Here is a 69987-nt window from a genome sequence, read left to right as displayed (position 1 = left end):
AGAGAGATATTTCTAGATTTGTCTGGTGTCAGCGTGCTTGTGTTGTTCACTTGTGTTCCTTTGGTGGTGAGAGAGGTTGGGGTTGGCCTAGGGTGTGATTGTTTGTTTGTGATTGGCTGTGGTGATCTTTGTTTTCGTGTGTGAGTGAGGTGGGTGGGTGTTTTGGATCAGGTTAGCCATATTGATTTGTATGCTGTTGGTGGATTATTGTCATTGTCCTGTTGGGCTGTGTATGTGATAAAGGGGAGCCATACCGGGGTGAAGGTGTCTTCTTCTGTTTGTCCCCGTGTCAGTTTCAGTTTATTAGTTAATTTTTCTACTAGGGCTGTTTCCCATACTATTTGGTACCATTGGTCCATGCTTACTCCTGACAGGTCTCTCCAGTGTCTGGTCATGGTGTTTCTGGCTGCTGAGAGCAGGTGGGTTATGAGTTCTTTGTGGTGTAAATGGGCATTGTTGTCTTGGAAGATGTTTAGTAGGGCCAATTCTGGGGTCATGTCTTTGCTCAGGTGCACCACAGGTTGCCAACTTCTCTCACTGTCCCCTTGGAACAAAGCTTCTCCTAATCCTATTTGACTGGCATTGGTTTGCATTTCAAAAGGAGGTTGCTGGTCAGGGGCTAGAATCACCCACAAACTTACAAGGGCTTGTGTTAACAACTCAGCGGCTTGCTTGAATTGGTGTAAGAGCCATTCCAGTACACACTGGATTTCTGCTCCCAAGCCCAATCTAAATCCGAAATCACTCACTTCTCCTTGAGCAAACCGACATTTATACATTTTAACGGTCAGGTTTGCATCTTGCAATTGGGCCAAAGCTCTCTGCACATGCTTAAGGTGTTCTGGCCATGACTTAGAAAAAATTAACTCAACTTCTTCCAATCCCTCCCATCTCCCTCTGAGCATGGACAAAGGATTTTATAGGAGCTTGCCAAAAGCTGGCGGGTCTGACACAAACTCTGGGCTCCTTGAGTAAATCTCAACCAAAATTCCTAACATATTTCGAACACAGAGGTGGGGTAGGGGAAAGTAAGGGGAAATGTCTGTGCGTCTTATGGAGCGAAGCCAGCAAGAGCCGCTGCTGCCGACAAGCTCTGCGCAGCTCTCCCTTTAAAGCAAGAGCTGTGTAGAGTGTGCCTGCGGCTCTGGCTGGCTTTACAGGGACTGCCGTCTGTCCCTCCTTCCGGCTCATTGTAAAGCCAGCAAGAGCCGCGGCTGCTGAGCTGAGGCGGGGAGGAGGGAGGGAAGGGGATTCCGTGGGTCCCTCCCTCCTCCGTGGCTCCCTTTGAAGCAGCAAAGTGGGAGGGAAGCCGCTTACACCCGTGTAAGCAGCTCCTCTCCCACTTTCCTGCTTCAAAGCAACCACGGAGGAGGGAAGAAGGGGACCCATGGATCCTCTTCGCTGCTCGAGGCTGCAGCGGATTCCCTCCTCCCGGGCTTAATAATGTATATATGTCAAGGGCTTTGAGATGCATATAAAATCAGGCTCAGCATTATTAACTGGACTTAGATAAGCCATGGTTCCCCTTCCTTCCCTCCTCTGAGGCTCGCTTTAAAGCAGCAAAGTGGACAGGAGCCACCCGCTTTGCTGCTTTAAATAGTTGAGTCCAACATTTGATTCAGAATATTTTTTTTCATGTTTTCCTCCTCTAAAAACTCTCTGTCTTCTGTCTCCTCTGCCCAGGAGGACTCTCCCGTGTGAGTGCCTGGGGGCCCTGCTCCTTCCTGCCACTTACCACCTGGCCCAGGGCAGGGCCTGACGGGCCTCACTAGGACAGTTGCTGTTACTGCTGGAGGGGTGCAGAGTGCTTTTAAAATGTCTTTAAAATTCTCTTTTGAATTTTTTGTAGGTGGGGTGGGGTGGGATGGATGCTTATTGGTCCAACGCCTGACTACTTGGTTACGCTATACCTGATGAATTTCTGCCTGCAAGTCTGTGGAAGCAGCTTGCAGAGTGGGGCACAAAGGAGCATAGTCTTCTCCCTTGGACTGTGCCTCCGGGTGCCCTGAGACGGAGTGGTGGCAGCATTACCATTTCTGTGGCGTTTTGTTTTGTCAAAAAGTAAATGGCTGCTGGCCTCCGTTCCAGAAACCTGACCCACATGGAGGGTAAGGGCAGGTGAGGGAGGGGAGAGTGGCCGGAGCCCCTTTACTACAATCGTGGCCCAAAAACGTGGTTTCGAAGCACGGATCCTCATGGATCCTCACGCTTTTTGCATTAGGCCACACCTAAATCACTGTCAAATCACACATCATGGCCAGGGGCACAGCATCCACCACAAAAAACTAAGATCTACGGCTTCCTGGCCACTCCATGGCCCAAAAACGTGGTTTTGAATCACAGATCCTCATGGATCCTCACTCTTTTTGCATTGGGCCAACCAAAACTCACTGTCAAATCACATATCATAGCCAGGTTCACAGCCTGCACCACAAAAAATTCGGATCCACACCTGCCTGGCCATACTGTGGCCCAAAAACGTGGTACCGAAGCATGGATCCTCATGGATCCTCATGATTTTTGCACTGGATCAGCCCAAAGTCACCATCAGATCAAACATCTTGGGCATGGGCACAGCATCCACCACAAAAATTACGGATCCATGGCTTCCTGGCCACTCCATGGCCCAAAAACGTGGTTCTGAACCACGGATCCTCATGGATCTTCACGCTTTTTACATTGGGGCACCCCAAACTCACTGTCAAATCACACATCATGGCCAGGGGCACAGCCTGCAACACAAAAAATTGAGATCCACGGCTTCCTGGCCATACCGTGGGCCAAAAACGTGGTTTCGAAGCACGGATCCTCATGGATCCTCACACTTTTTGCACTAGATCAGCCCAAATTCACCGTCATATCACACATCATGGCGAGGGGCACAGCCTGCACCACAAAAAACTGAGATCCACGGTTTCCTGGCTACACCATGGCCCAAAAACGTGGTTTCGAAGCACGGATCCTCATGGATCCTCACGCTTTTTGCATTGGGCCAACACAAACTCACCATCAAATCACACATCAATGTCCAGGGGCACAGCCTGCACAACAAAAATCACGGATCAATGGCTTCCTGGCGACACCGTAGCCCAAAAACGTGGTTTTGAAGCACGGATCCTCATGGATCCTCACACTTTTTGCACTAGATCAGCCCAAATTCACCGTCATATCACACATCATGGCGAGGGGCACAGCCTGCACCACAAAAAACTGAGATCCACGGTTTCCTGGCTACACCATGGCCCCAAAACGTGGTTTCGAAGCACGGATCCTCATGGATCCTCACGCTTTTTGCATTGGGCCAAACCAAACTCACTGTCAAATCACATATCATGTCCAGGGGCACAGCCTGCACCACAAAAAACTAGTATCCACGGCTTCCTAGTCATACCACAGCTCAAAAATGTGGTTTTGAAGCATGGATCCTCATGGATCCCAACACCTTTCGCCTTGGGCCAGCCTAAACTCACCATCAAATCACACATCGTAGCCAGGGGCACAGCCTGCACCACAAAAAACTCGGATCCACGGCCTCCTGGCAACTCCATAGCCCAAAAACGTGGTTTTGAAGCACGGATCCTCATGGATCCTCACGCTTTTTGCATTGGGCCAACCCAAAGTCACTGTCAAATCACACATCAATGTCCAGGGGCACAGCCTGCACCACAAAAATCACGGATCCATGGCTTCCTGGCGACATCGTAGCCCAAAAACGTGGTTTTGAAGCACAGATCCTCATGGATCCTCACACTTTTTGCACTGGGCCACCCCTAAATCACTGTCAAATCACACTTCATGCCATGGGGCACAGCTTGCATCGCAAAAAATTCGGATCCACGAGTTCCTGGCCATACCGTGGCCCAAAAACGTGGTTTCAAAGCATGGATCCTCATGGATCCTCACACATTTTCCAGTGGGCCAACCCAAACTCACCATCAAATCACACATCAATGTCCAGGGGCACAGCCTGCACCACAAAAATCACGGATCCATGGCTTCCTGGCGACACCGTAGCCCAAAAACGTGGTTTTGAAGCATGGATCCTCATGGATCCTCACACTTTTTGCACTAGATCAGCCCAAACTCACCGTCAAATCACACATCATGCCCAGGGGCATAGCTTGCACCGCAAAAAACTCGGATCCATGGGTTCCTGGTCATACCATGGCCCAAAAACGTGCTTTTGAAGCACGGATCCTCATGGATCATCACGCTTTTTGCATTGGGCCAATCCAAACTCACCGTCAAATCACACATCATGGCCATGGGCACAGCCTGCACCACAAAAAAACTCGGATCCACGGCTTCCTGGCCACTCCATGGCCCCAAAACATGGTTTTGAAGCACGGGTCCTCATGGATCATCACACTTTTTGCATTGGGGAACCCCAAATTCGCCCTTTGTTCAAGTATCTTTTTTCAAAAATAACCACAGATCTGACCACAAACATCATGGATCTACTGCTTCATGGCCCTGGCCAGATGCTACCCTGGATATATTGGCCAATTTTATGGTGGGTGTGCTGTGATGGAGGAAACGGAGTCGGCTGAATCTCTATCCATTAAAGATGGGCGCCCAATGGCTGGGCCAGAATGATTTCAGTTCTGTTTCCCAGCTCCCAGCTCTTCACCTGTAGCTGCCATCAGGAGTCCCTTTGTGATCCTGGATGCTTCTGTCTCTATGGAGGCATTGGTCACAAATGTAGCCAAACTGGAATTTTTGAATCTATGTCAGGTTAGGCAATCGGTACCAAAGTTGGAAACAGAACTGTTAGATCCCAAAACTAAGATACTTTCAAGAATGTATAACTTGCTGTTAAAATGGAATACTCAGGATGAAACGGTGAAATCTGCTATGATTAAATGGGCACAAGATGTTGGACATAACATTATGTTTGCTGACTGGGAACAGTTGTGGACCACAGGTATGAAATTTACGGCATGTAATGCCTTAAGAGAGAATATTATGAAAATGATATACAGGTGGTACATGACACCAGTCAAGCTTGCAAAAATCTATCATTTGCCCGATAACAAATGTTGGAAATGTAAAGAAACTGAAGGTACATTCTTTCACCTTTGGTGGACGTGCCCAAGGATTAAGGCTTTCTGGGAGATGATCTATAATGAAATGAAAAAGGTATTTAAATACACCTTCCTGAAGAAACCAGAGGCCTTTCTCCTGGGCATCGTAGGCCAATTGGTGCCAAAGAAGGATAGAACTTTCTTTATGTATGCCACGACAGCAGCAAGAATACTTATCGCAAAGTATTGGAAGACACAAGATCTACCCACCCTGGAAGAATGGCAGATGAAGGTGATGGACTATATGGAACTGGCGGAAATGACCGGCAGAATCCGAGACCAGGGAGAAGAGTCGGTGGAAGAAGACTGGAAGAAATTTAAAGACTATTTGCAGAAATACTGTAAAATAAATGAATGTTAAGATGATGTTGGATTGAAAATACGCGGTATTGGTAAAAAGATTAATAAGAATATGTAAATACGGATTGATAATGTTGGAAATACATAATTATAATAGGTTAAGATATTGAGTAAAGATAAATGATAGAGGGTAAGGATTTGCTGAAATGATTTTTAAACGGGAATACAAAAAGGGGAGGTGTGAGGAGGTCAAGGAAATAAGGAAATGAGCTGAAAGATATTGAAAAATGGATTTATTTTTTAATCTTCCTTTTCTTCTTTCTTTCTAGTTATTAGTTTTTTTCTTTTATATTCCCTTTTTCTATGTGTGTTTTTTGAGTTAATTTTTGTTTTAAAATTTATTTATTCTGTAAACTTATGATTTCTGTAAATTTTATTTTGTAAACTTATGTTTTGTGTAAAACCTCAATAAATATTTCTTTAAAAAAAATAATAGCATCAGGGCACAGTCCTTCAATGGCTGCGCTCGTTTCTCTCTGGTCGGGGACAGAGGGTGGCGCTTGGGGGGGAATTGTCATCGTGCCACTCCTTGGTGTGTGGAGTGCCACAGGGTGCGATTCTCTCCCCGATGCTTTTTAACATCTTTATGCGCCCCCTCGCCCAGCTGGTCCGGAGTTTTGGGCTGGGTTGCCATCAGTATGCCGATGACACCCAACTCTATCTGTTGATGGATGGCCATCCTGACTCGGCCCCAGACACACTGACCAGATGTCTGGAAGCTGTGGCTGGATAGTTACATGGGAGCCGGTTGAAGTTAAATCCTTCGAAGACAGAGGTCCTCTGGCTGGGACGGGGCGATATGGGATTGAGGGGGCAACTCCCATCTCTTGCGGGGGTGCAATTAGTGCCAGCATCGTCCGTTAAGAGTTTGGGTATAATCTTTGATACCTCCTTCTCTATGGAGGCGCAGATTACAGCTATAACAAAGGCGGCATTTTTTCTTCTCCGCCAAGCTAAGCAGTTGGCTCCTTATCTCTCTCACCCTGACCTAGCCACTGTGATCCACGCGACGGTCGCCTCCAGACTGGATTATTGTAACTCGCTCTACGTGGGGCTGCCCTTGAGACTGACCCAGAAACTCCAGCGGGTGCAGAATGTCGCGGCGAGACTCCTTATGGGGTCTTCGCTGAGAGATCATATTCATCCGGTACTATACCAGCTGCACTGGCTCCCGGTGGAGTACAGGATCAGGTTTAAGGTGCTGATTTTAACCTTTAAAGCCCTATACGGCCTAGGACCCTTGTGCCCAAGGGACCGCCTCTCCTGGTATGTCCCACAGAGAAATTTACGGTCTGCAAATAAAAACATCCTGAAGATCCCAGGCCACAGAGAGGTTAGGCTGGCCTCAACTAGAGCCAGGGCTTTCTCGGCTGCGGCCCCGATCTGGTGGAACGCTCTGTCACAAGAGACTAGGGCCCTGCAGGACCTGACATCTTTCCGCAGGGCCTGCAAGACAGAGCTGTTCCACCAGGCCTTTGGTCAGGGCGCAGCCTGACCCCCTCCTCTGGCAATCTGCACAGAATTTTGCTTAATGGTTGCCATCAATTTGATTTTAATTAATTTTATAATGAATGTTTTTAGAATGTTGGATTATTCTGTTTGTTGTTAGCCGCCCTGAGCCCAGCTTTGGCTGGGGAGGGCAGGATATAAATAAAAATTTATTATTATTATTATTATTGAGTTCTTCAAAGCCACACACACCTTCAGCTGAAAGCCAAAGTTCAAAGTTCTGGGCCATTTTCGCAGAATACACAGCAATGCTGTCTGAGGGACCAGACTTATCCCCCTTTCAGAAAGCCCTCCGATAGTTCTCAGGATGAAGTCCATGCCTTTGCATAACTAATTTTTTATTTTTATTTTTTTATAATTTTTTTATTAAAGTTTTGAAATTTTTATAACAACAAAACAAAACAATACAGTAATACAAAAAAATAAAAAATAAAAACAAGTATAATTTCAACCCTTATTTTCTTATAACTTACTTCCCCGACTTCCTCATACCTCCCCTTTCTGTATTCCAATTTCTAATTTATTATTCAGCAAATCCTTTCCCTTGTTTTTCATTTAATTTTTAACCTTTCTTTTCTTTTTTACTTATCCATTACAGCTGGAAACCACATATTTTCTAAACCAACGTCATTCTTACATTCATTAATTTTACAATATTTCTTAAGATAGTCCTTGAATTTCTTCCAATCTTCTTCCGCTGTCTCTCTTCCCTGGTCTTGGATTCTGCCAGTCATCTCTGCCAGTCCCATATAGTCTATCACCTTCATCTGCCATTCTTCCAAGGTGGGTAGGTCTTGTGTCTTCCAATACTTTGTGATGAGTATTCTTGCTGCTGTTGTGGCATACATAAAGAAAGTTCTATCCTTCTTTGGCACCAATTGGCCGACAATACCCAAGAGAAAGGCCTCTGGTTTCTTCAGAAAGGTATATTTAAATACCTTTTTCAATTCATTATATATCATTTCCCAGAACGCCTTAATCTTTGGGCACATCCACCAAAGGTGAAAGAATGTACCTTCATTTTCTTTACATTTCCAACATTTGTTATCAGGCAAGTGATAGATTTTTGCAAGCTTGACTGGTGTCATGTACCACCTGTATATCATTTTCATAATATTCTCTCTTAAGGAATTACATGCCGTAAATTTCATACCTGTGGTCCACAACTGTTCCCAGTCAGCAAACATAATGTTATGACCAATATCCTGTGCCCACTTAATCACTGCTGATTTAACCGTTTCATCTTGTGTATTCCATTTCAACAGCAAGTTATACATTTTTGACAAGTGCATGACTAATTTTTTAAAGCGCTCATAGTCATGGATTTGGGATGAGGGGAGATGGCCCATCAATTCGGCTAGGTCTCCACAAATTAGGGAGCGCAAAATTGGCATGTACATTTTCAGGGACACCCCCATATCTCGGCAGGTTACTTCAAAAAGAGTCAGATAACTCAGAACATCAGTGGGGGGCTGATATTTCGGAAATGCCCCCCAGTTAAGGTTGCTCAAAGTTAGCCCCGGAGGAGACTGCCTGCCATTTTCTCCTCGTGGCTCCTCGTGACTGTAGTCATACCTTGGAACAGGATGTCGAGACGCTCATCCCTCCGGACGCAGGTGGTCCACCGCCGCGTATACACGCGAGGGTCTAGGGAGAAATTCCTCCTTCTTCTCCGCCGCGTACCATCGCACCGCTCCACCAGTTTCCCAAGCTCTTACTGGCGAGTAGACCCGTCCTGGGGTGGGGGAACGCCGTCTCACCGTTCTGCGAATGTCGCACGATGGACACTCTCGACGGTAGTCTCCCACAGACACTTCTTGCAGCTGCTGCGGCAGATCTTGATACTCATAAGCCATCCGGCTGACTCTCTGCCCCATAAGAATGGTTTTGCACCCACTCAACCGCATCGCCCTCTGAAAACTCCATCTCTTTAGGCTCTGCATAAACAAGATAGTTCCCTCTAGGACGTGTGGAGGCCATCCCAGCTTCCACTTCCTCACAAGGAGACAAGGGGTGGTTAACTGGCGCGCCCCTCTCTCTCTCCAAGTTGCAGGACTCTTGCCCACCCTTCCAAACAGTTCTTAAGGCGTCCACCAACTCTCTCTCCGACTCGGGATCTCCCGAAAACCAGGAGGCAGATTCCACTCTGGGACTTGGAGGTTGGGAGGGGGGGTTGTCTCTGAAGGAAGGGAACTGCCTTCTCCACCCGGACCCCATTCGTCCACAGTTCGCAAAGTGTATTCCTGGGGAGCCCCGGCTTCCATAATTCCTGACTATCTCTATCCCCCCCAAAAATAAAACGCCTTAGTACACAAAAGATTCGTGCCAATTTAAAATCAAAGTGCCTTTCTGCAGGGAAGTTCCATCCCACCGCTGCCACCATGTAGTAAAGGGGCTCCTTTACTAATAAAAATAATAATAAAATTTATTTATACCCCGCCCTCCCCAGCCAAGACTGGGCTCAGGGTGGCTAACAACCAATAATAAAAAAACGTTGATTAAAATACAATTTAAAAGATTAAGATACAACATTAAAACATTAGGATGCAGCCTCTTCACGGGAGGGAAAAGGAAATAGAAAGAGGGGGAGGGAATCAAACTGATTCTAAGCCAAAGGTCAGGTGGAACAACTCTGTCTTACAGACCCTGCGGAAAGAAATCAGATCCTGCAGGGCCCTGGTCTCATGAGACAGAGCGTTCCACCAGGCCGGAGCCAGTGTTGAGAAGGCCCTGGCTCTGGTTGAGGCTAATCTAACTTCCTTAGGGCCCGGGACCTCTAGGGTGTTGCTATATATGGACCTTAAGGTCCTCTGTGGGGCATACCAGGAGAGGCGGTCCCATAGGTACGAGGGTCCTAGGCTGTGAAGGGCTTTAAAGGTCAAAACCAGCACCTTAAATCTGACCCTGTACTCCACCGGGAAAAGCACTGGGTGAATATGCTCCCATGGCAGAGACCCCGTGAGGAGCCTCGCTGCAGCATTCTGCACCCGCTGGAGTTTCTGGGACAGCTTCAAGGGCAGCCCCGCGTAGAGCGAATTACAGTAGTCAAGCCTGGAGGTGACTATCGCATGGATCACTGTGGCCAGGTTGGGGCGGGTAAGGTAAGCGAAGGTGGAAAAATGTCACTTTGGCTGTTGTAACCTGCGTCTCCATGGAAAGGGAGGTGTCATGGATTACACCCAAACTCTTAACCGAAGGCTTCAATGAATAGAAGGATGAATAAGGTCTCTAAGGAAATGGAGGCCAGAGATTTTCAGTTTGTTTCCCAACCTACCTCGTCTGTGCTTTCCTGATGAACACAAAAACATGAATGGGTCTGATCCATTCTTCACATTCTGATGTTCCTGTTTCTCTTTTCTCATGGACAGGGAATTGATTTTGATGAAGATCAAATATCGGAAATCGGCCTGGAAGATGGGGAGGATCTTCCTCCAAGGTAATCCTGTGCTAATCCCCTCCCCCATAATCAATTGCTTTAAAAAAAACCCCGATCCATTTCTATGGTGGTGGTGCTTGGGGTCTTTGAAGGATGGGGGGCAATAAACCCTTTTGACAAAAGTGCTACTCCTGTCTCCCCTCAGCATCCCAACCACAGCTTCTCTGGATGCGGCTGATCTTCCTCCTGAAAGCGGCAGCAGGGACCAGCTGAACAACAGACTTATGGATTTCGTCGCAAGAATAAAGAGTGGGATGATCCGAAGGAAGGCGCTCCGAGATCTTTGCGCCTTCCTGCAGAAGATCCAGGAACATGTGAGTTGCGTGGCGAGTTCCCGCCTCCCCCACGGAAATAAAGACACAGGACACCAGTATTTTAGGTTAATGGGCAAAATTAGGCCACAACTTTATTGATTACAGGAATTGAGTGGTATTGGCTTAGGCATTGGTCCTATCGACTAACCGGCTTCAGCCTGATTGCTAGAAGACCGGCAAGGGTTAACCACCAGTAGGGGGAGTCCTGCTGATGTACATCAACTAGGAGCTCCCCCGGGGTCACCGCTCGGGGCGTGCCTTAGGCCCACACCTCCATAGGCTTCGGACAGGGCAACGCCCCACGGAATCCTTTACCGGACTACCCTTCGATATGGGGGAAGGTGATGGCGCTTCCTCCCCCCACTCATCTGCATAACAATACCCTTACCAATGCCTCACTGCCAATGCCGAGGAAGTTGTGACAATTTGCTACGAGGTAGGCAAAAAGCCAAATGGCTGGTGCCAATTTGCCAAGTGGAAAAAATTCCTGCCAGGCCCCTTGACGGCGACCAACCGAAGTCCATAGCAATGTCAAAGAGCCAAACCTAAAGGGTGGGGAAACCGGAGCAGCTGGGGCGCTGGGAGAAAGAGGGAAATCCTCAGCCGCGCCGGCCCTAAATAGCGCTGGCCACGCCTCCCGGGCCAGCCGATTGGCTGGCAAGGGAGATGACGCGCCCGAGGATTCCCTGCTCTCGCGGGGGCTGCAAGCCAGCCCCCGAGTACGTGGGGGGAGGGCATGAAGCCCACAACCCCACCTCCTCTCCAGCTCAGAAGTGGCTTTACTGAAGGGAAGCATTGCAACCATGCAGGGCTGTCAAGGCCTTCCGGCTGCTGCTTCTAGGCCCATCCTGCAAGGTGCCCAAGGGACGACCAGGCATCCCAGCACATACTCAATTTGGAGAACAGAGCTGGGCCATAGTGAGTAAAATGGCTGAGAAAAGAAGAAAAAAGCAAAGATTAGGAAAAGAGGGTTTAGGTTTAGGATGCTAAATGTTTTGGAATGTTTGGAATAAAAATGTTATAGGGAAAAATGGTGATCAGTCCCTTCTCTGGGTTTCTTCTCAGCCATCGGCAGTGATTCATGCATGCTCCTATGGCCAACTGGTGGCGATTTCCTGCCTTTGTGCATTGGATCCGGACCCGGAGAGCAGGCAGCGGGCAGCAGAGGCCCTCTGCCATCTTCTGCCCATCCTGCGGTGCAACAAAGGTAAGACTGGAAGAATGCATCCCAGCATGGGGTGGGGTGAGCAAGACCCAAACTAACCCTTTGGCTTTCCTTTGCAGAGACACTGGCAGGAACGTTAAGGAACCAAATGCTCATCATCGGAGCTGAGGAGGTCCTCGAATCCACCGGAGGACCGGTTCCTGAGCTGTTCGTGAATAATAGTTACTCTCTTGTCAGGGTAAGTCGCTGTCTCTCAAGCCACATGTTCTGGGTTCTGCAGAGGCAGCACCTGGGCTTTCTGCTCCCCAGCCCTGCCCTGTGGGCATCTCTGACCTTCCTCTCTCGCTTCAGGTCTTTGGCGCCTTTCTCCCTGCGGAGCAGCTCTTGGAGGCCATGTGCTTCCTGGCCAGAGACCTGGTTCTTGAGAGCAGCTTCGACCCCTTGGACATCTCCCACCTGCTGCTAGATTTCATCAAGCAGTTTGGCGGCACAAAAGTGAAGGTAAGGCGTCTTCAAAGGTAGGAGAGAAGAAGATTCTCCGCTTTGGTGTAGGGGAGGCAACCAATGCTCCCCAGGACCCTGAGTGGTACCTTGGAAGGAAGAGGCTGTGGTGGCACAGGTCAAGGGTCCCTCTTTCAATGAGGGATGGAGACAGCCCCGCTTCCTTGTACTCTCCAAGCAACCCTCTCCTTTTCTCTGACAGGTGGAGGTGCTGCTGGAGGCCTTCTATAAGATCGCCCAGGGGCCTACAGTGCAAGGCAGGAACATGGCCGTCTTCGCGTTCTCCATCTTGGCGCACCACCACCTGGACAAAGTGGTGCAATATCTCCTCCAGTTTCCCTTCGGGTAAGGAGCCCTCCAGGTTCTACTGGGCTAAGGGGGAGGTTGGCAAGCTGCAGGGCTTGCTCAGAAAGCCCTTGCTGCCATTTCCTCTCTCTGGAGCATGGCAGCAAGCAGAAGACTTGAATCTGACCATTGCTCTTCTTTTTGCATTCACAGAGACTGCGAGAGAATATGGAAGGAGGTTTTACCATCGGCCGATCCAGAAAAGCTGATCCATCTCATGGCCGAGCAGCTTGACCAAAGCCCCTTGGCGGAATCTGCCACCCAAGTGGTAAGGACCAACCACCTGCTTCCTGGCTTCCTTCTTCCCAGGGTAATATCGAGGGGTTCCTGTATTCTGCAGAAAAGCAGAGAAAGTGACTTGCACCCCTCTCTCTTCCAGCAACATCTCAGCAGCCTGTTGCACGCCATCCTCAGGATGGAGGACTACAAGGCAGCTGTGCGCCAGAACTTCCCACAGCTGCTGATCGCTCTCCTGGGGATGGTTGTCAACTTCCACTACTATCAGGAATTCCTCGGGTGAGTAGTGTGTTGCAAAGGGACCAATGGAGTCCTTTCCCCTTCAGCCTCGGGGGGTTTCCAGTCCAGCTTGCTTTTCCAAGGGAGGCTCTCCTTCAGGCGGCTGCTGGGGAAGGAATGTGAGTGTGTGCCAATGACCCTCCTGGTAAAACTGGCCTTGCTTTGGTTCCAGAGGGGCTAAGGAAGTTCTGCACCTCCTTCTTGGCACCACTGGAGAGCAAGTGGAGGCGGCCATCGTCGACCAACTTTTCTGCCGGGAGACTTTCAGCCAGGGGTTGTCTGCCATGGTGAGGTAAGAGGAAGAACGCGGTGACCTTCCCCAGTGGCCTGGCAAATGGAGCTGAAGGCACAGGATCGGACTGTGCCCGTTTGCTTCCTGCGGTGTCTTTCCCTTCCTTACCAAGATCTCCTTCTCCATTTCAGAGCCGTCGGAAAGCGAAGCTGGTGGATCCCTCCCATGGTGGAAAGCATCATCGCTGCTCTCGAGGACCAGGATTTTGCCGGGATGCCACAAGTCGCGGCAGCTATCTACATCGAGGTGAGGGGGACTGACGCGGGAGGAAATGGGTGCAGCAAGGAGGCCCTGGCTTGGTTTCTGCCGAGTGTTGGGCTACTTTGAGCCTAAGGACTGTTGCCTGTTTTAGTGCTCCTCAGAGTAGACCCATTGGATTTGATGTACATGGCAAACTTTGGTCCATTCACTTCAGTGGGCTTGCTCTGTGCAGAATTGCAAATGGTGGGCAAAAGGAGAACCTGCCTCAGCCTCTTATCCCTGAAGGGTTTCTTTCTCTTTGGGCCTCTTTAGCTGCTCAGCTGCCGTCTGGAGGTCTATCCCTGTGAAGATACACTGGAGCAGCTCCTCAACTGGCTGGAACACGACTGCCTGGAAGTCCGGAAGCTCAGCGTCAGAGGGATATCCCTGCTTCTGGACTCTGGCATGGCAAGTGATGCTCAGAGGAAGGGGGGGTACAGATCTCGATTCTAATCATGGCCCAGCACTCTTTCCCTGGCACAATACTGAAGGGCCTGTGCTAAAAGGCATGAGGCCTTTCAGACCTTTGAAAAGATTCTCTCTTTTGTGTAGGACCCTTCCTTCCTGAGGGATTCCCTCTCTGATGTAGAAGCTGATGTCCTCCCAGAATTGATAGAGCTGGTAGACCAAGCCTACCATTCCAGGGAGCTGGGAGAGAAAGACCTGGAGATGCTGGCGGCAAGATACTGCGGCCTGGCTGCCCATGTGAGTATGAGGGGAAACATGACACCACACCCAATGGAGGAGGAATGCTTTGGAAGAGGAAGGGTGGGGTTTAGACTGCCATGCAGCGGAGATGTTCTGGCTTCAGGAGGGTGTTCCTGATCTGATGAGAAACACAACCTCTGATATTTTCTGCCTATAGGAGGAAGCCTCCGTCCGAGCATCAGCCATCGAACATCTGGGGCTGCTTCGGGGCTGGGCGAGAGACCAAAGACTTCCCATTACAACAACAGAAGAGGAAGCCATTCACGAACTGGTTGTGGTCCTCATTCACCTCGAAGACGAGGACCTTGAAGTGGCCAAGGTGAGGGCCAAAGAGGTGGACTTATGCAGTAGGAGGGAGGGATTGTTCTCAGGAGCTTCCGAGACTATGTCCCGCAATTTGTAACCCTCTTCTCTTCTTGTGTTGCAGGCCGCAAGGAAGGCTCTTTCCCATCTAGCCCCAGAAGTCAAGTGGTGGGCTCATTCCAACAAATTTAGCCTCCACTTTGCTCTCCACCAGGCTGCCAAGCATCTGGTAAGGTCCCTCTGCCTTTGTTGGCAGCTTTGCCCAGGCATGTCTTTGGGAGTGCAAGGCTCTTCTGCTGCGCTCTCAAGCCTCTCTGATGCCACTTCTCCTTTGTCTTTGCCCACAGAGCAAGACCTTCAGCAAGGGCATCCTTCGGAGTGCTGCCTTATCATGTACGCAGCCGTCTGCCAACAGGCTGCCAGCAGTCTCCAGGGTGGCAGCTCTGCTTCTGGGTAAGTCAAGCAACGTTCTTCCCTGGTAGGGAGGGACAGAAACGTCTTGGTAACAATGGCAGGGAGGATGGACATGTCCCCAGGCCACCTGCTAGGTAGGCCTCCATCTGTGCCCAGATCTTGCTCTGAGTGCTCCGTGAGGGTGGAGGCCTCTAGAGCATACCTGTCCTCCTGCCAAGCTGCCTCTGTCTCCGCTTGCTTTGCACCCAGATGACGTCCCTTTTCTTGCCCTCTCTCTCTCTCTAGGTCATCTGGCTTTCCGGGATGCCAGTTTCATCCGCAATCAAGACATGGCATCCTATGGAACATGTGAGTGAGACGTACGGAGGGCAGGGAGGGATGCTTCTGCTGAGAAAGGTCTTCAGGGGAAGGCAAATTCTCAGATGTATGTTCAGGCAGAAGTGCCACAAGATGAACATGCAAAGAGAATTGGAATGTGACTTCACTGCTCTCTCTTACACACAAACACAGCTGACGGCTGTTTTCATATTGTTGATGGGTGGCTCTTTTCCTGTGCATCTCTGCCTTGCTCAACCTTTCTCCCTTGCCACTCAGGGCTGGAAGAGATGCAGCAGCACGAGGAAGAAGAGCTTAGGCAGACAGGGAGGAGCTGCCTGAACATCGTGCAGCGGGCCTATAGACATCGGAAGAAAGGCAGGGTCCAGCGCTTTTTGAGGAGGCTGCTCCACTGCGTTCACAGGGAACCTTACCCGAAGGACTTCCTGAGCTGCATGCCAGGTGAGTGAGGCATCTGGTGGGCTATTGGGACATCTGGTGGGCTGTTTGGATGGGACGTTTCTCAACGAGCCCCTTTCTCCTCCTGACAGAACATCCGGAGTAGCGCCAGGCCAAGGCAACGTGGACACCAGAGTTGTGCTGCAGAGATACCATCTTCTGCTCTCCGCAGGATCCAGTCTGGACCAGCGCCAGGAACATCAACGCCACCAGGATCGACCAAGAGGAGTGGTGCTGCCCTCACGACCCTCCGTACACAGCGGTAGGAAACCTTTTTGTTGTTGTGTTTCTTGTTGATGTTGTTTTTGATTGTTGATTTTATTGATTTTGAATCTCAGGGTGGTTCACAACACCAAGTATACGAAGCACAAAATAAATAATAAGAATAATCACTGCACAAAATTCATAATAAAAATATCAGAACATAATATAAATTAAATAAAAACATACTAAAAATAGCCACAAGACCAATGTATGCACACTAATAAACAATACAAGAGCCCTGAAACAACACTCCAGCCCACAAATACAAAATCTAAATCAACGTAACACATTTAACAACCATTTAAAACAACCCCACCTTCTTGAAGAAGGCTGATATATTAGATTTAGAAGGTTGGAATACGAGGTTTGGATGGCACGCCTACCTAACATACAACAAAGTGGCAGTGCATAAGGACTTTTAAAATCATATACAGTGGTACCTCGCAAGAGGAATGCCTCGCAAGACAAAAAACTCGCTAGACGAAAGGTTTTTCCGTTTTCGAGTTGCCTCGCAAGACGATTTTCCCTATGGGCTTGCTTCGCAAGACGAAAACGTCTCGCGACTTTGTTTCCTTTGTCTAAAAACCGTTAAAACAAAGGGTGCTTAGCTTGAACAGCTGCAGTTGCGACTTGACTTTGAGGAGCAACTCTTAGCACGTGGTTTGGTAGCCTTTTCTCAGACTTTGCTCACTTTTGAAGCTTTTCCAAAACTTACCATTTGGTAAGTTAAACTTTTAAAACTTTTTTGGGGGGTTTTGGATTTTGGGTTGGGGTGTTTGGGATTCAAGGACTTGGTGTTGTGGGGGGGGTTGCGATAATCTGGGAGCTTGTGGGGCTTTTTTTGGAATTTTTATGATTTTCTGTGACCATTGGGCCAGGTTGTTGTTTTTTGAAAATTTTTCTGAGTTTGAATTTCTGAGTGCTGGCTGGCTGGGGGAACAGTTGGAGAGGTTTCTGCAGGAATCTGGGAGCTTGTGGGGCTTTTTTTGGAATTTTTATGATTTTCTGTGACCATTGGGCCAGGTTGTTTTTTTCCAAAAAAAAACATTCTGAGTTTGAATTTCTGAGTGCTGGCTGGCTGGGGGAACGGTTGGGGAGGTTTCTGCAGGAATCTGGGACCATTGGGTCATGTTGTTATTTTTTGAAATTTTTTTTTGTCTGGGTGGGGGAACAGTTGGGGAGGGGTTTGCAGCAGTTGGGGAGGGGCAGGGGGAGCAGTTGGGGAGGAGTTTGCAATTTCTGTGTGGTGGGTGGGTGGGTGTCTGTGGGAGCAGTTGAGGTTTTTGAAGACATTGGTGATTTTTGAAGCTTTTCCAAAACTTATTTTGCAGCCATTTGAGGTTTCTGAAGACTTCGGTGATTGATTGTTGAAGCTTTCCCAGAACTTCTCTTGCATCCATTTGGCAAGTTAAACTTTTAAAACTTTTTTGGGGGGGGGTTGGATTTTGGATTTTGGGTTGGGGTGTTTGGGATTGGTTCTGGGTTTTAATTTCTGTGTGGTGGGTGGCTGGGTGCTTTTGAATTTTTTGGATTTGAAGCACATCACTGATTTCTTTTTCTTTTTCTGAGTTTACGAAGGTAAGAGCTGTGCTGCCATGGGACCCAAGAAGACTGCTGCTGCGGTGGCCGGCGAGAGGAAGAAGGAGAAGGTGACGCTGGAAATGAAGAAGGAGATCATCCGGAAGCACGACGGCGGAATGCGTGTGACGGACATCGCCAGGGAGTACGGGAGGAATCCATCAACCATCGGGACCATCCTGAAGATGAGGGAGAAGATCCTGGCGACTGATGCAGCCAAGGGAGTCACCAGGATCGTGAAGAACCGCCCAGCTGTTCTGGAGGAGGTCGAGAAGTTGCTGCTCATCTGGATAGAAGAGAAGCAGCGTGCAGGGGACACAGTGTCTGAGGCCGTCATTTGTGAGAAGGCCAAGGCCTTGCACGCTGACCTCATCCGGGAACAGCCAGGAACCTCAGGCGAGCCAGAAGTCTTCAAGGCAAGCAGAGGTTGGTTTGAACGGTTCAAGACAAGATCTGGCATCCACAGCGTGGTCAGGCATGGAGAGGCTGCCAGTTCTGATGTTCCTGCGGCTGAAGACTTTGCAGCGGAGTTCCTGGAGGTTGTGTCCTCCAAAGAACTGAGGGACATTTGTCAGAAGTGGAAAGATGTGCAGGCTTTTGCACAGTGGCACCACCCTGACAAGGACCTGACACGTGACCTTGCGAACACTTTTGATACGAGGGTCATGTCGTCTTTCAGGGAGGTGCTGAAAAGGCGGATGAAGCAGCAGACTATGGACAGGTTCTTGAGCAAGAAGCAAAGAGTGGAAGAGGAGCCTTCTTCGAGTGGTCCCCCAGAGTCTTAGAAAATGTACTGTACACTTTGTTGATTTTTAAATGTTTTTCTGTCATGTTTATAAAGTTAATTTATTTTCCCTTCAATTTTTGAACTGCTCTTTACAGTATGTGTGACTTTAAAGAGCAGTTAATAAACTGTTGTTGTACCAAATTTGGCTTTGTTTGGACTTTTTTTGACCATAGGAACGCATTAATTGATTTTCAATGCATTCCTATGGGATTTCGTGATTCGCAAGACGAAAAATTCGCTAGACGACAAAACTTGCGGAACGAATTAATTTCGTCTTGCGGGGCACCACTGTAGTAAGAATTTCATTATACAAGGTCTGGGATAAGTACTACAGACTATTAGAGCCCAAAATACCCTGGTGGGCATCCCCAGTGGAGATGATAACGGTAAAAAAGACAAACATGGGCACAAATTGGGCAACTTACCAACAAGTAATAAAGGTAGAACAGGGCCAATTAAAAATCAAATTGTATGAAGAAATTAAACAGTATTGTAACGGCTGGATTCAATATCACCAAATAGTGCATATACTTAATCAGGATAAGAAAATTGGTTTTGGAGAAAAGAAGTCATTCTTACAAAAGGAATTAGTACAAATGAATAAAAAGACCCTATCTAGGATGTATGATCTACTTTTGGAATGGGAACTCAAGGATGAGATGCTAAAGGACGTTATGATAAAGTGGGCGCAGGATTTTGGCCACAACATAATGTTAGCTGTGGAAATTTGACATCAAGTTCACAGCATGTTATACAACAAGGGAGAATCTAATGAAAATGATCTACCGGTGGTACCTAACCCCTGCCCCATGGAATCGCCAAAAATCTATAAGCAAAAAACCAATGTGTGCTGGAGATGTAACACCGAGATAGGAACAATGTACCATATATGGTGGGGTGTAAGGAGATAAAAAGCTTTTGGAACAAAGTTCATGAAGAAATCATTAAGGTTTTTAAAAAAATCATTGAACAAGAAACCAGAAGCGTATGTTGCAAGCATAAAATTTTGATTCTTAAGATTTTAGGCTCTTCTAGCCTTAACAATTTAAGCATTATTAGGATACATGGTTAGACATAAAGCATATAATCTTGATTCTTAAGATTTTAGGCACTTCTAGCCTTAACAATTTAAGCATTATTATCAGTATTTATGGTTATACATAAAAGGTAAAGGTAAAACTCTTCCAGGTGGCCTTGCCACATTCCCCCCTTTCAAGCTTAGAAACAAGTCACCGTTGTTTCTCCAGCTTGACTCTCATGTTGAACCCCGGTATAGACAACTGTGTCTCTCAAGGGGATCTCTTCAGGGGGCATTTCACAAATTAGTCAAGCATACTCATGCTCTTCTTCTGCCGGGGGGGGGGGGGCAGGGCTCGGTATATGGCCATGATGTGGGTTTCAGTGAGATTCTTAATGCTTCGGGCCACCATTCCTCTGACTAGAGATATGCAGCAAGGGGTGATGCAAAGAAGTATTAGGAAGACTAATCCTCCTACCGCAATGGCGGTCAAAAGGCTATGTAACCATCCTGCTCCTGGGACCCAAGACCACATCCATTCCCAAGGATTCTGACTGGGTTGGTTATCATTTATAAGGGCCTGTAATTTTGGCAACTCGTCCTCAATAGTGTTGTTGAGGTCATGAAACTTCACTCTGCAGTTGCCTTCCGGGACTATTTTACAAAAACCTCCTGATTTGGCAAGGAGATAGTCAAGAGCAAGTCTATTAGCTGCTGCTATCTGGTTCAAATCCTCAATCTCGGACTGCAACTGTCGGAGGATATCTGTAGTGGCATTGATGGTTTTCTCCAACCTGCATGTTAGGGCAAATAGTGCTTCACGATTTTGTTCAGCCACAACTCCCAGATGTATGCCAATGGTGAGGATGCTAACGAAGCCTCCACCAACAGCACCCACAGAGCGGGCCAGGAAAATCTCATCACTGCACTGTTCCCCTTGGACTTCTCTCCTCTTTCTGTTTCTAAGAGAGGGTAGAGGAAGAAAAGCCTCCACAGTCACAGGGAAAGTAAAGGCACCCATTCCCACACACTGATAATTACCAGGGTGGTAATCAGTGGTTAGTCCATTATACAAGAACCAAAGATTGGGGTCCTTGATCAGCCAGCCAGAACAGATGGATCCCTGTCCGGTGAAGTTGACTGTATATTGGGGAAAGTATGGATACAGATCTGAGGATGTGGTGTTGCTTTGGTAAGAGGCGTTGAAGCAACCCCACAACCAAAACTTAGCAGTGCACTGTGTGTAATTTCCCAGCCAACCTTTATGTTGGTGGTGCTGGACATGCGGCCAACCTTTCCAGGTTGCTTCAGGTTAAGAACGGACCTCCAGAATGAATTAAGTACTTAACCCAAGGTACCACTGTAATGGAATTTATATACCCCCCTATACCCCGGGGTCTCAGGGCAGTTCACAGAATAAAATCAAGATATAAAACCATAAAAGACATAATAAAAACAAAAACCCAATAGCCCCCCTCAAAAAGAAAAAAAACCACTTAAAAAGGGGATAGGATGCAAATCAGATCAACCAAAGCCTTGGTTAAAAAGGAACGTGATTAGGAGTATGCACAATTCTAGTCCAGGGATCAGCAAACTTTTTCAGAAGGGGGCCAGTCCACTGTCCCTCAGACCTTGTGGGGGGCCTGACTATATTTTGGGGGAAAATGCGAACGAATTCCTATGCCCCACAAATAACACAGAGATGCATTTTAAATAAAAGGACACATTCAACTCATGTAAAAACACGCTGAGGCCGGATTGAGAAGGCGATTGGGCTGGATCCGGCCCCCGGATCTTAGTTTGCCTACCCATGTTCTAGTCCTTCTTTGATACCCCAAGATTCCAGAGTACTGATTCTAGTCAATAACCCAAGATTCTAGTCCAAACTTTGTGTCATAAATTCATCCCCAGCGGCAGCTGAAGAAGACAGCTTAAGGACATAAAGTGGCCTGGATGAGGCCCATCTAGTCCAGCACCCTGTTTTCACAGTGGGAAGCCCCCAGGCAGCTTGACTCCTGTGGTTTCCAGCAACAGGTAATTGCTTCTCCCAAAGAATGCTGGGAACTGTAGTTTGCTAAGGGGTGCTGGGGATTGCAGATGGTAAGGGTTATGTATGTACTGAAGTTCTCACCCTGGGCCAGCAGGGGGATACTGTAGATAGTTTTCACTCAGGTCCACATATGGGATTGAGAGTGACATTCAGTGATTGGATAGTTACAGAGAGTGTTTATATTTTATTCTCGGTTTTTTCCCTTGCCAAATATATTTAGAAATACCTTTTAGCCATGTGTTGAAACAACCTGTCTAGCCAATCACCGGAATCAATTGAAACAGAATAACATTCTTGGCAATACAGTTATCTTTATAGTCGACACTCTACCTAGTAGTGAAAGATCCATTCTGCTCCAAATTTGCAAATTTAATATCTTCCCGAAAAGACCCTGATGTTGGGAAAGATGGAGGGCACAAGGAGAAGGGGACGACAGAGGACGAGATGGTTGGACAGTGTTCTTGAAGCTATGAACATGAGTTTGACCAAGCTGCGGGAGGCAGTGGAAGACAGGAGTGCCTGGCATGCTCTGGTCCAGGGGGTCACAAAGAGTCAGACATGACTAAACAACAACAATATCTTCCCAGGTTTTCAAATAATTATCTTTAAACAAATTTATATTGTTTGCTGTTGCCCATACACCTAAATACTTAACCCATGGCTGTGATGGCAGCCTACATTTAAAGCATGGGCTTCACCCAAAAAATTCTGGGAACAGTAGTTTAAGGGTGCTAGGAATTATAGTTGCATGTGGGGTAAACTTCTGTTTTTGGGATTCTTTTGGGGTAGCTTTTGGGACTTTTTTGTTCAGAGGAAAAGTGAGGAAGAGAAGCCACATTGATAGAAGCTTATAAAACGATGCACAGTTCGGAGGAGGTGGAAAGAGAAGTTTTTCTCCTCCTCTCACAACATCATGGTCATCTAGCGAAGCTGAATGTGGGAAGAGTCAGGGCAGAGATAAAGAAATGCTTTTTCACACAGCTGTGGAACCGTTAAACTATGGAACTCACTGCCACAGGAGGCAGTGACGGCCACCAACTTGGATGGCTTTAAGAGAGGACCAGACAGGTACATGGAGGAGAAAGCTATTGATGACTTAACCACCATTCTGGCAATGCTTTGCTTCCACGGTCAAAGGCAGTCAGTCATGCTTCTCAATGCCGGTCACTAGGAACTAGAGGAAGGAAGTGGTCTTGTGCCCTGGTCTTATTTGTGCGCTTAAGCAAGACAAAGGAGATAGTGTTGGACTTTCGGAGGAAGAGAGAACTAGCCCCGCTGTACATTGGGGAGGGCTGTATGGAGAGAGTCTCTTCCTTTAAATTCCTGGGAGTTTATCTCAGTGAAGACCTTACTTGGAAAATCAATATAACCCAGCTGGTTAAGAAGGCCCAACGGAGACTCCATCTCCTCAGTGCATTGCGAAAGAATGATGTCAATCAACATTTGATTGTCCTTTCATACTGCAACATGGTGTGGTACGTTGGTTTGACATCAACTGATAGGAGGTGCCTACAGAGGGTGGTGAATACAGCACAAGATAAACTGCTTCTGGTGCAACAGGACACCGTGATGGAAACCAGAGTGCATGGAACCGCCGTTTACCTTCCCGCCGGAGTGGTACCTATTTATCTACTTGCGCTGGCGTGCTTTTGAACTGTTGGGTTGGCAAATCCCAAAAGGACCTTAAAAGAGGGGCCAGAGGGAGACTGCACCTGGAAGACAAAGGATTGTGCAAAATTTGGGTTAATACTCAATAATGCAATGTAACAGACATCACGTATTTTGAGGGCGCTGAGACTTTCGGCTTCCGTTCAGGTTGAAAGAAAAAGTTTATAGCCAAGTTAAGGCGGGTGGTGCTGTGGTCTAAACCACTGAGCCTTTTGGGCTTGCCGATCAGGTCGGTGGTTCGAATCCCCACCATGGGGTGAGCTCCCGTTGTTCGGTCTCAGCTCCTGCCAACCTAGCGGTTCGAAAGCACACCCAAAAGTGCAAGTAGATAAATAGGTACCGCTCCAGCGGGAAGGTAAACGGCATTTCCGTGTGCTGCTCTGGTTTCGCCAGAAGCTGCTTAGTCATGCTGGCCACATGACCCGGAAAAACTGCGGACAAAGATCGGCTCCCTCGGCCAGTAAAGCGAGATGAGCATTGCAACCCCAGAGTCGTCTGCAACTGGACTTAACTGTCAGGCATTCTTTACCTTTTTTTACAAAAAAAGGTAAAAAATGGGTTAGAAAAATGTAATTAGATGGGGGGGGGGGCAGAGTCCAAGGGATCTAAGCGATCACAGAAGTGTAGAAATTGAAAATGATGTGAATGTATAAGAATGTTTAAAAACAAAATAAAACATTTTTTTTAAAAAAGTTTATAGCCCTTCTTATTTTATTAATATTTCATGAAGTTTATATACCCTAAGCCTCAAAACGGATTATTACAGACTAGCACGAAGTGCTTGGAATTTTAAAAAAACAAACAAAAAGAGATGTGTTTATAAACGGATAGCATCATTTGTGAGTTTGGACCAGCCACCCCAAAAATCAGGCAAAGTCGTGCTGAAGTCACGCTTCCATCTGGCATGTTGGTTCAAAAAGGCACCCAAACATTGACGTCAATCCTCAGGAACTCTTGTATTATCTCAAGATGCCGCTGAACCTGTGCCCCCGAACAGGCCTAAGCCATGCAAAAGTGATTCTTCTGTCCACCATCTTGTTGCAAAATGGCGCCCGGCGCCCATGTGTTTCTGCCCCACAAGTCCCAATGGACACCAGCCATGGGTGATTGGGGGGGAGGGGCCACGTTACCATAACTCCCTGCATTCACCATGCTGTGCCCCCAGCCACACTGCTACAACGTGAGTCCCTAGTAAGTCCCAAGCTCTCCCTCCCGTTCTTTTTTAAAAGGCAAGTCAACGTAGGCATCAACTACATTTTATTTCATTTCGATTTCACTTCTCTCCTTCCCTTTACAAGCATTTTAAATACTTCCCCCTCCCCTGCAAGAGAAAACGAGAAGACGCAGGAAGAAGACCACGATCCTGCGACTATATAATAAAATAAAATAAAAACAAAATAAATAGCCGGCCACACACTGCGGCTCCCCAGAGGAGGGCAGTTGCGTCGCAGGCGGCTGTGCTCATCCTGGTTTTCTGCAACTCCCGTTCTGAACTAGAGGCTTGTGAAGCCATCAGTCCCATTGATCAGAGGGTGCGCACTGAAGCAGCAGCTGAAAGCTTTCTTTTTTAGAGTGCAACCCAGAAACATGGGGGTGGGCCAGACAGAGATTTGGGGTTGGGGTGGGGATAAGGATTTCTAGCTGCCATTAGTATAAGGGGGAAAGGGATTGTAATAACCCAAGAAGGGCTCGAAAACATCCTCAGAGTCTTTTGGATCAGAAGGGAGATGTGCCTGTCTTAACCGGCCTCCCGCTTTGAAGGCAATGGGGGGAAATTCAGCCAATGGCGCCCCCTAGAGGAGTGTCTGGGCCACTGTGGTTCCAACCTCGCATCCCTAAGGTTTTTGACTATGCTGCCAGCCAAATCTGGGAGGCTGCGTGCCTTTTCTCAACTTTCAAGGTTCCGCCGGACAGTTCAAGAGCGTGTGCACGTCTTCCAAGACCTGCCAGAGGCAGCTGTCCAGGGGGAAGTCGTTGTCCACCAAGTTGACCAGGTAATAGTTGTCGTGCATGTACTGGAGGATCATGCGAGAGGGGGACTCCTCTTCGTACAGCTTGGCCCACTGCTCAATCCACAGGGCAAAGGCCTCATCCTGTCCGAGGGGGGCAGAGAGAGAGAAGCAGGTCACACTTAAAAACAATTTGAGGTGGGGCTGGGAGTGCAGGAGGAACTATGGGAAACGAATTATTATTATTATTATTTATTGAATGTATATACCGCCCTATACCTGGGGGTCTCAGGTTGGTCCACAGAATAAAATCAAGATGTAAAATCACAAAACACATAATAAAAAACAAAAACATTTTAAAAGGGCCTAGGATGCAAATCGGATCAACCAAAGGCCTGCACTAAAAAGGAACATTTCTGCTTGGCACCTAAAGGTGGATAATTATAGCAAAGTGGGTAAAAATAGAAACAAACCAAAAAAGTTGGGGAAAGTCTTTGAGAATTTGAGATGTATGTAATGAACGAAAATGAAAAATGAATAATTTAAAAAAAAAATAATGAAGGCACCAGGCGAACTTGCCTGGGGAGAGCATTCCATGGACGGGGAGCCACTGCAGTAAAGGCCCCGTTCTCGTGTTGCGACCCTCCAGACCTCTCAAGGAGGAGGCACACGAAGGAGGGTCTCGGAGGATGATCTCAGGGAATGAGCGTCTGGAAGAGGCTGCATTATGCAGACTCAGACTTATCGGCGCAACTCGCTCAGTGTTGCCTGCTCTGGCCAGCAGTGGCTCTCCAGGGCTTCAGGCTGGGTTCTCCCCCAGTTCTCCCCGGAGATGCCAGAGACTGAACTCGGGGCATTCTGCGTGCAAAGCAGATCCCCTTGCGCTGAGCTACAGGCAGAAGAAGCTGCCTTAGACAGAGCCAGACTATTTGGTCTGTCACGCTCAGCACTGCCTCTACTAACTGGCAGCAGCTCTCCAGTGTTGCATAAACAGGGACATTTGCCAGCTCTACCTGGAGGTGCTGAGAAATGAACCTGAGCCCCTCCTGCATCCAAAGCATATGCTCTACCCCTGAGCTATGACCCTTAGCATTCAGAAAAGGCCCCTGCTTAGCCAATGTGACTAGATGTGACCATATGAACCTACCCTGACCCTGAGATCATCTTCTGAGGCTCTCCTTTGTGCGCTTCCGCCTTGAGAGGTCCAGAGGGTGGCAACACGAGAACGGGGCCTTCTCTGCAGTGGCTCCCCGTCTGTGGAATGCTCTCCCCAGGGAAGTTCGCCTGGCGCCTTCATTACACACCTTCCAGTGCCAGGCAAAAATGTTCCTTTTTAACCAGGCCTTTGGCTGATCTGTTTAATATCCTATACTAAGGTTACCAGATTTTTTTCAATGAATCTGGGGACACTTTTCAATTTCAATAGGAATGATACGATTTTGTCAGGGGACTGATTTGTAAATCTGGGGACTGTCCACAGGAAAATGGGGACGTCTGGTAACCTTATCCTATACCCTTTTAAAATGTGGCTCTTTTCTGAGTAGGGTATTATTGGGTTGTTGTTTTTATTCTGATTATATTTGTCTGTGAACCACCCTGAGACCTCCAGGTATAGGGCGGTATATAAACTCAATCAATCAATCATCATTATCAGGGGTCAGCAAACTTTTCCAGCAGGGGGCCGGTCTACTGTCCCTGAAACTTTTTGGGGGGCTGGACTATATTTTTTTGGGGGGGGGGAATGAACGAATTCCTATGCCCCACAAATAACCTAGATGCATTTTAAAGAAAAGGACACATTCTACTCATGTAAAAACAAACTGATTCCTGGACCATCCATGGGCCGGATTTAGAAGGCAATTGGGCCGGATCCGGCCCCCGGGCCTTAGTTTGCCTATCCACCACCACCATCATCATCGATGGGCCACTGCTCTGATCCAGCGGGTTCTTATGTTCTTATGACTTGATACAGACCTATGAGTTCACTGAACCTGTGCAGGCAAAAGTGGAGGTTCTACCCCCAACTTGTTATTAGAGGAGCAGAGGTACCCCGGTACCACAAGTTCTAGGGAATAGTAATTGGCACCTTGTACTTCTGTTCACATACATTTTCCACGGAAATGTACCAAAGCCCCAGATCTGTACCAACAGGCTAAGAGTTTCCTGGGTGTTTGGGGCAGGGCAGGGAACAATAACCCTCTTACCTTCCAGTACATGAAGCTAACCGGGTCTACAACCGTCGGCTGAATGATCTCTCTGCCGGGGAAGATGCCCCACGTTACGGCGTTGGGTTGCATTTCATGCGCGTTGGTGATGTTCTCACCCTACCGACGGGAAAGAGGAGGTTGTTTAGAAGGAAGAGAGGGAAACAGCTGCATCACGGTTTTGTATACACCTGTTAACTTGCTGCCAGGCCTGTACAGATCTCAAGACACGGGTGGCGCTGTGGTCTAAACCATTGAGCCTCTTGGGCTTGCCGATCAGAAGGTCAGCGGTTCGAATCCCCGCCACGGGGTGAGCTCCCGTTGCTCGGGCCCAGCTCCTGCCAACCTAGCAGTTCGAAAGCACCCCAGTGCAAGTAGATAAATAGGTACTGCTGTGGCGGGAAGGTAAACGGCGTTTCTGTGCGCTCTGGTTTCCGTCACGGTGTCCCGTTGCGCCAGTAGCGGTTTAGTCCTGCAGGCCACATGACCCGGAAAGCTGTCTGCGGACAAATACCGGCTCCCTCGGCCTGAAAGCGAGATGAGCTCCGCAACCCCATAGTCGCCTTTGACTGGACTTAACCATCCACGGGTCCTTTACCTTTTTTCTTTTTCTTTTTTACAGATCTCAGGCCCAACTGAACAGGCCTCGGTCCAGTACACCTGAAGGAGCATCTCCACCTCCATTGTTCTGCCCGGACACTGAGGTCCAGCGCCAAGGGCCTTCTGGCGGTTCCCTTGCAATGAGAAGCCAAGTTACAGGGAAGCAGGCAGAGGGCCTTCTCGGTAGTGGCGCCTGCCCTGTGGAACGCCCTCCCGCCAGATGTCAAAGAGGAAAAAAACTACCAAACTTTTAGAAGACGTCTGAAGGCAGCCCTGTTTAGGGAAGCTTTTAATGTTTAATAGGTTATTGTATTTTAGTGTTCTGTTGGAAGCCGCCCAGAGTGGCTGGGGAAACCCAGCCAGATGGGTGGCGTATAAATAAATTATTATTATTATTATTATTATTATTATTATTATTATTATTATTATTCCTCCCTGCATCCAGAAAACTCCTCCAGGGAACGATATGCTCAGCTGATCAGATTCTCTGGCTAAACAGGAGGCATTGAAACTGGGCCACAAGGAGGAGCCATGAACCCAATGCCAATTGTCCTAGCAGAGGCTGAACAGTTCTCAAAATATTCTCCAGAGATCACAAGCAGAGGGTTTGCTCCCCACATACGCTCTCAGTCCAAGCATCCCAAGTTTCCACGGAAACGTTTTCACTGCCAGCCTACCAGAGGAAGGACCAGGGTCGGATTAAACCCAGTGGAGGCTCCTAGGCAGTCAGAATCTCGCAGGCCCCCTCACAAATTATTTCCCAATTTTCTTTCAAGATCAAATCAATATTATTTTGTTGTTGTTTTGTTTTTTCCCATAATTTTTTATTAATTTTCCAACATAAATTAAAAACAATACAAAACACAATACATAGACAAACAAACATATAAACACGTATAATTTCAAAACCTCTTTTTCATAAATCTTACTTCCCCGACTTCCCCATGCCTCCCCTTTCTGCATCCCTATTTTAAAATTTCTTCAGCAACCCCTCACTTCAATTAACTGATTACTCATTTTCTTTATTTTTTTCCCCTTCTTCTCTTACTTAATCATTTACAGCTGTACTTCTATATTGTTTCTTTACCCATGGCATTTTAGCACTCATTAATTTTACAACAGTTCTTAAGATATACTTTAAATTTCTTCCAATCTTCTTCCGCCGTCTCTTTTCCTTGATCACGGATTCTGCCAGTCATCTCCGCCAGTCCCATATAATCAATCACCTTCGTCTGCCATTCTTCCAGCGTGGGTAGTTCTTGTGTCTTCCAATACTTTGCTAAAAGAACCCTTGCTGCTGTGGTAGCATACATAAAAAACATCCTGTCCTTCCTTGACACCAATTGGCCAACCATGCCAATCAATATTATTTTGATCCGTTGTTGAGGGGCCCCTAGGCTCGTAGGCCAGTGCCCAGTCTGTCTGTTTGGTAATCTGGCACTGAGGAAGGACGCACCTTGACATTGACAATGTGGTAATTCACTCGCTGGCCGTAGTTCTTCGGAGGGCTCTGACGTTCTCGCTGGAGGTGAAGAACTCCAGGTAAGCCTGGAAGGAGTCGAGAGAGGAGATGTTGACACCAAAGAATCCCAGCAATGGCACAATTTAAATGTTTAAATTAACTTGGGGGGGGGGGGAGCAGAGGTTTTTCTATTAGGAATTGTAGGTGCCGATATTCCAAGGGAGAAGAAAATACTTTTTATGTATGCGACGACAGCCACCCGGTTGTTACTGGCCCAGAGATGGAAAGAAGACAAAGTCCCTAATAGGGAACCCAGAACAATGGTGCGCAAGGCCTTATATAGACATTTTAAGTTCCCTGCCCTGTCACTCAAGACTACCCGTCCATACATCATACCTACATCACAGAAAAGGCGGTCTACAATTTAAATGTTGGACTACAGAAATTTAAAATTCAGTACCAAATTATCTAAGGTTGTTCACCAAAGCCAGACTAAACGTCTTTCCTTCTGCAGAGTTGGATGGCAGGTTGAGAGGAGTTCCCCACCAGGACAGACTTTGCTCATGTGCTCAAGACATCGATTCTATAAAACATATTTTGCTGCGAAACATGAGCAAGCCAAGGCTGAACTGATATTACCCTTGCCGGTACCTTTCCTGGGAAAATCAGAGGCTCATTATGTCAGGTTCCTATTGGAAGACCGGACAAACGCTAGAACATTAGCAGTGGCAAAGTTTTTATCGGTGGTTGCAAGAACCAATGATCCCTGTCTTTAAGTCTGAACAAAATGCTTGTTTAACCTGGAGGTAGGCTGTCTGAATTGTGCATTGCTTTGTAACAATTTGTTGGGTCTCTGGACCGTGATAAAGGGGGGGGGGGGGAATCAATGCTAAAAGCAGTTCAAAACAATTTACAGTCACAGCGATCTGCTGTGACCTGAAAAACGTGTCTCTTGGATCATAGAATCATAGAGTTGTAAGGGACCCGAGGGTCATCTAGTCAAGTGTTTCCCAACCGGTGTTCTGCGGCACACTAGTCACTAGCGAGACGTTGCCTGGTGTGCCGCGAGATGTTGCCTGGAGGGAGGCGGGCGAGTCGGGCGGCGAGAGGCGGGGCGGCGGCGGCGAGGAGAGGCCGCCCAGCGCGGGGCTCTCGCCGTCTGCCTGCCTGGCTGCCTGCGTGGCGCTGACGTCACGGGGCTGTAACGTGCCCCACATAGGCACACGCGGGGTGGCGAGCGAGCTCCCTCCCACATCCCATCGCCGCTCGCTTCGGCCGGCCTACTGGGCTGGTTTTCGCACCTTCGGGATTCCCTTCACGCCTTCCTCCTCCCGGGTCCTTGAGAGCGCGGGAAGCGGCAGCGCAAGACCGGCGTTGAGCCTGGTAGGTATTGCGCTTGCCAAGGCAGTCATTTGGGAAATGAAAACTTGCAAAGCAAGCAACCAGTTCAATCTGAAGTACGTGTATGCTTAATATCCTGTATCTGAAACCTGTTCTGCCCCCTCCCCCACACTTGGTGCCATTTTCATCTACACATGCAGCAGAGTAAGTTGACCCAGAATAGTACCAATTCAGATGGCAGATGGGAGAATGACAGTGCTGAATGCTTTCCCATGTAGAACAGTCCCTGCAAATAAAAACCTAGCATATTTGGAAGAGGGATGCTAGCCTAACCATTACCTTCTATGCTGTTACTTTTTTTTTTTTTTTTACATAAGTAAAAAGTGACCTTTCCCCATCTGGCATGGTGGTGTGCCTCGAGATTTTTTTCATGAAACAAGTGTGCCTTTGCCCAAAAAAGGTTGGGAAACACTGATCTAGTCCAACCCCCTGCAATGCAGGAATCTCAGCTAAAGCATCCATGGCAGATGCCCATCCAACTCCTTTCCTGCAACTTGAAGCAACTGGTTTGAATCCTACCTTCCAGAGCAGGAGGAAACAAGCTTGCTCCATCCTCCATGTGACAGCCATCTTTGAAGATGGCTACCTGTCAGGGAACTGCCATCGGAAGGACAGTAGGTGCAAAGGCTCACTGAGGTTGAGAGAGACATAGCAGCTGAAGAGGGAACCAGTAGGGGGAGAGGAGGAACTCCAAGGGAAAGTGAGTCGGAGGGATGGCTCAGAGACGCTTCCAGCGAAAACAGTGGGGAGGTCTCAGGACCTCCTATAGGGACACCCACTCCTCGCCGGAAACTGTCACGCCGAGAGTCCAGAAGACGTGTTTCCGTTAAGGAGCTTTTATGTTGGAAACGATTCCGAAAGCAACCACTTTCGGATTCTGCTAGCGACTGACGCAGCCATGCCGGTGGGGCTCCGTCACAGGCAGAGGTTTGAAAACCTGATCAAACTCTGAGGGACTTGCATTTTACGCACAAGCAGCTCATCATCCCATCACAGCAATCCGAAAGTCCTCGAAAGCCAGCTTGTGCAGGGAGAGGCATCATGAGCGACCCAGCCGGAACCGGAGGAGCAGGAGCAGCTGGAGGGGGTCCAAGCCTGGAAGAAAGGTACAGGGCGTTGGAGATCCAGCTTGCGCTGCAAACGGCGAGGCTCGAGGAGAGGAGGGCTCAGGATGCAGAAAAGGGAAAGGAGAAAACCACCCCGCTCGCCAGAAAGGTGCCAGGATTGGTGCAGAAGTTTGGGGGGGATCCCAGGAACTATCATGCCTTTAGAACAGAGATGCAATATGCTCTCAACCTGCAGTTTGATGACTTCCCCGACGAGGAATTGCGAGTGGCTTTTGTGATTGGCCATCTCGAATCGGGAGCGAAGGACTGGGTTAGACCCCTGATGGCAGTGAATAATGAGATCCTAAAGGACACAAGGAAGTTTTTTCGTGCCATGGACCTGATGTTTTCCAGCGACATTGAGCAGGGAGTGGTGCGAAGGCAGTTAATGGCTTGCAAACAGGGGAGCCGATCTGTCCGTGAGTACTGGACTGAGTTTACCATGCTGATCCATAAATTGGGGTGGGATCTATCGGCGGAACCCATCCAGATGCTTTTCGAAGAGGGGCTTTCTTCGGCCGTGAAAGATGAACTTTCCCGGGGGCCCAGGGCGGAGTCTATGGACCAGCTGACCAAATCCGCGCTGGCCATAGGAGCACGCCAGGAGGCGAGGGCTTTGGAAAAGCGGGAAGGGAAAGGGGAACGTTGGAGGGAGTTCCGCATTCCAGACATTCCAGAGCCACCTTTCCCGCTGGCAGAGCCGATGGAAGTTGGAACAGCGCGGGCGCGCGCAGTTTCAAATCCCAGTGAAGGGCGGAAGAAGGAGGGAAAGAGCGCCAAGAAATGTTATCTCTGCCAACAGCCAGGGCACTTTGCCAGAGTCTGCCCACAAAGAAAGGAATGGCAAGGGATGGCAGGAGCTGTTGGGGAAAAAGAGGAGGAAGGCAAGGAGCAAGTAAAAGCCAACGCCTGGCTGCCACCGTCGGGGCACAGCAGCCAGGCCAAAGAGCAGTGAAAGTGCCCACGCCGGAACCTCCAAGACCTGCTTTAGTGATAGAGGTGTTACTAGAGCTGCCAAACGGACACCCACTAAAGATCAAGGCGCTTTTGGATTCAGGCAGCTCCTGTAATTTCATGAGTAAGGAGTTTGCAGCTGGGCACCAGATACAGACCATCCCTTTAAGTAACCCCTTGCAGGTGACCACGATTGACGGCAGAGAGCTGTTGGGAGAAGTTAGCCAACAGACTGTCCCGATGATAATGAGGGTGGCAAGGCACACCGAACGGATAGCGTTTAACGTGGCCACCTTGGGAGGAGCTCCCATCATTTTGGGGATGAGCTGGCTGGCGCTACACGACCCGCTAGTGGGCTGGCATCAGAGGGTGGTCTCCTTTGGGTCAGCGCATTGCCTAGAACACTGCAAAGAGGGGAAGGTTCTGGGAGGAGCCAGAGTCACCCTAGCCGGAATGGAAGTAACGGATAAAGGGAAGGTGCCCCCGCAATACGCAGATCTGAGCAACGTATTCAGCGAAAAGGAAGCAGACAAACTGCCGCCGCACAGACCCTTTGACTGTCAAATCAATCTACTCCCTGGGGCCCAACTCCCAGTGGGCAAGCTGTACGCCATGTCAGACAGGGAGATGCAGGAGTTGAGGGAGTTCATTGACAAAAACCTGAAACGAGGTTTCATCAGAGAGTCCCGAGCGGTGGGGGGCAGCCCAGTGTTTTTTGTGGACAAAAAAAACACAGATAAGCCGAGGCTTGTAGTGGACTTTAGGGCCCTGAATGCAGTGTCGGAACCCCTGGCTTTCCCTATGCCCCGAATTGATGACATTTTGACCAGGGTGAGGAAGGGAAAGATTTTTACAAAACTGGACCTGCGGGGGGCGTACAACCTGATACGCATAAGGAAGGGGGATGAATGGAAGACCACCATGTTCACCCCTTTGGGAGCCTTTGAATACCTCGTGATGCCCTTCGGTCTACAAGCAGGTTCGGCGTGCTTTCAAGCCTTTATGAACCACGTCCTGGGACCTTTGCTCTACAAGAATTGTGTGGCCTTTTTAGACGACGTGTTGGTATATTCGGAGGATGAGGAGCAGCATGTGAGGGACGTTCGAGAAGTGTTGGGCAGGCTGCAAGCCAACCAGCTGTGGGTGAAACTGAAGAAGTGTCAGTTTCATACCAAGGAGGTGGAATTCCTGGGGTACCGCTTGTCAGACAAGAAAAAGGAGAGGGCGCAAGCAGAAGAGGGGTTGCAGGGCTGGACTACGAGCGAGGCTAGGTAAAAATCCCCACAAGCCTGCATTGCCAAGTCTCCTTGTATCAAATGTGAGATCCTTACCCAACAAGGTAGAGGAGTTGGAACTTATTACCTCTCGGCAGAAAAGTATCCGGGACTGCTGTGTTATGGTCCTTCTAGAGACGTGGCTGGATCCCTCCTTTCCACAGGGACTCCTGCAGCTAGAAGGACGCTCAGTAATTAGAGCGGATAGAACCGCCGAATCCGGGAAGAGCAGAGGAGGAGGAATTTGCGTTTATATAAATAACAACTGGAGCTCGGACATTAAACAAATGGACACACATTGCTCTCCTGACTTGGAGTACCTAGTGGTGAAGTGCCGCCCTTTTTATTTGCCACGTGAGTTTAATGTTGTTATAATAACAGCGGTGTATATACCTCCCGATGCAAACACTACTACAGCTATGGGTCACCTGCTAACTGCTATTAGCAGACAGCAGCGGGCCCACCCGGATGGAGCATTTGTGGTTGCTGGTGATTTTAACCGAGCCGATTTAAGGACTGTGCTCCCTAAGTTCCACCAGTATGTTGATTGTCCCACTAGGGGGGGAAATACCCTGGACCGAGTATATAGTAACATCATGCATGGATACAAGACCAAGCCCTTGCCCAATTTGGGGCAGTCAGACCACATATCTTTACTTATGATACCATCATATAGACCTCTCGTACGCAGAATTAGACCATCAACTAGAGAGATACGAGTGTGGCCAGTAGGTGCATCTGAGCAACTTCAAGATTGCTTTCGGAGCACCGAGTGGTCGCTTTTTGTGGAGAATAATGTGGACACATACGCTTCAACAGTACTGTTCTACGTTAAAAGCTGCATTGATGTTGTCACTACCACCAAACAAATACGGGTGTTCCCTAACAATAAGCCCTGGCTAAACAGGGATGTGTATCTTCTGTTAAAGGCAAGAAATGCTGCTTTTCACTCTGGTGATGCGCAACAGTATAGAGAAGCCAGAGCCAAATTGAAAAAGGGCATTAGGAACGCCAAAGCTATGTACTGCCGGAGGATCGAAAAACATTTGAGAGCTCCGACCCTCGTCGAGTATGGCAAGGCCTGCGACAAATTACAGGGCAAAATATTAAAAACGAACTGGCTAGCAGCAGTGCGCACCTGGCTGATCAACTGAATCAATTTTTTAGTCGCTTTGAGGAGGGAACTGGAACTACCGTCACTACAGCATTGGCTACCAGCACATCATCAGAAACTACTACTGATAGACAACCATTTTTATTACAGACCTGTGACGTACAACGTGCCTTTCGGAGCATTAACATTAGGAAGGCAGCTGGACCGGATGGAATCATGGGACGGGTTATTAGGGACTGCGCTGCAGAATTAGCTGGTGTATTTACGGACATTTTTAACCTATCCCTGTTGCAGGGTTCTGTCCCTACCTGCCTGAAGACATCGATTATAGTGCCAGTCCCCAAGCAGTCAGTGGTGGTATCTCTCAATGACTATAGACCAATAGCCCTAACATCTGTCGTTATGAAATGTTTTGAGAGATTGGTGCTAGATCATATTAAGGCTGGTCTTCCATCCACTCTAGACCCGTTCCAGTTTGCATACAGAAGAAACAGATCTACTGATGATGCTATTTCCATCGCTGTCCATACTGTACTGAGTCATCTAGAACGACAGGGAACCTACGCAAGGCTGTTGTTTGTGGACTACAGTTCTGCCTTCAATACAATTCTGCCAGACAGGTTATTTCTTAAAATGACCAATTTGGGTATACATCAGAAGATCTGTCTGTGGGTAAGGAATTTCCTGACTGATAGGCCGCAGACAGTGAGAATGGGACCTTACTATTCTTCTACTCTAGTATTAAGCACAGGAGCCCCTCAGGGATGTGTGCTAAGTCCCTTTCTCTATTCCCTGTACACATTTGATTGCACCCCACTGTATAAGTCCAACACAATCATCAAATTTGCGGATGATACAACAGTGGTGGGGCTCATTAGTGAGAACGATGAGACTGCTTATAGGAAAGAAGTACAGGGGTTAATTCAATGGTGTAAAGAAAACAATCTTATGCTTAACACCAAAAAACCCAAAGAACTCATAATTGACTTTAGGAGAAAGAAAAGTGTATTTTTACCATTGCACAGACTTCGGAAGATGAGGGAGGTTCTTTCAGGGGTTTTACCTCCTCACCGCCCGTAGGGGAGGAGACGGGAGGGGGTGAAGGGGGCCCTGGAGGGGAGGTGGATGTCAGGGAACTGCCATCGGAAGGACAGGAGGTGCAAAGGCTCACTGAGGTTGAGAGAGACTTAGCAGCTGAAGAGGGAACCAGTAGGGGGAGAGGAGGAACTCCAAGGGAAAGTGAGTCGGAGGGATGGCTCAGAGACGCTTCCAGCGAAAACAGTGGGGAGGTCTCAGGACCTCCTATAGGGACACCCACTCCTCGCCGGAAACTGTCACGCCGAGAGTCCAGAAGACGTGTTTCCGTTAAGGAGCTTTTATGTTGCAAACGATTCCGAAAGCAACCACTTTCGGATTCTGCTAGCGACTGACGCAGCCATGCCGGTGGGGCTCCGTCACAGGCAGAGCTTTGAAAACCTGATCAAACTCTGAGGGACTTGCATTTTACGCACAAGCAGCTCATCATCCCATCACACTACCATATCTCCTCTCAGTCTCCTCTTTTGCAGGCTAAACATCCCCAGCTCCTTCAACCGTTCCTCACAAGGCTTAGCTTCTAGATCATCCTAGTTGCCCTCCTCTGCACACGCGAAGCCAAAGTGGTGGTGTCTTCAGCCTGTGATGGGAGCAATACAATGAAGGTGCATGATCCAGGGGGCACGACTCTAAATCCGGCCCTACTTACCTGCCAGTTGGGCCTCGCTTGCATCTTCCTGCTTGGCCTCCACGTATAGGGGCCTCTGTTCGACATATGCGGACGGCACTTCCTCAGAGACATCTGCGGCGGCCTCCTCAAATCCCACCTGCAACATCAGGAAGGAACCCTGTCAGGACAGAGCAACAGGGCAAGGAGGGAGAGGCCTGGGCGGAAAACCCAGAGCCTCCCTCAAACCCCACCCTGAAGCCACCACCCAGCCATACCCTCCAACGTTCCTTAGATGAAAAGAGGGGCATTTGTCACTCCCCACTCAACTGACCCTCCTCATCCCCAACCCCCATTTTTGTTCCCCAACCCATCCCAGCAGAGCATTTCCACCACGACCACACCAATGGGATGCAGCACAAACGCCCTCCTGAGAAAAACCCTTCACCCCGGCTTTCTTTTTTGGTCAATTGACAAAAAGAGAAGCACACGCCAATGAATACATTTTAGAAAGGGGCAAGATTAGATGCAGACGCACAAATCACTTTTTTCAAATACAGCAGTTTTTGAAACGCAATCCGTTCCTGAAGACCGTTCGACTTCCAAAACTTTCGACAGCCGAGGCGCAATGGGCGTAAAATCCCTTGAAAAAATGGAGAAATGTGACTCGGAAGCCGTTTGACTTTGAAACGAAAAGAATTGCTTCCGAGTTTTCGGCGTTCGGGTTCCGAATCGTTCAGCATCCGATACGCTCGAAAACTGAGGTTTCCCTGTCCAAAAATCAAGATTCCTTGTGCTCTGCTCCACTCCCCCTTTCTTCTTTCCCAGCTAAATATTTCTTTCTTTCTTCTTGTCCTCTGCCTCCCCCTCAGAGCTGGCGCGTCAAACAGGGCCTTAATGGTGGTGGCCTCTCCTCCCCACCCGCTATCTAGCAGCCACTAGCAGCTGCCCAAGGGAGGAAGCTGGTAGCAGCGGCCGTGGAGAGGCCATGGAGAGGCAACAGGATGCCCTCTCACAGCCGCCGCAGCCGCCATGGCTTGGGACAAGGGCCAGCTCATACTATTCCCCGATCTCGGCACTGGCAGCGGAATTAGGGACAGTCCAGGATCAAATCAGAAGCTGGGATGGCTTTCATAATTCCAGAACTGTCATTGGAGACAAGGGACACTTGGGGAGTATGCCTAGAAGAGCACAGGAATCATAGAGTTGGAAGGGATCCTGAGGGTCATCTAGTCCAACCCCTTGCAACGCAGGAATCTTTTGCCCCCAAACGGGACTTGAACCCGCAACCCTGAGATTAAGTGTTTCCCTGAGTGAGCTAGGGGCATAGAATTGGACTTCCCCTCCTTAATCAGCATGAAACGGACAGGCTTCGCTCTCTTGGTTAACAACCCAGGGAGTGGCAGGATCAGCCCCACAGGAGCCCCCCAGCAACACAGCCCCAAGGCGCATGTGAGCTCCTGCCCCTCAGCTTCCCGTTGCGCCTGGAGGTCTTCCTCGGCCAGGGCCACTGCCTGGGAGCAGCTCTCAGGCCCGGCCTCCCTGACCCAGCCCTGGACCTCGGGCGGCAGGATAGCCAGGAACTGCTCCAGGACCAGCAGCTCCAGAATCTGCTCCTTGGTGTGCCGGTCCACTTTTAACCACCCACGGCAGAGCTCCTGGAGGCGGCCATAGGCCTCGCCCCTCGGCCTCCTGGTAGCAGAAGCGGCGGAAGTGCTGCTGCCGCTGCTGCTTCTCCTGGGCGGTGGTGTCCCCGCGCAAGATGGCCGCCTTCACTTCCCCATCATCCTCTCTGTCGCTGGCCTCCAGGCTGCCAAAGGCCCACTCGGCCCCTCCTCGGAGGGCTGGCAGCAGCCTGGCCGCCCACTCTCCCTTGGGCCACTGGCAGGCCTCGGCCACCCGCTCAAAGGAGGCCAGGAAGCCCTTGGCATCGTCCCATGGGATGCTTCTGGCAAACCAGAGCAGCGCACGGAAACGCCGTTTACCTTCCCGCCGGAGCGGTACCTTTTTATCTACTTGCACTTTGTCATGCTTTCGATCTGCTAGGTTGGCAGGAGCAGGGACCGAGCAACGGGAGCTCAGCCCATAATGAGGATTTGAACCGCCGACCTTCTGATCGGCAAGTCCTAGGCTCTGTGGTTTAACCCACAGCGCCACCCGCGTCCCTCCGGAGACCTGTTGTCTTGGGCTAAAAAAACATTGGTTCCAGTCTTGCCCTCCAAAACAGGAGAGAACAAGTTTGTTCCATCTTTCACATGACCACTATGGGCAGCTTACAGAATAACTAAAAATATAATAAAAAACAAAACCAAAACAAACATCAAGCTTTAAAAACCTCCCTACACAGGCCTGCCTTCAGGTGTCTTCTAAAAGTTGTGTAATTCTTTTATCTCCTTGACAGCTGAAGGAAGGCCATTCCACAGGGAGGGCGCCACTACCGAGAAGGCCCTCTGCTTGGTTTTTGAAATTTATTTTTCAAAATTTGAAATTGGCTATCTTGCCTCTTCTTGGCCTCCTCTTTTCAAGGTTAAACCTAGCCAGCTCCTTCAACCGTTCCTCATAAGGTTTAGACCTTTGATCATGTTGGCTGTCATCCCTCGGGGGTGAAGATAAAATTAGGATAGAGGATCTTGTGGATTTACACACACACACACACACACACACACACACACTTCTTTTTCGTCTTCTCTTCTTTTTCTACTTCTTTATTTCCTTCTTTTCCTTATTCTTGCTTCTTCCCTAGGTCTTTGGATTAGTTTGGCTTTCATTGAGTTTTATGCTGAAAACCCTTAATAGAAACCGATATGAAAAAATGAAGACACAAAAAATATATATTTACAAATAAAGCTGTATCCAATTTATGAAAGGATATATGATTTTTGACATGACTGAGAATCGCATAGCCAGGGACGGAGAACTTTAAAGCGTTAAGATCAGAAGGAGGAAAATATGAAAGCAACGAGAAGAGGCAGGAAGAAAATTTGGAGATATGCTTCAGAGGTCCAGACTATAGGGAGCCTGTAAAAATTAATAACTACAATTTGGTTGTTTTGTTTTTAGTTTATTATTTTTAATTGGATTATGATTCGGGTATCTTGATTGGCTATTTTTATTGGAAAATCAATAAAAATGATTAAAAAAGAAAAGAAAAAATGAAGACACAATTTCATACCGGCGGTGGCTAGACAGGGGAGGAAGGCTAATTGTGTTGGATCTGGAATTATCATATTTATTTATTCCTTTGTTCCCCGCCCATCTGGCTGACCACTTCTCGGTCCCTGCTCCTGCCAACCTAGCAGTTCAAAAGCACATCAAAGTGCAAGTAGATAAATAGGTACCGCTCCAGCAGGAAGGTAAACGGCGTTTCTGTGCGCTGCTCTGGTTCGCCAGAAGCAGCTTAGTCCTGCTGGCCACATGACCCAAACGCTGTACGCCGGCTCCCTCGGCCAATAAAGCGAGATGAGTGCCACAACCCCAGAGTCGGTCACGACTGGACCTAATGGTCAGGGGTCCCTTTACCTTTAAGGCAGCTTCCAACAAAGAGAGAAATTGTAAAAGGACTAAGTGTGGGGTGATTCATATTTCTGCTAACAACACTGCTCTCCCCATGCGGTCCCCACCCTCCCAAAAGGGTATCGTGGAGTTGGGAAGAGTTTCAGGAAACACCAGCCAAAGTCGGAACGTCTCCCACATGCGGAGAGGTTTCAACATTTGGGGATTTTTTTGGTTTAGAGGGAAATGTGAGAAAGAGGCAACGAGGCAGAACTTTATAAAATTATGCGCAGTCCATCTTATGGGCTGCTTGTCACATTTATTTTATTTTTAGGAGGGAAAACTAATGCGTGGCACGGAAAAGGAAACGCAAGCCGTGGGGAACACTGATAACGTGCTTCTCGCGCTCCCATAATGCCAGACATCCAATGAAGCCGAACGTTGGACCAAAGAAAAGTATTTCACAGTTAAACTGTGGAACTCACTGCCACAAGAAGCACCAACAGCCACTGATTTAAAAAAAGACAAATTCATGGAGGAGAGGGTTATCGAGTGATGATGAGGATGATAATTTTTTTTATTTGTACCCCACCCATCTGTCTGAAGGCAGTATTTACCGTATTTTCGCTCCATAAGACGCACCTAGTTTTTAGAGGAGGAAAAGGGGGGGGGGGATTCTGAACGAAACAGTGGATGTATGATTTTGGTGGTTCATGCTGTGGCCACAGACATGTGATTTGACAGTGAGTTTGGAGTAGCCCAATGCAAAAATCCTTCCTGGAGCTGCATGCTCCCCCATTGCTCTACCTGGACACTTAGGTCCTTTTGGTGGTTACCTCACTGCGAGGGATGTAACGGGCGCCACGTTTGCAATATGCAACTGGGAGAAAGCACCTTTGCGTGCCCGCATTGCAGTTTGCTCTGTGCGTTGCAGAGGACGGCACTGCATGGGCTGCAATTGCATTGCGTGAGAGATTTGCAGTTGCATTGCACGAAGGGTGTGTGCATTGCATGGAGGGTGTGTGTGCATTGCACGGAGTGTGTAGTTGCATTGCACGGAGGGTGTGTGCATTGCACGGAGGGTGAGGGCATTGCATGGAGGGTGTAGTTGCATTGCACAGAGTGTGTTTTTTGCATTGCACAGAGTGTGTGTGCATTGCACGGAGTGTGTAGTTGCATTGAACGGAGGGTGTAGTTGCATTGCATGGAGTGTGTTTTGCTTTGCAGGGAGTGTGTTTTGCATTGCACGGAGTGTGTAGTTGCATTGAACGGAGGGTGTAGTTGCATTGCATGGAGTGTGTTTTGCTTTGCAGGGAGTGTGTTTTGCATTGCACGGAGGGTGTAGTTGCATTGAACGGAGGGTGTAGTTGCATTGCATGGCGTGTGTTTTGCTTTGCAGGGAGTGTGTAGTTGCATTGCACGGAGTGTGTAGTTGCATTGCACAGAGCGTGTTTTTTGCATTGCACGGAGTGTGTAGTTGCATTGCATGGAGAGTGTGTGCACTGCACGGAGTGTGTTTTTTGCATTGCAGAGTGTGTGTCTGAAAAGGAAGCTGGCTCGGCGGCAGCTTTGTCGGGACTTCTTTAGGGGTTCTGGCCAGCGTCGGCCCTGTAAATTTACATATCATGATGGCAGCACAAGATGCCCCCTGCCCAAGCGGGGGCTGGAAGCTGGCAAGCAATAGCTCAATACCTTTTGCCCATATTCCCATTTTATTTAGGGATCCAGTTGGATATCGTTGCTAAAACATACCACTTGCCTATGGAGAAGCTGTCTGCCTTGAAAGAAGTTATTTTGTAATACTTCCTCTGTAGCAAGTGATGCTTCATCAGATCCGATCTTGCTGGGTCACTTAATTAATCTTCCCACTAGGCCAGGCTGCCTGCGGCCTGAGGTCCCCTTACCTTTGTGTACGCCTACCAAGTATGGAGAATTGCTTGGGCCAAGTTACAGCTACAGATCAACTTTTCAAGCTAAAGGACGAGGGGACGAGCCACAGCCCAGTGGCAGAACACCTGCCTGGCATGCAGAAGGCCTCGGGGACCAGGTTGAACCCTCCGCATTTCCAGGTCTGCCTGGGAGAGAGTCTGGTCTGAAACGTCAGAGAGCTGCTACCAGTCCGTATGGATGAGACCGAGCTGGACAGAGCAATGGCTTGACTAAGCAGAACACAGTTTCCTATGTTCCTGTGTCTAAAGAGAAGGGTTGAAAGGACCTGTTGATGGCATTTTACCATTGCACTGTGGAGAGTGTATTATGGTCTGTGTGTGTGGTTTGGGAGCTGCACGGTCAGGCGAAAAACAATGCTGTCCAGGGTTGTAAAGACTGCGGGGAGAATAACTGGGTGCACTCTTCCCACCTTGGATCAATTCTATTCTTCCAGGTGCCATAAGAAAGCGGCAGAGAGAGTGCAGGATAGTGCGCTACCCGGAAATGATCTCTTTCAGCTTCTGCCTTCTGGAAGAAGGTACAGGGTTATAAAGACTAGGACTAGCCGCCTGAACACTTCCAAGTTTTCGGCGTTTGAGAACCAAGGTGTTTGAGAACCAAGGTACCACTGTATATGACTTCATGTTAAAAGACAACTAACTTCCTGTGTTCCTATCCCTACTGAGCGATGTATACCATTTTCTGAAACCGGACCCTGAACAGCAGCCTATAAACATGTCAAACAAATCTACCTTCCTAATTTGCCATAGCACACGACTTGGAATCGCAGAACTGTGGAGTGGAAGGGACCCCAGAGGTCATCCAGCCTGACCCCTGGAAGTGCCTAAAGCTTTGCCACGAAAGGCAGTGTGGTTCTTCCTTTCACACAAAAATTGATCTTATGCAAGAGGACAGAACTGCTTGGACTGAGAGATGGAAGGGAAGGAGAGAAGAGCATAATGTCCCCAGCCATGTTACCTTTTGGAAGACGTAGCCTCCGTCGGGACCCCAGCCCACAATCGGGTCGGTGGAGGGCTTGCCGTTGATGTTCGGCTGGGAATTGATGGTCAGGATCCCTCTCCTGTTCACCTTGGCCAGCTCTTCTTTCATAAGGTTGGTCTCGGGCGCCAGAGGTTCATCGTTCCAAGGCAGGCAGGTCACCTATGGGGGGGGGGGGGGGAGAGAAAAAAACTATCAATATTTTGGAAAGGGGAGAGGGCAGGTTGGGTGTGCACACAAATGCACAGCTTTCTCCCATGTTTCCAAATCCCCTTAAATTTTAAAATTCCTTCCCCCTGTTATACCTCAAGCAGACACACACATGTGTTAACCACAACAATAATTTATTTGTACAGTGATACCTCAGGTTAAGTACTTAATTTGTTCTGGAGATCCGTTCTTAACCTGAAACTGTTCTTAACCTGAGGTACCACTTTAGCTAATGGGGACTCCCGCTGCCTCCGTGCGATTTCTGTTCCCATCCTGAAGCAAAGTTCTTAACCTGAGGTACTATTTCTGGGTTAGCGGAGTCTGTAACCTGAAGCGTCCGTAACCCGAGGTACCACTGTACTCTGCCCATCTGACTGTGTTGCCCCAGCCACTCTGAGCAGCTTCCAACATATATTAAAAGCATTATTATTATTTATTGAATTTATATACCGCCCTATACCCAGGGGTCTCAGGGCGATTCACAGAAAAAAATCAAGATATAAAACCACAAAATTAAAAATAAAAACAACCACCCAATAGTCCTCCCCTCCAAAAAACAAAAACCCCACACCTTTTAAAAGGGCATAGGATGTAAATCAAATCAACCAAAGGCTTGGTTTAAAAGGAACTTTTTTGCCTGGCACCTAAAGGTGTGTAATGAAGGCGCCAGGCAAACTTCCCTGGGGAGAGCATTCCACAGACAGGGAGCCACTGCAGAGAAGGCCCTGTTCTCGTGTTGCCACCCTCTGGACCTCTCGAGGAGGAGGCACACAAAAGAGGACAAAATAAAACATTAAAAAGCTTCTCCATACGGGGCTGCCTTCAGGTGTCTAGTTACTCATCTCCTTGACATTTTCAAAGTTCCTTCAAGCACCTTTTACTGTGGGGCTGCAGTTCAGCAGTAGAGAAGGGCCTGCTCAGCATCCATAAGGGCCCTGGGTTCAATTCCTGGCATCTCCAGGTAGGGCTGGGACTAGGAGAGCCATTGCTGCCAGTCAGTGTAGGCAATACTGAGCTAGATGGGACCAAAGTTCAGACTTGGTATAAAGCAGTTGGTTCCTACAATTCACAGCCGAGGAGCAGAAAGCAATGCCTGAAACAAGACCATCCAAGTGTCCCTATTTTCCAGGGGCATTTATGGATCTACAGAAGCCGCCCTGGTTTCTGATTTGATTCCAGAATGTCCCCCTTTTAGAGAGTCCCTATTTTCATCAGAAGAAGGCTGATTACTGAAGAACTGATGCTTTTGAATTATGGTGCTGGAGGAGACTCTTGAGAGTCCCATGGACTGCAAGAAGCTCAAACGCATCCATTCTGAAGGAAATCAGCCCTGAGTACTCACTGGAAGGACAGATCGTGAAGCTGAGACTCCAAGACTTTGGCCACCTCATGAGAAGAGAAGACTTCCTGGAAAAGACCCTGATGTTGGGAAAGATGGAGGGCACAAGGAGAAGGGGATGACAGAGGACGAGATGGTTGGACAGTGTTCTCAAAGCTACCAGCATGAGTTTGACCAAACTACAGGAGGCAGTGGAGGACAGGAGTGCCTGGCGTGCTCTGGTCCATGGGGTCACGAAGAGTCAGACACGACTAAACAACAAAATTTTCATCAGAGAAATGTTGGAGGGTATGGAGTTATGCGACCCTCTCCCCCAAGCCAAGGAGATAAGTAACTACGCGACCTTTGGAAGACATCCGAAGGCAGCCCTGTAGAGGGAAGTTTTTAAAATATTTTATCAGTTCAAGTTTAAAACTGATGGAATATGCGCAGCTTGCGGACCTACGGTATAGAATAAGAGAACAAGAAAAACACACATTTAAAGAAGATTGGAAAATGTTTATTGAATATATGGGGGCGGTGGTATTGTGTACACTTGAAAACGTTGACAGCATTAAAATAAATTCAACAGTGTAAATAAGTTTTGAGGGATGTAATACAGTGGTATTACAGTGATAATACAGGTTACAGACGCTTCAGGTTACATACACTTCAGGTTACAGACTCCGCTAACCCAGAAATAGTACCTCGGGTTAAGAACTTTGCTTCAGGATGAGAACAGAAATTGTGCAGCAGTGGCGCGGCAGCAGCAGGAGGCCCCATTAGCTAAATTGGTGCTTCAGGTTGAGAACAGTTTCAGGTTAAGAACGGACCTCCAGAACAAATTAAGTACTTAACCCGAGGTACCACTGTTAAAGCCATGGTTTTCCCAGTAGTGATGTATGGAAGTGAGAGCTGGACCATAAAGAAGGCTGATCGCCGAAGAATTGATGCTTTTGAAGTATGGTGCTGGAGAAGACTCTTGAGAGTCCCATGGACTGCAAGAAGATCAAACGCATCCATTCTTAAGGAAATCAGCCCTGAGTGCTCACTGGAAGGACAGATCCTGAAGCTGAGGCTCCAGTACTTTGGCCACCTCATGAGAAGAGAAGACTCCCTGGAGAAGACACTGATGCTGGGAAAGATGGAGGGCACAAGGAGAAGGGGCGACAGAGGATGGTTGGATAGTGTTTTCGAGGTTACCAGCATGAGTTTGACCAAACTGCGGGAGGTAGTGGAGGACAGAGGTGCCTGGCGTGCTCTGGTCCATGGGGTCACGAAGAGTCGGACACGACTAAACGACTAAACAACAACAAACCACTGTAATGGAATACTGAATGGTATAGTTTATGTAAAATATGTAGGGATTTATGTTGTGCAAAATGAACCATGGAAAGGGAAGAAGGAAAGCCATTGATATTTTAAGGTTGTTTGAATGAATATTCTAAATTGTAAAGCGGAAAATTTAATAAAATTTACGTGTGTGTGTGTGTTTTATTATGTTTTTATTGATGTTGAAAGACACCCAGAATGGCTGAGGCAATCCAGTCAGATGGGTTTGGTATAACAATAACAACAACGGAATAGGACGCCCCCATTTTCACTGGAGAAATATTGGAGGGTATGTGAGACTTGTGTCAGGACTCCAGAGACCGGACGCCCACACTTGTTCACCCCCTATGTGGAGGTTCATGGGCCAGGGCCCTCCCTGAATCTCTCACCTTGTGCCCCTCCTTGTTGGGCTCTCCGGCGATGTAACACCTGAACACCTCGAAGACGCTTTCCTCGCTGGTCAGCTCCTCGCCCCACATCTTCAGCAGCTCGTCCCTGGGAGATTTGCTCTTCAGGTAGAAGAGGTAATAATCCTTCAGCTCCCCAAAGGCTGGGGAGGATGAGTTACCCCTGAGGGTTGCGGGAGAGAAGGCATGTTAGGGCAGGGCAGGAACAAGCCCCCTTACAGGCAAGATGGCCTCCCCCACATTCACCCACTTGACTGCTCCCATCAGCAGAACTGTTGCAGGGACCACAGAATCCCTGTTCTAAATTTATAAGAAGTCCATCTTTTCGTGTGGCAATACCCAAACTCTGGAACTTCCTGCCTACGGACATCAGGCAGCTGCCTTCACTGTACTCTGTGCTAGAAACATTCGTGAAGCCCACCCAGATGTTTAGAAAACTGATGCATATTTCCATCTGTTTTTAGCTAGTTGTGAACTTGAGCTCTTGAAAGTATTACATTATCGCTGTTCTTACCGATAAATTTTATCGTTTTGTCTTTTTCGCAAACCGCTTCGAGGCTCATTTGATTTTTTGATTTTATACAGTCAAGTGGTGTATCCATTTCATGAAATAATGAATCGAACAAGGGAATGTGTAGTAAAGTTAGTACTTTCTTAGCAGCTTTTCTTTGGTCAAGTGGAAAATGAGGCCTTGTGGGAAACCAGTAAGAATTATGGGAACCGTCCTGTTGCTTTAACCCGTGAGCCTGTTGGCTCCAAGGGCGTGAGAGGATGACTATGGGAAAGGAAATTTCGGGCTAAATTGAAGGTTTACACCTGCGTTCAAAGTTATGAACATACCCTCTGTAATGTTATCTATCCTTAATTACTTGGGAATGTACATCTGCCTAAGCTCCACCAGTCTCCATCGGAAGGGAGGAAACACCTTGATCTGGGTTCTGAAGGCTTAATTGGCTCAGCTGCCACAAGTTAGAATTATTAGCCCACAAGCTGGTCATTGGAGGATTCAAAAATAATCCAGGGTTCTGACTGTGTTTGGGGGTTTCTGATTCCACGTGCGAATTATGGATAAAAGATCTTGAGAATGGTTTGAAAGGTGCGCTCTGCAATTCGCAAAGAATCGCCCGGCTGCTGATGTCCACCAAAGCAGCCGTCTTTTCGTCCTTTTGTGCTTTTGCGTTGAAGATTTTCTGAGACCTTTGGATGCGGATTTCTGAAAGACTCTAACTATCCTATCTTTGCCTTATAGAAGAGAGTATATAGTCAGCTATCATTTACAACGTTCTTCTTTTTCTGTACTTGTAATTTACCAAAAGATGTGCCTGCTTTTTAGCATGTTCTTTACGTTTTAAAATAAATTTTTAAGAAAGAAACTTTCCCTTGTATTGTGTGTGCCTATCCGGGGGAATAGCTAATTCCAACGCCTAGACTTCTTGGTTACGCTCTACCAAAGGATTCCTGCCTGCAAGCTTGTGGAAGCAACTTGTAGTTTGGGGTTAGCCAGGAACAAAGGAGCACAGCTGACTCCCTTGAGCTGTGGCTTCTGGTAACCCTGGGTCGAGGGAGTGGTGGCAGCTCTACCAGTTCTATTTTGTCCTGTTTCTGAAAAGTAAATGGGTTTGCCAGCCTTGCTCAAGAAACCTGATCTGGCCGGAGAGCAAAGACAGGTGAGGGAGGGGCAAGTGGCTGGGCGCCCATTTACTACAGAACGAAACAAGGAAATCTGCCCAGAAAGTATAGGGTCTTTTCTGGACAATCCTATGGGTTTCAGTCAACTAGGTTTTACTTAGGGTAGCCCCGCTGAAATTAACAGGCCCAAGAGATAAGTCATTCCATTAACCTATCAGTAGAGGGAAATTCCCAGGTGTCAAAAAAGACTATTTATGTAGGCTACTACTGCAGCCCATGTCTTGTTAGCCCCAAAATGGAAAACAAACGAGGTCCCAACCAAAGAAGAATGGCAACTTAAACTGATGAAATATGCGCAACTTGCAGATTTAACATCTAGAATAAGAGAACAAGAAGAACATACATTTAGAGAAGACTGGAAAACGTTTACTGAATATATGGGTGAAAATTGTGTTCATTTAAAAATGCTGACAGCATTAAGATAAATTCAGCAGGGTAAATAAGTTTTGATGGATGTAACAATGGTTTCCTGAATGGTTTAAAGGTAAAGGTAAAGGTACCCCTGCCCGTACGGGCCAGTCTTGCCAGACTCTAGGGTTGTGCGCCCATCTCACTCTATAGGCCGGGAGCCGGTGCTGTCCGCAGACACTTCCGGGTCACGTGGCCAGCGTGACATTGCTGCTCTGACGAGCCAGCGCAGCACACAGAAACACCGTTTACCTTCCCGCTAGTAAGCGGTCCCTATTTATCTACTTGCACCCAGGGGTGCTTTCGAACTGCTAGGTTGGCAGGCGCTGGGACCGAACGACAGGAGCGCACCCCGCCGCAGGGATTCAAACCGCCGACCTTTCGATCAGCACGTCCTAGGTGCTGAGGCTTTAACCCACAGCGCCACCTGCGTCCCCTCCTGAATGGTTTAGTTCATGTAAAATACGCAGGGCGTATGGTATGCAAAATGAACCACGGAAAGAGAAGAAGGGATGTCACGGATTTAAGGTTGTTTAAAAGAATATTTTGAAATGTAAAATTTAATAAAAATTATATATAACTACCTCAACTGGTCTATAACCGTTGCATCTTTCTGGCATCTTCTGTTTTAATTCAGATAGGCCTCCCATCGCTTCCCAGTTCAACCAGATCTTTCCAGAGGGATACATCCACCTCCCCCCCCCCCCGCCACACTCACCAGCGGCCATTAGGAAACTCATCCCATTCCTGAGTTTGGTAGATGTAACTCTTCGGCCTGGAGGCCCAGAAAATGGGTCGGACATCTTCAACTCGCCGTTTGGGGTGAGTACTGACCGCCCAGGGCAGGGAACGCCTTGCAGGGGAGGGAGAGAAAATTAAAACATAAATTTGCACCTATACTTGCGTGCTGCATCTTTTTAAACACTTCCTGGTAGCTTACACGTGTTTTGCTCCCCTTGAATTAAAAACTGAAGGGATGGCTCATTTTTATACCCAGCAAGTGAGTCAGTGTGGTTGTAGTGGTTGGATTGGGATTTGGTAGGCCAAGTTTCAAATCCCCACTTGAACCCAGAAGTTCATAGGGGGACCTTGGGCTGGTCACTGTCTCTCAGCCTAGTCTACCTCGCAAGATTGTTGTGGGGATTAAATGTGTGGGGGGAATATATATACAGTGGGATATATTTACAGAAGTGAATAAATGAGGTTTACTTTTACAGCATGTAAGTAAGGAAGAATTAATTGCACCCTGATGTATGACTGTTGTTGTTTTTTAAATCATTTTTATTAATTTCCCAATAAAAACAGCCAATCAACATATCCGCATCATAATCTGATTAAAAACAATAAACTAAAATAAAAAAAACGGCCAAATTGTAGTCTAAATTGTAATTATTCATTTTTCCGGGCACCCCATAGTCTGGACCTCTAAAGCATATCTCCAAATCTTCGTTCCTGCCTCTTCTCGTTGTTTTCATGTTTTCCGCCTTCTGATCTTAACACTTTAAAGTTCTCCATCTCTGGTGATGTATGACTGTTTTGAGCATGCCTCATAACTGGGAGAAGCTAAGCTCTGGGGAGAACAGTGGCAAGCACAGAGGCAGAAGAATTATCCTCCCATCTGAAGAGATTGCCTGTTCTGTCTTTGTGTTGGGAGAGACTGAACGTTCCAGAGAATTACACCTTCCTAGCACAGGCTGACTGGAGGAGGCCAGTGGAGTCTGCTGGTCAAAGCAATCTCTCGCTGAGACAACTTGTATGCCTGGCCCCACTTGCAGGAGAGCTGTCCGTGGTCCTTAACCCAAACCTTAGTCTGCTCTCCAAGGTGCTGTTGCCTGTCCAACCAGGAATTTCTGGCCTACCCTTGCTTGGGCCACCAAGCAAGTGGTGGTAGAGAATCACCCTCTGTTCCTCTTCTGCCAGTCTGCTGGCTAGAAGGACAATTTTTAAAAAAGATATTTCTAGCCTTCACATCCATGAAGGCTGCAGAGGATGGAGTTTCCCTTACCCAGCAGCCAGCATGGAAACAATTCCCACAAGCTGGTAAAGAATGTGGCAAGATGGATTCCTTTGGGTTCAACGAGGGGAAAGAAGATAAACAGATTCTAGCAAGGATGGGCAATGTTTAAAGAATTCTGGACGGTCAGACGGGGGGGGGGCTTAGATATAATCCTTTTGAAATTCTGTCGAGAGCATATGAATATTGTTCTTAAAGATCATAAATATATAAATAAAAAGGGTCCACCCACTAAATAGCTCAGTTGGGTAGATTGTGGTGCTGATAATGCTAAGGTTGCGAGTTTGATCCCCATATGGGACAGCTGAATATCCCTGCATTGCAGGGGTTTGGATGCGGCCCAATCGCCTTCTAAATCCGGGCCGCAGATGCTCCGGGACTCAGCGTGTTTTTACATCAGTAGAATGTGTGCTTTTATTTAAAATGTATCTCTGGGTTATTTGTGGGGCATAGGAATTTGTTCATTTCCCCTCCAGAAAATATAGTCTGGCCCCCCACAAGATCTGAGGGACGGTAGACCGGCCCACGGCTGAAAAGGTTTGCTGACCCCTGGACTAGATGATGCTCAGGGTCTCTTCAAACTGTACAATTCTGATTCCACTTGATACCTTTCCTTATTACTTTGCTGGCTTCTTTCCTCGCCCCCTTTCCTCCCTCCCTCTCCTTCACTTTTTTATTTCCCGTTTGCACATACTCTATTTCGGATTGTGACAGCAATTGTTCGTTAAACCTCCGTCATAACTTGATGCATCTTTGCAAAACTGTGCAATTATTGACCGGAATCTTGTTTGTTTCCATTCCTGCACTTGCATTGTTTACAGCAACACACAAAAAAGTTGGTTTTCCTTTTTTTAAAAAAAAGATGTTGCAAGCTACCGTATCTTTTGCTCTATAAGACGCACCTTTTCCTTCCTAAAAAGTAAGGGGAAATGTGTGTTCGTCTTATGGAGCGAATGCAGGCTGCGCAGCTATCCCAGAAGCCAGAACAGCGAGAGGGATCACTGCGCAGTGCTCCCTCTCGCTGTTTTAGCTTCTGGCTTAGTCACGCTCTGTCCCTTCCACCACCTCCTGGAAAAGCCCCCAAGAGCCGCGCTCCCTTTAAAGAGCCGCATGGAGCGTGTGTGCGGCTCTTGGGGGCTTTTCCCAGAGGAGGGAGAAGGGCAACACGTCTCCCTCCTCGGGGAAAAGCCTGCAAGCGCTGCACACACGCTCTGTGGGGTTTTGCTGCTGAGCCATCTGAGTCAGTTTCAGATTCACAACTTTCATCAGTGGGTGTGGGGTTTTGCTGCTGTTTATCCTCAGTCTCTTCACACGCTCCACGCGGCTTGTGAAAGGGAGGTTTTCCCACCCACCCACCCTTTAAGGTTCCCCTTCTGACCTCGCTATCGACCTCGGTTGGTCGCCTTTAAGGGGCCTGGTAGGAATTTTTTCCACTTGGCAAATTGGCACCGGCCATTTGGGTTTTCGCCCACCTCATAGCAAATCGTCACAACTCCTTTGGTTTTGGCGGTTAGGCATTGGTAGGGGTATTGTTATGTAGATGTGTTGGGGGGGAGGAACGCCATCACCTCCCCCAAATATTGAAGGGTAGTCTAGTAAAGGATTCCGGGGGCGTGGCCTCGTCCGAAGCCTATGGAGGCCAGGGCCTAAAGTGCGCCCCCGAGCGGTGACCCCGGGGGAGTCCCTAGTCGATGTGCATCAGCAGGGCTCCCCCTGCTGGTGTTAACCCTTCCGGGTCTTTAAGCAAGCAGGCCGAAGCCGGATAGTTGGATAGGACCAATGCCTAAGCCAATACCGCTCATCACCTGTAACCGATAAAGTTGCGGGCAATTTTAGCCCATTAACCTAAAATAATGGTGTCATGTGTCTTTATTTCTACTGGTGGGAGGCAGGAACTCGCCACGCAAACGCCGGCACCCTTGGCCTGAAAAGCAAGATGCATGCCGCAACCCCATAGTCACTTTTGGCTGGACTTAACTGTCCAGGGGTCCTTTACCTTTTTACCCCTTTTTGTCAACAACTCCCATCCACTCCAGCCAGCACGGCCAATGGTCAGGAGCAACAGGAGCAGTCAGCTCAGCAGCCATTGCATCAGGCAAAGGAAGAGAGTTGGAACTAGAGGGTTGCTCTATTAATATGGCTAAAAAGACCAGCAATTTTACTCTGATTTTTTATTCCTTGCAACCATTGACATTCTGGCTCCGGCAAGTAACCAGTGCTTTTCTTCAAGGCTAGGGAAAAAGGTGCTAGTACTGCGTATCCTTGAATACCCCCCCCCCCGAAAAAGCAGTGACTGTAACTAAGAATTAGAGCCTGGACCTGCTTTCACCTCCTCTTCCCTCCCACTCCCCTTTCCTTTTGTGTCATGTCTCATAGGCCACACCCACACCCATATATTTAAAAGCATGTTGCTTGCTTCAAAGGATTATGGGAACTGTAGTTCACCCCTCACAGTTCTCAGCACCCTTAAACAAAGTGCAGTTCCCAGGATCCTTTGGGGGAGGGAAATGGGATTTAAATCATGTCTGGTTTGGATGTGACCTTAGATTGCGAGGGTGGGGATTGTCTTCTCAGGGACATTTGTAAGCCATTTTTGACTGAAGAGTGGCATGAAAATGCCTAGTAATTGCTCAGCTGAGAGGAGAATCCACATCCAAGAGCTACACAAACACATGCCTAATTAACAGGAAGCTCCTGCAGCCAATCAGAAGCCGTGGAGGATGTTTAGAATTCAAATAACGTTTGCAAACTGGAACATTCACTTCCGGGTTTGTGGCATTTGGGAGCCAAAACATTCGACTCACAAGGCGGTCAAGATCCAAGGTACGACTGTAGTCTTTGAAATGGGCCTTAAAAACACTCTCTTCTTAAGGTTTTTTAATGGTGCTTTAAGAGTTTGCATCATCTCAGTGCTAGGTCATAACAACTCTCCAGACCCTTAAACTACAGCTCCCAGAATTCTTTGGGGGAAGTCATGCCTGTTTAAACTACTATCATATTGTTTTAAATGCATGGTGGACCAAGTTTCTGCATTTACTAATGTTTTTACTGGTGTTGAAGTTTGGGGACGGCTAACATGCAATTCTCCAGGTAGAGTCCAGCTATTTCATCAAGCCCCAGCTTGCAAGACCAATGGCCAAGTAACTTTCAGATTTGTTGGCTGAGTTGCAGAACAAGCTTCTTCAGAAACAAGTCAGGTATGTGGCGATGGTTATCAAAGTTGCATTTGTTAACCTATTCTTCTGCTTCCTGCTTTAAATTTTTTAAAATTAGGGGAGGGGGAATTATACATTGTATCTTAAACTCTCTTTACACCCGCAAGCTGTTTTGAGGTTTTCAACCACAGCCAGGAAGATGGGACTATAAATATATATAAATAAAAGTACTGTGTGGTCTTTCTTAGGTGCTGATTTCATGCCAAAGTTTCCTCAAACTAGGAAACACCAAGGACTATAATGATAATTCTCATATAGCTCCAGTATTTATTTCAGGGGAATTTCCCGCTGTAATTTCATGAAGGGTAAAGTCTACATCCATTGCCTGGAGGTCAGGATACGCAAACTTGTTCCCTGCATCCCACAGGAACAAAATCAGGGTATGAGATGTCCACCCCATTTCAGCTACCATAAGATGATATGCTCCTCCAATTAGAGAATGAAGGGGCTCCTCTTTCACACTGAAATGTTGGGGGAATTTTTCCTCTGTAGCAACCACTGAGAGCATTTATGGCTCTCTAGACTCAAAGGGGACGCGGGTGGCGCTGTGGGTAAAAGCATCAGCGCCTAGGGCTTGCCGATCGAAAGGTCGGCAGTTCGAATCCCGCTGCTCGGTCCCAGCACCTGCCAACCTAGCAGTTCGAAAGCACCCCCGGGTGCAAGTAGATAAATAGGGACCGCTTACTGGCGGGAAGGTAAACGCTGTTTCCGTGTGCTGCGCTGGCTCGCCAGATGCAGCTTTGTCTGGCCACGTGACCCGGAAGTGTCTCCGGACAGCGCTGGCCCCCGGCCTCTTGAGTGAGATGGGCGCACAAGTGCCCAGAAGAGGGAACACTCCACAAGGAAAGGAGTCAGAAAAAGGACGAGAGGCTGCCAGCTCTGCTGGCAAGGGGTGACACAGCTGGGCTCCTGAGCCTCACAGAAAGAATGTAGTTGGTCAAGGGAGCCGTGGACTCAAGAAAGTCCAAAACCTCTGGGCTAAGGGAAACCCAGCCAGATTGGGGGGGGGGGTATAAAAAGTAAGTTATTATTATAATTATTGGCATTTTCTCAAGTCTTTAAAAGTTGTTACACACACTTGTCTTGGCTGCTCACCTCCATGCAACATGTAAGGTGAGAAACTCTGTCGCAACAGTAAAATTAAGATCTGCCTTGCTTTGACTGGTTCCTGCCACCGCTCATTTTTCTCTGACCGATCATGGATTTAGCCCCAAGCCCAAGAAACCAGTAACTGAAAGGAGGTGGTTCATGGGAATTGAAGAGTATGCTTTCTGCATACAGCACACCCACTGCCAAGCACCTCCATCTCACCTGCCCCCAACCCCATACCACCCCTCTCCTAAAACCCCAGTCTGTCACTTCCCAGCAATAGAATCAGCCGTTCTGGAAGATTCCTAAAATGTTATTAATCCAGAGTTCAGAATTCAAAGGTCCCAAATATAAAATAAACGTTCATAAATGTACACGGCAAACACATAAGTAAGTACAGGGGTTCAATCCTGTCAGCTTCTTTAGGAGACAACAAGAGTCTGCAAAGCAGGATACAAATAATAGAAAAAGTATTAAACTGTACATTTCAAAGAATATATATATATATATCACCCTAGTGTTGCATGGCATTCACATTTTCTAACCACTAGGCCACACGGACTCTCCTAGAACCTTGGCAGTGAGGCCGGGAATTCCATGTTCCCAACTGCCGTTGCCTAGCAACGGAGCTTGGGACCGTTTGAGGTTCCTCAGTTCCTCAGCATCCTGAGGTGGGCAGAGGTGTGCCAACCTGTTGCGACAGAGTTTCTCACGTTGCACGGAGGTGAGGAGCCAGGACAAGTTTAAAGACTTGAGTATAGCGTCACGAAGAGTCGGACACGACTAGACAGCAACAACAAATGGAGGTAAGTCTAGGTTGCCATGGCCAGGGGACCTAACCCTGGAACCTACTTGTATGAACTTTATTATGGTCACAGACCAGGATAAAAAAAAAAGAAAGAGCATATAAATAAAGTAGCAGTTAGGATTTATTTATTTTTAACCGATAACTGTTAGAGCAAATGAGGACAAAGAAACAGGCATAGGATAAAACTGTTTAATGGTCACTTTAAAATGTGAAGGTTCATTGTTGCTTCACAAGTTGTGTATGTCTTTAAGGGCCAGGGCAAGTAACGAAACCCACTCTTACAGCTGTGAAACATAGCAGGTTCTGCTGAGTTGTGTTAATCAAGCTGTGTCAGCAATTGGGTATAGTACCGTATTTTTCGCTCCATTGGACGCACTTTCCCCCCCTTAAAAAGTAAGGGGAAATGTCTGTGCGTCTTATGGAGCGAAGCCAGCAAGAGCCGCTGCTGCCGACAAGCTCTGCGCAGCTCTCCCTTTAAAGCAAGAGCTGTGTAGAGTGTGTCTGCGGCTCTGGCTGGCTTTACAGGGACTGCCGTCTGTCCCTCCTTCCGGCTCATTGTAAAGCCAGCAAGAGCCGCGGCTGCTGAGCTGAGGCGGGGAGGAGGGAGGGAAGGGGATTCCGTGGGTCCCTCCCTCCTCCGTGGCTCCCTTTGAAGCAGCAAAGTGGGAGGGAAGCCGCTTACGCCCGTGTAAGCAGCTCCTCTCCCACTTTCCTGCTTCAAAGCAGCCACGGAGGAGGGAAGGAGGGGACCCATGGATCCTCTTCGCTAGCAGCAAAGTGGGAGGGGAGCCGCTTACACTCGTGTAAGCAGCTCCTCTCCCACTTTCCTGCTTCAAAGCAGCCACGGACGAGGGAAGGAGGCGACCCATGGATCCTCTTCGCTGCTCGAGGCTGCAGCGGATTCCCTCCTCCCGGGCTTAATAATGTATATATGTCAAGGGCTTTGAGATGCATATAAAATCAGGCTCAGCATTATTAACTGGACTTAGATAAGCCATGGTTCCCCTTCCTTCCCTCCTCTGAGGCTCGCTTTAAAGCAGCAAAGTGGACAGGAGCCACCCGCTTTGCTGCTTTAAATAGTTGAGTCCAACATTTGATTCAGAATATTTTTTTTCATGTTTTCCTCCTCTAAAAACTCTCTGTCTTTTGTCTCCTCTGCCCAGGAGGACTCTCCCGTGTGAGTGCCTGGGGGCCCTGCTCCTTCCTGCCACTTACCACCTGGCCCAGGGCAGGGCCTGACGGGCCTCACTAGGACAGTTGCTGTTACTGCTGGAGGGGTCGAGTGCTTTTAAAATGTCTTTAAAATTTTCTTTTGAATTTTTTGTAGGTGGGGTGGGGTGGGGTGGATGCTTATTGGTCCAACGCCTGACTACTTGGTTACGCTATACCTGATGAATTTCTGCCTGCAAGTCTGTGGAAGCAGCTTGCAGAGTGGGGCACAAAGGAGCATAGTCTTTTCCCTTGGACTGTGCCTCCGGGTGCCCTGAGACGGAGTGGTGGCAGCATTACCATTTCTGTGGCGTTTTGTTTTGTCAAAAAGTAAATGGCTGCTGGCCTCCGTTCCAGAAACCTGACCCACATGGAGGGTAAGGGCAGGTGAGGGAGGGGAGAGTGGCCGGAGCCCCTTTACTACAACCTTGTTTCTAAATTTATTGTTTTGCATTGTTTTAATTGTCTGTTTTAACCATATTTGCACAGCAGTTTATAATAATAATAATAATGATAATATATAATAATAATAATTTATACCCCGCCCATCTGGCTGGGCTTCCCTAGCCACTCTGGGCGGCTTCCAAAAGAATATTAAAATACTGGATTGTTTCAAGAAGTGGCAGAGAGATCTTTCTAGATTTGTCTGGTGTCAGCGTGCTTGTGTTGTTCACTTGTGTTCCTTTGGTGGTGAGAGAGGTTGGGGTTGGCCTAGGGTGTGATTGTTTGTTTGTGATTGGCTGTGGTGATCTTTGTTTTCGTGTGTGAGTGAGGTGGGTGGGTGTTTTGGATCAGGTTAGCCATATTGATTTGTATGCTGTTGGTGGATTATTGTCATTGTCCTGTTGGGCTGTGTATGTGATAAAGGGGAGCCATACCGGGGTGAAGGTGTCTTCTTCCGTTTGTCCCCGTGTCAGTTTGTTTATTAGTTAATTTTTCCAGTAGGGCTGTTTCCCATACTATTTGGTACCATTGGTCCATGCTTACTCCTGACAGGTCTCTCCAGTGTCTGGTCATGGTGTTTCTGGCTGCTGAAAGTAGGTGGGTTATGAGTTCTTTGTGGTGTAAATGGGCATTGTTGTCTTGGAAGATGTTTAGTAGGGCCAATTCTGGGGTCATGTCTTTGCTCAGGTGCACCACAGGTTGCCAACTTCTCTCATTGTCCCCTTGGAACAAAGCTTCTCCTAATCCTATTTGACTGGCATTGGTTTGCATTTCAAAAGGACGTCAAAATCACCCACAAACTTACAAGGGCTTGTGTTAACAACTCAGCGGCTTGCTTGAATTGGTGTAAGAGCCATTCCAGTACACACTGGATTTCTGCTCCCAAGCCCAATCTAAATCCGAAATCACTCACTTCTCCTTGAGCAAACTGACATTTATACATTTTAATGGTCAGGTTTGCATCTTGCAATTGGGCCAAAGCTCTCTGCACATGCTTAAGGTGTTCTGGCCATGACTTAGAAAAAATTAACTCAACTTCTTCCAATCCCTCCCATCTCCCTCTGAGCATGGACAAAGGATTTTCTAGGAGCTTGCCAAAAGCTGGCTGGTCTGACACAAACTCTGGGCTCCTTGAGTAAATCTCAACCAAAATTCCTAACAGATTTTGAACACAGAGGTGGGGTAGGATGGAATCCCAATCAAACCTAAAAACACTTTTACTCATAACATAACCACACTGTTTCCTAGGACTAAAGTTCTGTAAAAGACCCACCAAATCCCATTTCTTCTCCACACAAACATTTGCATTACAAAACCTTTTTTGAAAAACAATAAACATATCGACTGGGTCTTTAAAGTCCTTGAGCTGTGGATAGAAAAACTCTTTTTCAGGCACAAAAGGGGTAAACTCTATTGTGCAAAGAGACTTTTCCGCAGTTTCTAAATGACCTAGGAGAGAGTGACCAAATCTCCGCTTTACTTCAAACGCGGCCAAATCTCCCACCATGGCAGAGGACTCTAAACTCTCCACAGCGGCTTGGCTGGGCTGAGCTGGCCCCCCTTTCTCTTCTTGCCTCTCAGCTTTTGGCTGACAGGACACGCTTGCATCTTTCACAGTCTGCGTCGCTAGGGGGGTCGCTGCAAGCTGCTGGAAAGGAACTGTAGATTTCAAAACCCCTTCCCCTAAAGTAAGGTTTGCACAAACTTGGGGTTCAGGGACTGGAACAAAGGGATCCCCCATAAAATCCTGGGAGGGAACTGAATCAATAGTTGCAGATTGGGGAATTAAATTTCCACCACTAGGATTACTCTTCCGAAAATCGGACTGGTTCAGCTGGGACAAAACTAAGTCATTTGATGGTCACAATATCAGAGTATATGCTTCGAAAGGAAGGCACAACAATTCGATGAAGGTGAACACTGGGAGGTGTGCTAGATGCTGAGGTGGGCCAGTTAACACCAGGGGTGGCAGTACATATTAAGCCAACCCTCTTCCCAACCGATTTCTCAGGAACAGCAGTCACAGCAGTTCCAGTGGTTTTGGGAGTTATAGCATCAGGCGCCCAACCTTCACCCCTCCCATCCGGGATAAGGCTTCCCTCAGCCCTCAAACCTTGAGGTGTTGTTCCCCAGTTTCCCATCCCCTGTACCTGGGTGGGTAAGACCTTGATGGAAAAAAGTTCACCGCAAGTTGTTGTTGGTAAACCTTAAATCCCAAATCGTTCCCCACCAGGACAGGACTTTTGCACACTTCAGGATCATGTACTATAGTTAGGTGGTTTCCATAGTACCCCTTATACGATACTGGAACAATGGCAGTAGGTTGAAAAATCTCATTCACACCATAGGGGCTAATCTTTAAGGGTTTAGCCTGCATCTGTATGGGCAAAACCAAATCTCTGGGCACACTGGTAATGTCAGACCCAGTGTCTCGGAAAGAGTTCACAGCAATTCCGTTGATCTCAATGGGGGCTGTAAACTTTGAATTAGCCCACTTCACATCAGGCACACTTGGAGCAGCACCAGTACTCACAGGTCCCACAATAACTGCACTTGAAGTGGCTACAGCTGGTTTGGAAGCTATAGCGTCAGGAGCTGCCCCACCCTTCCCCTCCGGGACCGGGCTTTCCCTAGTTCCTGATTTTTGCTGTTCCGCTTCCCAATCTTCCTCTGGTTGCTGGATCATGCGCACCGCAGGAGTCGAAGTCAAAACTGGAGGCTTCTTTTCACTTAATTGGGGGCAAACTGCTTTTATATGCCCCGGTTTCTTACAATAAAAGCACAGTCTGGAACTCGGAGACAATTTAGCATGTTCCCCACCTGCTGTAGGGGAGTCTTTTGCAGGAGTAGGGGGACCCCTGCTTTGATCTTTAACGGGAGGGCCGGACCTCCCGCCAGAAGCTGAGGCTGCCAGTCTGTACCCACCGGCCGGTCCCCTGTTTACCAGATGAGAATGATTTAGTCTAAAAGATTCTGCGAATTCTGTGGCCTCCTCTAAAGATCGTGGTCAGCAACCAAACTCGCAATTTCTGGAGACAGGTGGCGCATAAGTTGCTCTATTAGGGGTCTGGGTAAAAGGCGGATCTACATGGATCCTCATGGATCCTCCACTTTTTAAAAAAATAACTCCAACAAATGCAGTGTCAAATCACACCTAGAAGGCATGCCTACAAACTGGACTATAAAAAACATGGATCCAACACCACAAAAACATGGATCTGAGGCACGGATCCTCATGAATTCATATGATTTTTGCACTAGATCAGCCAAACTCACCGTCAAATTACATATCATGTCCAGGGGCATAGCCTGCACCACAAAAATCACGGATCCACAGCTTCCTGGCCATACCGTGGACTAAAAACGTGGTTTTGAAGCATGGATCTTCATGGATCCTCACACTTTTTGCATTGGGCCAACCCAAACTCACTGTCAAATCACATATCATAGCCAGGGGCACAGCCAACACCACAAAAACTCGGATCCACGCCTGCCTGGCCATACCGTGGCCCAAAAACGTGGTTCCAAACCATGGATCCTCATGATTTTTGCAAAAGACCAGCCCAAAGTCACTATCAGATCAAACATCATGACCAGGGGCACAGCATCTACCACAAAAATCACTGATCCACGGCTTCCTGGCCATATTGTGGCCCAAAAACGTGGTTTCGAAGCACGGATCCTCATGGATCCTCACGCTTTTTGCATTAGGCCACACCTAAATCACTGTCAAATCACACATCATGGCCAGGGGCACAGCATCCACCACAAAAAACTGAGATCTACGGCTTCCTGGCCACTCCATGGCCCAAAAACGTGGTTTTGAATCACAGATCCTCATGGATCCTCACTCTTTTTGCATTGGGCCAACCAAAACTCACTGTCAAATCACATATCATAGCCAGGTTCACAGCCTGCACCACAAAAAACTCGGATCCACACCTGCCTGGCCATACTGTGGCCCAAAAACGTGGTACCGAAGCATGGATCCTCATGGATCCTCATGATTTTTGCACTGGATCAGCCCAAAGTCACCATCAGATCAAACATCTTGGGCATGGGCACAGCATCCACCACAAAAATTACGGATCCATGGCTTCCTGGCCACTCCATGGCCCAAAAACGTGGTTCTGAACCACGGATCCTCATGGATCTTCACGCTTTTTACATTGGGCCACCCCAAACTCACTGTCAAATCACACATCATGGCCAGGGGCACAGCCTGCAACACAAAAAATTGAGATCCACGGCTTCCTGGCCATACCGTGGCCCAAAAACGTGGTTTCGAAGCACGGATCCTCACGCTTTTTGCATTGGGCCAACCCAAACTCACTGTCAAATCACACATCATATCCAGGGGCACAGCCTGCACCACAAAACTCAGATCCACGGCTTCCTGGCAACACCATGGACCAAAAACGTGGTTTTGAAGGTCGGATCCTCACGGATCCTAACGCTTTTTTCATTGGGCCAACCAAAACTCAACGGCAAATCACATATCATACCCAGGGGCACAGACTACACAACAAAAAACTTGGATCCACGGTTATCTGGCAACGCCATGGCCCAAGAACATGGTTTCAAAGCACGGATCCTCATGGATTCTCATTATTTTTGCACTAGATCAGCCCAAAGTCACCATCAGATCAAACATCATGGCCATGAGCACAGCATCCACCACAAAAATCACGGATCCACGGCTTCCTGGCCATACCGTGGACCAAAAACGTGGTTTTGAAGTATGGATCCTCATGGATCCTCACACTTTTTGCATTGGGCCAGCCCAAACTCACTGTCAAATCACACATCGTGTCCAGGGATACAACTTGCACCACAAAAAACTAGGATCCACAGCTTTCTGGTCATAACACGGCCCAAAAACGTGGTTTTGAAGCACGGATCCTCCTGGATCCTCACACTTTTCGCATTGGGCCATCCCAAACACACCGTTAAATCACACATCATGTCCAGGGGCACAGCCTGCACCACAAAAATCATGGATCCATGGCTTCCTGGCCACTCCGTGGCCCAAAAACGTGGTTTCGAAGCACGGATCCTCATGGATCCTCACACATTTTGCATTGGGCCAACCCAAATTCACTGTCAAATCACATATCATGTCGAGGGGCACAGCCTGCACCACAAAAAACTAGGATCCATGGCTTCCTGGTCATACCACAGCTCAAAAACGTGGTTTCGAAGCACGGATCCTCATGGATCCTCATGCTTTTTGCATTGGGCCAACCCAAACTCGCTGTCAAATCACATATCATGTCCAGCGGCACAGCCTGCAACACAAAAATCACGGATCCACGGCTTCCTGGCGACACCGTAGCCCAAAAACGTGGTTTTGAAGCACGGATCCTCATGCTTTTTGCACTAGATCAGCCCAAACTCACCGTCAAATCACACATCATGCCCAGGGGCATAGCTTGCACCGCAAAAAACTCGGATCCATGGGTTCCTGGTCATACCATGGCCAAAAAACGTGCTTTTGAAGCACGGATCCGGTACTATACCAGCTGCACTGGCTCCCGGTGGAGTACAGGATCAGGTTTAAGGTGCTGATTTTAACCTTTAAAGCCCTATATGGCCTAGGACCCTCGTGCCTACGGGACCGCCTCTCCTGGTATGTCCCACAGAGAAATTTACGGTCTGCAAATAAAAACATCCTGAAGATCCCAGGCCACAGAGAGGTTAGGCTGGCCTCAACTAGAGCCAGGGCTTTCTCGGCTGCGGCTCCAATCTGGTGGACCGCTCTGTCACAAGAGACTAGGGCCCTGCAGGACCTGACATCTTTCCGCAGGGCCTGCAAGACAGAGCTGTTCCACCAGGCCTTTGGTCAGGGCGCAGCCTGACCCCCTCCTCTGGCAATCTGCACAGAATTTTGCTTAATGGTTGCCATCAATTTGATTTTAATTAATTTTATAATGAATGTTTTTAGAATGTTGGATTATTCTGTTTGTTGTTAGCTGCCCTGAGCCCAGCTTTGGCTGGGGAGGGCGGGATATAAATAAAAATTTGTTATTATTATTATTATTATTATTATTAAGTTCTTCAAAGCCACACACACCTTCGGCTGAAAGCCAAAGTTCAAAGTTCTGGGCCATTTTCGCAGAATACACAGCAATGCTGTCTGAGGGACAAGACTTATCCCCTTTTCAGAAAGCCCTCCGATAGTTCTCAGGATGAAGTCCATGCCTTTGCATGACTAATTTTTTTAAGCGCTCATAGTCATGGATTTGGGATGAGGGGAGATGGCCCATCAATTCGGCTAGGTCTCCACAAATTAGGGAGCGCAAAATTGGCATGTACATTTTCAGGGACACCCCCATATCTCGGCAGGTTACTTCAAAAAGAGTCAGAGAACTCAGAACATCAGTGGGGGGCTGATATTTCGGAAATGCCCCCCAGTTAAGGTTGCTCAAAGTTAGCCCCGGAGGAGACTGTCTGCCATTTTCTCCTGGTGGCTCCTCGTGATTGTAGTCATACCTTGGAACAGGATGTCGAGACGCTCATCCCTCCGGACGCAGGTGTTCCTCCGCTGCGTATACACGCGAGGGTCTAGGGAGAAATTCCTCCTCCTTCTCCGCCGCGTACCATTGCACCGCTCCACAAGTTTCCCAAGCTCTTACTGGCGAGTAGACCCGTCCTGGGGTGGGGGAACGCCGTCTCACCGTTCTGCGAATGTCGCACGATGGACACTCTCGACGGTGGTCTCCCACAGACACTTCTTGCAGCTGCTGCGGCAGATCTTGATACTCATAAGCCATCCGGCTGACTCTCTGCCCCATAAGAATGGTTTTGCACCCACTCAACCGCATCGCCCTCTGAAAACTCCATCTCTTTAGGCTCTGCATAAACAAGATAGTTCCCTCTAGGACGTGTGGAGGCCATCCCAGCTTCCACTTCCTCACAAGGTGACAAGGGGTGGTTAACTGGCGCGCCCCTCTCTCTCTCCAAGTTGCAGGACTCTTGCCCACCCTTCCAAACAGTTCTTAAGGCGTCCACCAACTCTCTCTCCGACTCGGGATCTCCCGAAAACCAGGAGGCGGATTCCACTCTGGGACTTGGAGGTTGGGAGGGGGGGTTGTCTCCGAAGGAAGGGAACTGCCTTCTCCACCCGGACCCCATTCGTCCACAGTTCGCAAAGTGTATTCCTGGGGAGCCCCGGCTTCCATAATTCCTGACTATCTCTATCCCCCCCAAAAATAAAACGCCTTAGTACACAAAAGATTCGTGCCAATTTAAAATCAAAGTGCCTTTCTGCAGGGAAGTTCCATCCCACCGCTGCCACCATGTAGTAAAGGGGCTCCTTTACTACTACTAATAATAAAATTTATTCATACCCCGCCCTCCCCAGCCAAGACTGGGCTCAGGGTGGCTAACAACCAATAATAAAAAAATGTTGATTAAAATACAATTTAAAAGATTAAGATACAACATTAAAACATTAGGATGCAGCCTCTTCACAGGAGGGAAAAGGAAATAGAAAGAGGGGGAGGGAATCAAACTGATTCTAAGCCAAAGGTCAGGTGGAACAACTCTTTTTTACACGCCCTGCGGAAAGAAATCAGATCCTGCAGGGCCCTGGTCTCATGAGACAGAGCGTTCCACCAGGCCGGAGCCAGTGTTGAGAAGGCCCTGGCTCTGGTTGAGCTAATCTAACTTCCTTAGGCCCCGGGACCTCTAGGGTGTTGCTATATATGGACCTTAAGGTCCTCTGTGGGGCATACCAGGAGAGGCGGTCCCATAGGTACGAGGGTCCTAGGCTGTGAAGGGCTTTAAAGGTCAAAACCAGCACCTTAAATCTGACCCTGTACTCCACCGGGAAAAGCACTGGGTGAATATGCTCCCATGGCAGAGACCCCGTGAGGAGCCTCGCTGCAGCATTCTGCACCCGCTGGAGTTTCTGGGACAGCTTCAAGGGCAGCCCCGCGTAGAGCGAATTACAGTAGTCAAGCCTGGAGGTGACTATCGCATGGATCACTGTGGCCAGGTTGGGGCGGGTAAGGTAAGCGAAGGTGGAAAAATGTCACTTTGGCTGTTGTAACCTGCGTCTCCATGGAAAGGGAGGTGTCATGGATTACACCCAAACTCTTAACCGAAGGCTTCAATGAATAGAAGGATGAATAAGGTCTCTAAGGAAATGGAGGCCAGAGATTTTCAGTTTGTTTCCCAACCTACCTCGTCTGTGATTTCCTGATGAGCACAAAAACATGAATGGGTCTGATCCATTCTTCACATTCTGATGTTCCTGTTTCTCTTTTCTCATGGACAGGGAATTGATTTTGATGAAGATCAAATATCGGAAATCGGCCTGGAAGATGGGGAGGATCTTCCTCCAAGGTAATCCTGTGCTAATCCCCTCCCCCATAATCAATTGCTTTAAAAAAAAACCCCGGTCCATTTCTATGGTGGTGGTGCTTGGGGTCTTTGAAGGATGGGGGGCAATAAACCCTTTTGACAAAAGTGCTACTCCTGTCTCCCCTCAGCATCCCAACCACAGCTTCTCTGGATGCGGCTGATCTTCCTCCTGAAAGCGGCAGCAGGGACCAGCTGAACAACAGACTTATGGATTTCGTCGCAAGAATAAAGAGTGGGATGAGCCGAAGGAAGGCGCTCCGAGATCTTTGCGCCTTCCTGCAGAAGATCCAGGAACATGTGAGTTGCGTGGCGAGTTCCCGCCTCCCCCACGGAAATAAAGACACAGGACACCAGTATTTTAGGTTAATGGGCAAAATTAGGCCACAACTTTATTGATTACAGGAATTGAGTGGTATTGGCTTAGGCATTGGTCCTATCGACTAACCGGCTTCAGCCTGATTGCTAGAAGACCGGCAAGGGTTAACCACCAGTAGGGGGAGTCCTGCTGATGTACATCAACTAGGAGCTCCCCCAGGGTCACCGCTCGGGGCGTGCCTTAGGCCCACACCTCCATAGGCTTCGGACAGGGCAACGCCCCACGGAATCCTTTACCGGACTACCCTTCGATATGGGGGAAGGTGATGGCGCTTCCTCCCCCCACTCATCTGCATAACAATACCCTTACCAATGCCTCACTGCCAATGCCGAGGAAGTTGTGACAATTTGCTATGAGGTAGGCAAAAAGCCAAATGGCCGGTGCCAATTTGCCAAGTGGAAAAAATTCCTGCCGGGCCCCTTGACGGCGACCAACCGAAGTCCATAGCAATGTCAAAGAGCCAAACCTAAAGGGTGGGAAAACCGGAGCAGCTGGGGCACTGGGAGAAAAAGGGAAATCCTCAGCCGCGCCGGCCCTAAATAGCGCTGGCCACACCTCCCGGGCCAGCCGATTGGCTGGCAAGGGAGATGACGCGCCCGAGGATGCCCTGCTCTCATGGGGGCTGCAAGCCAGCCCCGAGTACGTGGGGGGAGGGCATGAAGCCCGCAACCCCACCTCCTCTCCAGCTCAGAAGTGGCTTTACTGAAGGGAAGCATTGCAACCATGCAGGGCTGTCAAGGCCTTCAGGCTGCTGCTTCTAGGCCCACCCTGCAAGGTGCCCAAGGGACGATCAGGCATCCCAGCACATACTCAATTTGGAGAACAGAGCTGGGCCATAGTGAGTAAAGTGGCTGAGAAAAGAAGAAAAAAAGCAAAGATTAGGAAAAGAGGGTTTAGGTTTAGGATGCTAAATGTTTTGGAATGTTTGGAATAAAAATGTTATAGGAAAAATGGTGATCAGTCCCTTCTCTGGGTTTCTTCTCAGCCATCGGCAGTGATTCATGCATGCTCCTATGGCCAACTGGTGGCGATTTCCTGCCTTTGTGCATTGGATCCGGACCCGGAGAGCAGGCAGCGGGCAGCAGAGGCCCTCTGCCATCTTCTGCCCATCCTGCGGTGCAACGAAGGTAAGACTGGAAGAATGCATCCCAGCATGGGGTGGGGTGAGCAAGACCCAAACTAACGCTTTGGCTTTCCTTTGCAGAGACACTGGCAGGAACGTTAAGGAACCAAATGCTCATCATCGGAGCTGAGGAGGTCCTCGAATCCACCGGAGGACCGGTTCCTGGGCTGTTCGTGAATAACTGTTACTCTCTTGCCACGGTAAGTCGCTGTCTCTCAAGCCACATGTTCTGGGTTCTGCAGAGGCAGCACCTGGGTTTTCTGCTCCCCAGCCCTGCCCTGTGGGCATCTCTGACCTTCCTCTCTCGCTTCAGGTCTTTGGCGCCTTTCTCCCTGCGGAGCAGCTCTTGGAGGCCATGTGCTTCCTGGCCAGAGACCTGGTTCTTGAGAGCAGCTTTGACCCCTTGGACATCTCCCACCTGCTGCAAAATTTCATCAAGCAGTTTGGCGGCACAAAAGTGAAGGTAAGGCATCTGGAAAGGTAGGAGAGAAGAAGATTCTCCGCTTTGGTGTAGGGGAGGCAAGCTCATGCCATTGGGTGGCCAGGACACATGTTAGTTGAGAGGGGCCTGGCAACGTCAGGACAAGAAGCTCAGCCAAGGGTCCTGAGAAACATGGGTTCAGGGATGGGGAACCCTCCTCCTTCTGGGAGCAGACTGGCAAGCTTCTTCTCTTGGCCCACAATGGAGAGGGGAACTGGCGCCCTGGAGCTGCCTGGGTCCAATACTCCCCAGGACCCTGAGTGGTACCTTGGAAGGAAGAGGCTGTGGTGGCACAGGTCAAGGGTCCCTCTTTCAATGAGGGATGGAGACAGCCCCGCTTCCTTGTACTCTCCAAGCAACCCTCTCCTTTTCTCTGACAGGTGGAGGTGCTGCTGGAGGCCTTCTATAGGATCAGCCAGGGGCCGACAGTGCAAGGCAGGAACATGGCCGTCTTCGCTTTCTCCATCTTGGCGCACCACCACCTGGACCAAGTGGTGCAATATCTCCTCCAGTTTCCCTTCGGGTAAGGAGCCCTCCAGGTTCTACTGGGCTAAGGGGGAGGTTGGCAAGCTGCAGGGCTTGCTCAGAAAGCCCTTGCTGCCGTTTCCTCTCTCTGGAGCATGGCAGCAAGCAGAAGACTTGAATCTGACCATTGCTCTTGTTTTTGCATTCACAGAGACTGCGAGAGAGTGTGGAAGGAGGTTTTACCATCGGCCGATCCAGAAAAGCTGATCCATCTCATGGCCAAGCAGATTTACCAAAGCCCCTTGGCGGAATCTGCCACCCAAGTGGTAAGGACCAACCACCTGCTTCCTGGCTTCCTTCTTCCCAGGGTAATATCGAGGGGTTCCTGTATTCTGCAGAAAAGCAGAGAAAGTGACTTGCACCCCTCTCTCTTCCAGCAACATCTCAGCAGCCTGTTGCACGCCATCCTCAGGATGGAGGACTACAAGGCAGCTGTGCGCCAGAACTTCCCACAGCTGCTGATCGCTCTCCTGGGGATGGTTGTAAACTTCCACTACTATCAGGAATTCCTCGGGTGAGTAGTGTGTTGCAAAGGGACCAATGGAGTCCTTTCCCCTTCAGCCTCGGGGGGGGGGGGGTTCCAGTCCAGCTTGGTTTTCCAAGGGAGGCTCTCCTTCAGGCGGCTGCTGGGGAAGGAATGTGAGTGTGTGCCAATGACCCTCCTGGTAAAACTGGCCTTGCTTTGGTTCCAGAGGGGCTAAGGAAGTTCTGCACCTCCTTCTTGGCACCACTGGAGAGCAAGTGGAGGCGGCCATCATCAACCAACTTTTCTGCCGGGAGACTTTCAGCCAGGGGTTGTCTGCCATGGTGAGGTAAGAGGAAGAACGCGGTGACCTTCCCCAGTGGCCTGGCAAATGGAGCTGAAGGCACAGGATCGGACTGTGCCCGTTTGCTTCCTGCGGTGTCTTTCCCTTCCTTACCAAGATCTCCTTCTCCATTTCAGAGCCGTCGGAAAGCGAAGCTGGTGGATCCCTCCCATGGTGGAAAGCATCATCGCTGCTCTCGAGGACCAGGATTTTGCCGGGATGCCACAAGTCGCGGCAGCTATCTACATCGAGGTGAGGGGGACTGACGCGGGAGGAAATGGGTGCAGCAAGGAGGCCCTGGCTTGGTTTCTGCCGAGTGTTGGGCTACTTTGAGCCTAAGGACTGTTGCCTGTTTTAGTGCTCCTCAGAGTAGACCCATTGGATTTGATGTACATGGCAAACTTTGGTCCATTCACTTCAGTGGGCTTGCTCTGTGCAGAATTGCAAATGGTGGGCAAAAGGAGAACCTGCCTCAGCCTCTTATCCCTGAAGGGTTTCTTTCTCTTTGGGCCTCTTTAGCTGCTCAGCTGCCGTCTGGAGGTCTATCCCTGTGAAGATACACTGGAGCAGCTCCTCACCTGGCTGGAATACGACTGCCTGGAAGTTCGGAAGCTCAGCGTCAGAGGGATATCCCTGCTTCTGGACTCTGGCATG

The 69987-nt window shown here is 48.5% G+C and overlaps 3 protein-coding genes and 2 long non-coding RNA genes across 5 annotated transcripts in view; 4 read left to right on the top strand and 1 right to left on the bottom strand.

Annotated features, from left to right (window-relative positions):
- Positions 1-10197: 10197 nt before the first annotated feature.
- LOC144328313 (uncharacterized) lies at positions 10198-12099 on the top strand. The gene is made up of 3 exons (XR_013393494.1): positions 10198-10389; positions 10535-10703; positions 11769-12099. It is a non-coding gene; the product is annotated as an uncharacterized LOC144328313 (long non-coding RNA).
- An 80-nt stretch (positions 12100-12179) lies between these two features.
- Positions 12180-13516, top strand: LOC144328312 (uncharacterized). Its single transcript, XM_077930982.1, has 3 exons — positions 12180-12369; positions 12572-12714; positions 12868-13516. The coding sequence occupies exons 1-3, from the start codon at positions 12262-12264 to the stop codon at positions 13232-13234; spliced, it is 618 nt and encodes a 205-aa protein (XP_077787108.1). The 5' UTR covers positions 12180-12261; the 3' UTR covers positions 13235-13516.
- Positions 13517-15460: 1944 nt separating this feature from the next.
- On the top strand, positions 15461-16400 carry LOC144328317 (uncharacterized). The gene is made up of 2 exons (XR_013393499.1): positions 15461-15535; positions 15782-16400. It is a non-coding gene; the product is annotated as an uncharacterized LOC144328317 (long non-coding RNA).
- An 8166-nt stretch (positions 16401-24566) lies between these two features.
- Positions 24567-49814, bottom strand: LOC114590046 (methylenetetrahydrofolate reductase (NADPH)-like). The gene is made up of 7 exons (XM_077930985.1): positions 49595-49814; positions 46762-46942; positions 43492-43674; positions 37135-37252; positions 29536-29627; positions 27480-27599; positions 24567-25419 (listed from the first exon to the last, which is right to left on the bottom strand). Exons 2-7 carry the CDS (start codon positions 46849-46851, stop codon positions 25222-25224), a joined length of 801 nt encoding a protein of 266 aa, XP_077787111.1. The 5' UTR covers positions 46852-46942; positions 49595-49814; the 3' UTR covers positions 24567-25221.
- Positions 49815-66154: 16340 nt separating this feature from the next.
- LOC144328591 (uncharacterized) overlaps positions 66155-69987 on the top strand; it is a 3878-nt gene continuing 45 nt past the window's right edge. The window contains exons 1-10 of the mRNA XM_077932601.1: positions 66155-66319; positions 67384-67525; positions 67603-67721; positions 67835-67984; positions 68383-68525; positions 68679-68793; positions 68905-69041; positions 69220-69339; positions 69471-69585; positions 69853-69987. The exon at positions 69853-69987 is cut by the window's right edge and continues 45 nt beyond it. Coding sequence (XP_077788727.1) covers positions 66230-66319; positions 67384-67525; positions 67603-67721; positions 67835-67984; positions 68383-68525; positions 68679-68793; positions 68905-69041; positions 69220-69339; positions 69471-69585; positions 69853-69987 — 1266 coding nt within the window. The 5' untranslated portion in view covers positions 66155-66229. The remainder of the gene's footprint in view (positions 66320-67383; positions 67526-67602; positions 67722-67834; positions 67985-68382; positions 68526-68678; positions 68794-68904; positions 69042-69219; positions 69340-69470; positions 69586-69852) is intronic.

Source organism: Podarcis muralis, chromosome 7 (assembly GCF_964188315.1).
Source record: "Podarcis muralis chromosome 7, rPodMur119.hap1.1, whole genome shotgun sequence".
Classification (NCBI taxonomy): Eukaryota; Metazoa; Chordata; class Lepidosauria; order Squamata; family Lacertidae; genus Podarcis; species Podarcis muralis.
Note: the sequence above shows the minus strand (reverse complement) of the source record. Positions and strands in the feature narration are given on the sequence as shown.

Bases quoted from the DNA above. Each gene is read 5' to 3' on its own strand.
- LOC144328312 (XM_077930982.1), top strand. From the start codon at position 12,262: ATGTGCTTCCTGGCCAGAGACCTGGTTCTTGAGAGCAGCTTCGACCCC. The intron at 12,370-12,571 runs GTAAGGCGTCTT...TTTCTCTGACAG, and splicing joins TTGGCGGCACAAAAGTGAAG to GTGGAGGTGCTGCTGGAGGC. The intron at 12,715-12,867 runs GTAAGGAGCCCT...TTGCATTCACAG, and splicing joins CTCCTCCAGTTTCCCTTCGG to AGACTGCGAGAGAATATGGA.
- LOC114590046 (XM_077930985.1), bottom strand. From the start codon at position 46,851: ATGTGGGGCGAGGAGCTGACCAGCGAGGAAAGCGTCTTCGAGGTGTTC. The intron at 29,628-37,134 runs GTAAGTAGGGCC...GACTCCTTCCAG, and splicing joins AAGCGAGGCCCAACTGGCAG to GCTTACCTGGAGTTCTTCAC. The intron at 27,600-29,535 runs GTGCGTCCTTCC...TCCCGTCGGTAG, and splicing joins ACCACATTGTCAATGTCAAG to GGTGAGAACATCACCAACGC.